Source organism: Microcaecilia unicolor, chromosome 3, assembly GCF_901765095.1.
Source record: "Microcaecilia unicolor chromosome 3, aMicUni1.1, whole genome shotgun sequence".
Taxonomy (NCBI): domain Eukaryota; kingdom Metazoa; phylum Chordata; class Amphibia; order Gymnophiona; family Siphonopidae; genus Microcaecilia; species Microcaecilia unicolor.
The window spans coordinates 144,761,585-144,833,673 of NC_044033.1; positions in this window are offsets into that span (position 1 = coordinate 144,761,585).

A 72,089-nucleotide genomic window follows, 5' to 3' on the forward strand; every position below is an offset into this window, starting at 1 on the left:
CTGCAAACCATTGGATTCCAGAAATCTCACTATTCTCTGTTTTAGAAGCATTTCCATTAATATACTTATCACAGAGATCAGAAAAACTGACCTGTAGTTCCCAATCTCCTTTCACTTTTGCTTCCTGATCTCCGCTAAGCTTCTTTGGATCCATTCCTTCTAAACAGAATTCCTTTATATTTTATCCCACGCTTTTTTTAAATCCCATTACCGTTTCATCTCCACCAACCCCCGCAGGAGGACATTCCAGGTATCTACCACCCTTTCTGTGAAAAAATACTTTCTGATATTATTCCTGAGTCTGCCCCCTTTCAACCTCAGTTCATGAAGTATCATGAAGTAAGGGGAAGTTGTGACTGAGTAACACAGTCAGTTCACAGGGGAAGAGAAGGAATGGGAGGAAGCAACAGAGCCAATTAAAGTGTTCGGTGACCCAAAAAAGCAAACAGGATGCTAGGAATTATTAGGAAAGCGATGGTGAATAAGACTGAAAATACTATATTTATTTACGGTTCATTTTTACCCCACATTTTCCCACAAATGCAGACACAATGTGGCTTCCATGAATTACAAAAGTTAAAAAATACAACACATGAATTAGCAGTAGAATAAGGATAAAACGTTAGCAGCAATTAGGATGGCTAAACAGCAGAATTACTAATGGAATACACTTGTTCAAAAAGGTAAGTTTTCAGCAGCTTCTTGAAAAGAAGGTGGTCAGCTTGCGATTTTAGGTACAGGGGAAGAGCATTCCAAGTCTTCGGGCTGGAGTAGTGGAAAGTAGAGGCAAAAAGAAGCTTGTATTTAATACCCCTGCAAGATGGATAATGTAGTTGTAAAAAGGTGCGTGCTGTTGTGATGGTATTTCTAGGCAGGAGATCTATGAGAGGAATCATATATTCCGGAGCTAAGCCATAGATTATTTTATGTGTCAGAGTGCAGATCTTGAATGCGATTTGTTCTCTCACAGGTAGCCAGTGTAGATTGAAACGTAGGGGCTGCGCAGAAACCAAGCGCGGTTTGCCCAACATGAGTCTTGCAGCAGTATTCTGGGAAGTCTGGAATTTCCTCAGTAGATGCTCCTGGCAGCCTGCATAAATCCCACTGCAGTAGTCCAGGTGAGACAGAACTAGCCAGTGAACGAGAGTGCGGAAGAGCTCTCAGGTGAGACAAAACCTAACACGCCGCAGCCTCCACATTGCATAGAACATCCGCTTGGTGACCACTCGCACTTGCGGATCCAGGTGCAGGTGAGGGTCCAGCTCAACACCCAGAAGTCTAAGGCTATGTGAAATAGGGAGGGTCTGGTCTTTAATGACAAGGGAGTTGGTGGAAAATCTGGCATGGACGGACGAAAGCACAAGACACTGAGTTTTGTCTTTGTTGATCTTAAACTGGAATACCTCGGCCCAACGTTCCAAGACGGAAAAGCTCGCTTCGATCAAATCTGTGATTTCATCTAATGAGATATGGAAGGGGATGAAGATGGTTATGTCATCTGCGTAGATAAATGGTTTCAGGCCTAGGTTTGCTAGTGCAGTGGCAAGGGGAAACAGCATGATATTGAATAGCGTTGGAGAAAGGAGCGAACCTTGGGGAACCCCACAAGAAGCTTTCCAAGGTGCAGAATAATCTGGAGTGCCTTTGACCTGGTATGTTCTTGTTGACAGAAAACCCTTAAACCAGTGTAGCACGCACCCTCCGATGCCTAGAGTGTCCAGTAGATGTAGCAAGATGGTGTGTTCAGTTCTGGTCGTCATACCTCAGAAAAGGTAAAGTGGAATTAGAAAAGGTTCAAAGAAGAATGACCGAAATGATATAGGGGATGGAACTCCTCTCGTAACATAGTAGATGACCTGCACGGTCCATCCCAATCTGCCCAACAAGATAAACTCATATGTGCTACTTTATGTGTATACCTGACCTTGATTTGAAACAAGGCGCACTTGTCGAAGAGCAGTTAGAAGGGAGACACGGATGGTGTTTCGAATAACTGAACAGTCAAGTATCTTCTCCACATGGGATTACTATCAGCCTGGATGCATTGAACTTAAATGAGCCCCGAGTTTTCATCATTCAGATAAGTGACTGTTGGAGTAAACAGGAGTACGGGTTTAATCTATGGGGATTTAACAATCCCGTGTTGTTCCTCTAGTTGCAAGTTACAGTTGACATAAACAGGGGAGTTATTTCGGGATTGGGGCCCAGGTTTTTATTAATGGATGAGTATCAGTGGGGGGATACATTCTAGGAGGGGTGGTGCACCTAGTTTAACTCTTTTCGATAGTAGAGGGGAAGAAGAGTTTTTAGGCTATCCGGTTTTCTCAAGTAATTTGAGTTTTTTCGGGTGGTTGTTTTTCTCTTCTTTTCCTCACTGGAACCAGTGATAATACCCTACTTCTTATTTGAATGGTGAACCAAGCCTTAGTAGCAATGGGTTCTCCATGAGGAGTTTTGAGGTTCCTTGTTATTTAGAGGTTATGATCCCGATTGTGGATTAAAGAGTTACAGGGTGATACACCATCGTATATAATTTTCCAAACCATCTTTTGAAAGTAGAACTTGATTTGTATCTGCCATTTCAGGACACAGACCTTAGAAGTCTGCCAAGCACTAGCCCCGCCTCCCAACCACTAGCACCGCCTCCCACCACCTGCTCTGCCACCCAATCTCGGCTAAGCTTCTGAGGATCCATTCCTTCTGAACAGGCTTCCTTTATGTTTATCCCACGCATTTTTGAATTCCGTTACCGTTTTCATCTCCACCACCTCCCTCGGGAGGGCATTCCAAGTATCCACCACTCTCTCCGTGAAAAAATACTTCCTGGCATTTTTATTGACTCTGCCCCCCTTCAATCTCATTTCATGTCCTCTAGTTCTACCGCCTTCCCATCTATGGAAAAGGTTAATTTGCGGACTAATACCTTAGGATTTAACAGCTATAAGTCTGATTGTAAATAAACAGTTAAAATGACTGAAGACTGATAGCTAAAACCAAAATCCCTAATCATATCTTACCATAAACACAAAAGTAATATTGATTCATGCCAGCTGAGTCAGACTGTTTATTTTCACTGTCAAGACTGCTCTTTCTCTGCAAAGATTTAGATTGCTGTCCAACTGTCAGGAAAAATGTAAAATTCAACCTTATTTTGGAGTACATGATAATAGAAAACATTTTTTCATAAACATGGGAGATAAGATATTTGGGGGATAGTTTAATAAGCCTTTTTTGCATAGCTGTATTTTATGTACAGAAACAGGACATATAAAATTGTTGGGGAGTATGCATGCATAAAAATACTCATTGCTAGCACATAGGGAGTAATTCAGTAAAGGTCAACCACAGTTAGGTGCCAGGATGATGCTCACTAATAACAAATTCTATAATGGCAGTTCTTTGTGGAATGACCTAACTTTGGGCGTGAGCATTTAGCCTGCCAAAGGCTGGTGTAAATGCTTGTGCCCAACGAATGGCAGCAAGGCATGGAAATGCAGGTATTCTATAACCCAGCCCCAAATTTCCAGGCATGTCTCAATCAGCCCATGCCCTTCCCATGACCATGCCCATTTTGGAGTAAGCGCGATGAAAAATTAGGTGCAGGGTTTATAGAATAGGGCACAAGGCAATTCCACACATAACTACTAATAGGCTCCAATTAACACTTGTTAAGGTCAATTGATCCTTAGCACTAATTAAGACCCAATTAACCTATTGAGTTGCATGCAGCAATCTATGCCTAACTTCGGGCACCGTATATAGAATCAGGGGTATGTCATTTGAATTTTATGCATGCTTTTCTACTTTTAAAGGTTTGCTCACGCCTTGAGACAGCTTATATTTAGCGAAACTCTGGTCAAAGTCAGTGTGTTGGACCGATTATCTACACGCAATATTCTCCCTGCATGTGAAAGTTGAAGTTAAGTTTGAAATTTAAGTTTATTATTTCTCTTCATACTTTATGAGAGTTACAGTTATGCAGATGACATTTCTGTACTTATTTCATCAAGTTCTGCTACAGAGAGAGATTTTTCTAGGGTTCATAAGTGTATAAATTTGCTAGGAGAATGGATGCTTAGCCATAAGTTAAAATTCAATACTGATAAGACCAAAATTCTGTGTTTCGACAATAAACCAGATTCTGTTCCCAGTTTTTTTTTTGTATTAAGTAGAATACAAGCTGTCCACACTGATAAAGCTCTTGGGTGTCTTAGTTGGTCCGAGGGCACCAAGGCCATCACCAAGTACACCAGCTCCAAGTAATGGCGGGCTCAGCCTACAACTTGACATTTCGTCCTTTAGATTATAAGCTCCTTTGAGCAGGGACTGTCCTTCTTTGTTAAACTGTACAGCGCTGCGTAACCCTAGTAGCACTATAGAAATGTTAAGTAGTAGTAGTAGTGAGTTTCTATGGAAGCCCAAATCTCCCTAGTAAAGAAATAATTTTTTCTGATGAAGAAACTTTGCTGCAAACTACTTTGAGAAAGATCAATTCAAACTCCTGGTACCGGCACTCTTACTCTCATAATTGGAAAGCTGTAATCTTGGTTACTTAGGCTGTACTAAGGGTCAACTGCAATGACTACAGACCGTACAGAAGACAGCAGTATGCCTGATTTTTGGCTTAACTAAATACAACAGAATTTGAATGGCTCATGAAGTGAATGTGGAATATTTCATAATAAAGGGGGGAGGGGGGAAGGGGATGAAAGGGAGGGGGGGGTATTAGATAAGGGGTTTACCACGATACAAATACAAGTTATTATTCTTGGAAAGTGCAGATAGCATGTAATGTTCATTGTTGTTTATTGTTCTATTTTGGTACAAGGAATATGTTAAAGACAGTGCTAAGGGGGGGAAGGGGGGAATTGGGAAAGAAATTGTAACAATAAAACTTGATGATAACGATCGCGGATTAGTGTACATATGACTGACAAAGTTAAAACCGTTATGTACTTAATCAAATGATTGTGTTAATCAGTGGAATCATCAATAAAAACTTTGAAACATAAATGTTAAACTTCAATGGTTGCCCATTGAAGCTAGAGTTCTTTTTAAACTGGCATGTTTTTGTTTTTTTGTTGTTAATATAAGTTATTACATAGACTGGCACCAAAGTATTTATACTCTCATTTCCAAATTGTCCAACTATGTTTTCCTTTCCTTCGTCAAGAGGAAGGAAAAGACTAAAAATGTTTGAAACGACACTGGCATTTCAAGCCGCCAGTCATTGGGAAGAGTTTGCTGGGACATTTTGATTATCTCATTCTAATCTGTCATTTAGGAAGAATATTAAGATTCTGCTCGTTCAGAAATGTGTAATACAAAAGGATTTTTAACTGTAGTTTTAATTGTCACTCTTTAACTGTCTGCCCAGAGGATTGTTCTGGCTTATGATGTTACTGTTACCCACTTTGAACTGCAAGCTGTAAGCGGGATATAAGACCAGATGTTATATTATGTTATGCTATGTTACATAAGGAGCTGACTAAATCTGAATGGCAGGCTGCTGTGACACATTTCTACCTTTTTTACAATATTCTTAGTCTGCTGACCATATGAGCTACAAGCTTTTTATGTGATAGTGCAACAGCATGTAGTTTACTGGTGGACTTTCTCATAGAAGGAGTTTTGGCAGAGCATGGGCAGGGCACACAGTTAGACTTGTAGATTATAAAATATTATAATTTGCATGCATACTTACTGATCTAAATGTGAGCATTTACACCATTTCTCTGTGTGGTATAAGTGGTCGCACCTGAAATATAGGCATGTTCCTGGCATGTTGTAGGTGTTTAAATGTAGATGCTCCTTTATAGAGTTATTCTCTATGTGGTATATATGTAGGTGCTGCTAGAGATAGAAGTGAAGTAGAATTGTGAGACATGCATGTATGTTGGAAAATATACATGTTTCTGTGCAAATTTAGGTGGAAGAACTGCCACCTCAGTGGATAGAGAGGAGAGAGAGGGAAGGTACTGGATAGAAGAAAGGGGAAAGAAAGAGGGCAGACCCTGAATGGGGCAGAGAGCAGATACTGGATGGAAGGGAGAGAGAGAGAGCAGATGCTGAATGAATGGAGGTAGAGAAAAAGAGCAGACACTGAGTAGAAAGGGGAGGGAGGGCAGGTTATGAATGGAAGGGGGCAGCGAAAGAGAGTAGATGCTGAATGAAAGGGGAGAGAGAGAAGGCAGACATTAAATGAAAGGAGGAAAAGAAAGAGAGCAGACACTTGGTGGAAGGGAAAGAGAGGGCAGACATTGAACGGAAGGGGCAGAGAAGGAGGGCAGACTGGATGGAGGGGGCAGAGAGTTGGCAGATGCTGGGTAAAAGGGTGCAGAGAGTGAGCAGATGCTGGGATGGAAGAGGACAGAGAGCAGAGAGAGCGGAAGCAGGTAGATATTGGATGAAAGAGGGCAGAATGAGAGAGGAAGATGCTGAATGAAGGGGGCAGAAAGACAGATGCTGGATGGAAGGAAACAGCATGTGCTGGATGGAAGGTAAAGGGAAGGCAGATACTGAATGGACGGGGGCATAGAAAGAGGGCAGACTGGATAGAAGAGCCAGAAAGAGAGAGGGCAAATGTTGGCTGGAAGGGGCAGAGAGAGGCAGAGTTCTTGTCTTGTTTGCCTTACCCTGCCTTGCCTTGTCTGGCTCCAGTTCTTGCCCTGCTTTCCTTGTTTTGCCTTACCTCATCTGGATCCAGTTTTTGCCTTGTCCTGTTTAATCCTGTCTGCCAAACTCTGCCTGTCTTTTCTTCAGTTCAAGCTCTGCCTGCTTTGTCTCCAATTCAAGCCCTGCCTGGCTTGTCTCCAGGTCAAGCCCTGTCTACCTTGTCTTCTGTCAAGCCTTGCCTGCTTTGCCTGTCTCCAGGCCAAGCCTGCCTTGCCTAGTACTTTGCCTAGTGCTGTGCCTAGCCCAAGTGACTCACCTGCCACTAGCCGGTTCCCGGCTATGGCCTAAGAGCTTACCTTTCTTGAGTTTGTGACACAAGGGCAATGGAACAGAATGAAGAAATAATCAGAAAGGGGAAATTAATTTGTCCGCTTCATGTAACAAAGCAATGTCCTCCAGACATCTAACTTATATAGTCCAAACCCTCCTCTGGAAAGGAGGGCAAACAAAACTCTTGGTTCATATGGAATGGCAAAACCACTTTGGGCAGAAAGGAGAAAACCATGCGAATGGACACTGAATCATTCAAAAAGGAAAGGTATGGATCCTAACAGACAGTGCCTGAAATTCCGAGACTCTGAGCCGAAGTGATTGCTACAAGGAAAATTACCTTGAGGGTAAGGTCCTTGATCAAGGCCCACCATAAAGGATCAAATGGAGTCCCAGAGGGCACACAGGACCAAATCAGGTCCCAGGAAGGAAAGAAGGAGCACAAAAGAGGTCACAAATGAGCACCCTCCTTCAGAAACCGGACCACCTCCCCATGCACTGTCAGGGAAAGGCCCTTCACTCTGCCCCCAAAACTGGAAAGGGCAGCCACCTAGACTTTATAGAATTCAGCACCAGGGCCTGATGCAGCCCTTGCTGCAGAAAACCTAAGACATCAGGAATCTGTGCCTTCCAAAGGAGACAATGCTTTTTTTCAGTACACCAATTCTCAAAAACTGTTAGAATGTGAGCCCACTAAGGACAAAGAAAAGTAACTGAATATAATGTGTACAGTGTTGCATATATCTAGTAGCATTATAGAAATGATAGGTAGTAGACCACACATAAGCCAATGATGTGGAAGAGTTCTGTGACTTAAGCAAGGTAGAGAGAACTGCAAGAGAAAAACTGCACTTCGCCTCCTTTCAAGGGCCAAATCATAGGCAGAAACAGCCTACCATCTGCTAGAGATAGAGAAAAGTACTGGAGAATTCCCTGAATACCATCAGATTATACAAGTGAATTCACGGGGGGGGGGGGGGGGGGGGGGAAGGTTTTTTCTTTACCTCCATCTGCTGGTAGGAAGGGATAATACCTACTTGTTCAGAATGGTGCAGCCAGAGGACAAGGAACTATAAATATTAACAACAATCCAAAATGTATGTTTGCTAGAGGACTATCCTTTATAGATTGCTGAAAAACCGTTTTTCAGGAGAAAAGCCCTCAGAAACTAAAGGACTACAGCCTTTAGAATGGTATGGTTAAATGTCTAGTAGAGCTATAGAAATGATTAGTAGTAGTAGTAGTATTTTGTTTCTATCATTGGGCAAAAACTCCATATTACACTATTGTTGGTCTGAAATCTTTTAAACATAAACTTTTCTGGAAAATAAGAAAAGTCAGCACTTAGCTTTCAAAACATCCTATGGGGCCACCGTTTCACCCCTGTTGAGGCTTTGTCAGGAACCAGTGCTTATGGTCAAAACACCAAATAAATGACAATGAATGACATCTGAAAAAAGAAAAGACTCCTTAATGTTTGAACACACAAGTTTCAAAAACATTTAACTTCTAAACTTCAGCTCCGCTCTAACACCTACACTCTGTCTTCAGCTCGGTGCTTCAAAATGGCGCTGACACGTCAGACGCTTACTTCAAATGTTTAAATACTGAGGCGGGATTATTTAAGTTTTCTTGAATGTACATTTTTCATTGTTTATGTTTAGCTTCGTGGGGGCGTGGTTATGCTCCTTGATTGCTTTGTTTCCATGCACCTGGCTCTGCTCTCGCTCTGCCTTGTTTCCAGGCTCCTTGATTGCTTTGCTTCCACCACCTGAGTCTGCTCTTCCTCTGCCTGGCTTCCCTTGCTTCCCTCCTATTCCAGTTCCTCTTCCCCTGCTCTTGTCCTATGGTTGTGCTCCTTCTCCCTGCTGATGTCAGACGCCAGCACTTTATTAGCTGAGCTCTCCCTAGACTCCTTGCTTCAGTTTCTACTTTGGTAGGTGTTACTTGCTCAGTAGTGTGCCTCTACTCTTCTTTGTTCTTCATTACTGACTCCGCCTGTACCTGGATTACTCTCATGTCTGCTGCCTGCCTACTGATTCTGCCTGTACCTGAATTACTCTTGTGTCTGTTGCCTGCCTATTGACTGTGCCTGTACCTGAATTACTCTTGTGTCTGCTGCCTGCCTACTGACTCTGCCTGTACCTGAATTACTCTTGTGTCTGCTGCCTGCCTCCTGACCTTGCCTGTACCTGAATTACTCTTGTGTCTGCTGCCTGCCTCCTGACCTTGCCTGTACCTGGATTACTCTCGTGTCTGCTGCCTGCCTACTGACGCTGCCTCTACCTGGATTACTCTTGTGTCTGCTGCCTGCCTACTGACTCTGCCTCTACCTGGATTACTCTCTTGACCTGCTGCCTGTCTAGCCGTCACGTTCATCACCCCGCTTCCTTCACCATCTCGTAAGCCCTGCAGGCCGCCCGCACCTAGGGGCTCAACCTCTGGGGAACGGCGGTCAGCGCCGGTGAAACCTGGGGTTGTCCAGCTGCCAAGCAGAACCTGGTCCGAGTACCAGGCTTGGTGGCACTCTACTTGGTACAAGAACTCACAGGTCTGACAGTAAACCGAAGCCATGAGTTCACTGGACAAACCCGACTTGACGAATTTGGCCCAGACAAACAGGCCCAGCTGAATCGTCTGTCCGGAGTCCTGCAGGACGTTTGTTCCCAGTTGTCTACTCTTCAATCCCAACGGCTAGTTCCTGCTGCACCGTCTGGACCAGTTTTACACACTCCTGGGTTAAGGCTCCCTGAGCCTCTCCGGTTTGACGGTACCCCTTTCACTTGTCGAGGGTTCCTCAACCAATGTCTTATGTTTTTTGAAATGCAACCCAGAGTCTTTTCCTCCGATAAACTCAAGATCACTTATATAATCTCCCTGCTCTCTGGACCAGCCCTGGCTTGGGCCTCTCCTCTCTGGGAGCAGCGGGATCCTCTACTCACTGAACTTGAGGAATTTCTTTGCCACTTTAGGTTAGTTTTTGACGTTCCTGGATGTCCCTCCTCGGCAGTCGGAGAACTTCTACGGATTCAACAAGGCAATTGCTCTGTAGGGGCATATGCCGTACGCTTTCGAACCCTAGCCTCTGAGGTGAGATGGAACCAGGAGGTCCTCATGGCCATCTTCTGGCAGGAGTTAACAGGCCGAATCAAAGACGAGTTGGCAGGCCGAGAACTTCCGACCACATTGGATGCCCTGATTACACTCTGCGTCCGTATCGACATTTGGTTTCAAGAGAGGACACAGGAACATTCTGCTCAGCGTCAATCACAGAGACCATCTCCTCGGGTGTTACGTCCTTCTTCTCCTAAAGGAGCTACTGGCACCACTTCTGGAATCTCCGAAGAGCCGATGGTTATCGGGCGGCATCGCCTCTCTGAGAAGGAAAGGGCTCGCCGTCGGGACAATCAACTCTGCCTCTATTGTGGGCAGACTGGCCATTTCCTGAGATATTGCCCGAATAAACTGGGAAATGCGTTGACCCAGGGCCTCTGAAGGGGGTGGCCCTGGGTCAATTCTCACCTCTTCCAGATAACCTTGTCTCCGTCCCTATTTTCCTTCGCTGGAAGGAACTTTGTACTAGCACCATGGCTTTGATCGATTCAGGGGCTGGAGGGAATTTTATTGATGCCAGTCTCCTAGTCCAGCTTGGAACTCCCTCAATGGCCTGTAAACTTATGTTACAAGTGACCTCCATTCAGGGACTGACATAACCTACTCCCATTACCCATGTCACTCAGCCGTTGCAGATGCAAGTAGGAATTTTACATAAGGAAGAGATTCAGCTTCTGGTTCTTCCACGGGCCATCCATCCTGTTATTTTAGGCCTGCCTTGGTTACGACAACACACATCAAGTATCAACTGGACCACTAGCAATATCGACAGTTGGGGTTCCCAATGTTTTGCTTCCTGTCTCACGCCGGTGGTTCCGCCTCCGAGGACTATTTCTGCCTCCCCCGGGAGCCTGCTTCCCTTCCTGTGGAATATCGAGATTTTCAAGATGTTTTTAATGCCCAGGAGGCTGAATTCCCTTCCTCTGCATCGTCCTTTTGACTGCCCTATCGAATTACTTCCGGGCAAGATACCACCTCGGGTGTATACCCTCTCCCAGGAGGAATCTAAAGTCATGCGGGAATATGTTCAAGAAAACCTCCAAAAGGGCTTCATCAGACCCTCCTCCTCTCCGGCAGGGGCAGGTTTCTTCTTTGTAACCAAGAAGGACGGCTCTCTGCGATCTTGTATAGACAACTGGGGTCTTAATGAAATAACCATTAAGAACCGGTATCCGCTCCCTCTGATCCAGAACTTTTCGACTGTCTGCAGGGAGCATCTATCTTTACCAAGCTGGATCTCTGAGGCACCTACAATCTGGTCCGAATCTGACATGGGGACGAATGGAAGACCTCCTTTAATACCCATGAAGGACATTTTGAATATCTAGTCATGCCATTTGGCCTTTGTAATTCACCTGCGGTCATTCAGGAATTCATTAACTTCATTTTTCAAGATCTCCTGTAGTCCTCAGTCATAGTTTACCTGGATGATATTTTGTTTTTTTCTGCTTCTGTTTAAGACCACCCTCGTCATGTCCGCATCGTTCTCCAACGCCTCCGGGACTACCGTCTCTTCGCCAAACTAGAGAAGTGTTCGTTTCATCAACAGTCTATTCCATTCTTGGGATATATAGTCTCTTCAGAGGGACTCCAAATGGACCCCACCAAACTCTGAGCCATCCGGGATTGGCCCATGCCCCAGGGTCTCCAGGCCTTGCAACGTTTTTTGGGGTTTGCTAACTACTACCGGCAGTTCATCCATCAATACTCCCTTATCATTGCCCCTCTTACTGCACTGACCAGGAAGGGTGCTGATGTGAGGAACTGAACACCGGAGGCCCAGGAGATTTTCGCCACCTTAAAGCACGCCTTTTTCTCTGCTCCTGTGCTTCAAATGCCGGATATCAAAAAACCATTCATTTTAGAGGTGGATGCCTCTTCCCTGGGGGCAGGGGCCGTTCTGTCTCAAACCTCAGACTCTGGCAAGCGTCATCCCTGTTTCTTTTTTTCCAAAAACTTTTCTCTGGAAGAGCGTAATTACACCATTGGGGACCGGGAATTGTTGGCCCTTAAATTGGCTCTCCAGGAATGGCAATATCTCTTGGAAGGGGCCTTGCACCCCATCACAGTAATTGCTGACCACAAGAATCTTCTATACCTTGAGGATGCTAAGAGACTAAACCCGTGACAGGCACGCTGGTCTCTTTTCTTTGCCCGTTTTAACTTCCGCCTAGTATTTCGACCTGTTGAAAAGAATATTCAGGCTGATGTGCTTTCCAGGGCCTTCAACCCTCCCAAAGAACCCAAGGAATCCTACCCCATGCTTAATTCTGCCTGTGTTGACTCCACAACTTTAGTTTCTTCCATCAGCACGAAGACCTCTGTTCCACCCCAGTCCAGGAAGAAGGTTCTCAAATGGGGACACTCCTCCACATTTGCTGGTCACTCCAGATTCCGCAAGACTTTTCATTTAATCTCTCAGTACTATTGGTGGCCACGCATGGCTCAGGATGTCTTACATTTTGTTTCCACCTGTCCCATCTGTGCCCAAAACAAATCCTCTCCTGGCAAGCCATGGGGATTCTTACAGCCACTGCCAGTTCCACAGCTCCCTTGGCAGGAAGTATCCATGGACTTTGTTACTGATTTACCACCGTCCCAAGGTCACATGGTCATTTGGGTAGTGGTGGATCGATTCTCCCACATGGCCCATTTCATTCCCATGAAATCTCTCCCCTCAGCTGCTACTCTTGCCAAGAATTTCATCTGGCATATTTTTCGTTTACATGGTCTACCTCTCCAGATCATAAGTGATTGGGGATCTCAATTCACTTCTAGGTTCTGGAGAGCACTGTGTTCTGCTTTTGGCATCACCACCCATTTTTCAACTGCATACCACCCACAGACCAATGGAATGGTGGAACGGGTCAATCAAACTCTCAAGACCTTCCTGCGAATGTATACTAATAACCGACAGGATGATTGGTCCACATTACTCCCCTGGGATGAATTTGCCAATAACAATGGTCTCCACACTGCCTCTCGTACGTCACCATTTTTTTTACAGTATACGGGCGCCACCCACAACTACCACTTCCGATCCCTCAGACCCAAGCCTCGCCTCAGCTCCAACAGACCCTTACTGATATCCGGGACATGTGGAGAAGGTCCAACAACATCTTCAGCGAGCCGCTGCTAGATACAAGCTTTTTGCAGATCGTAAGAGGCGGTCTGCTCCTACCTTTCAACCAAAAGTTTGGCTTAGTACCAAATACTTGAGACTCCAATTACCTCAGTGGTGTAGCCAGTATTGGGCCACGGGGGCCTGGGCCCCCGTAGATTTGCCCCTGGACCCCCCTGCCGATGACCCTCTCGACCCCCCCCCTTCCGCCGCCAACCCACCACCACCTACCTTTGCTGGCGGGGGACCCCAACCCCCGCCAGCTGAGCCAAGGTCCTCTTCTTCCCAATCCCGCACAAGGCTTCTTTCTAGTCTGACGTCCTGCACATGGTACGTGCAAGACGTCAGACTCACAGAAACAGAGTTCTGTTTCTGGTAGTCTGACGTCCTGCACGTACAATGTGCAGGACGTCAGACTAGAACAAAGCCTTGTGCGGGATTGGGAAGAAGAGGACCTTGGCTCAGCTGGCGGGGGTTGGGGTCCCCCGCCAGCAAAGGTAGGCAACGGAGGGTTGGCGGCGGGAGGGGGGGTCGAGAGGATCATTGGCAGGTGGGGGTCAAAGTTGGTGGCGGGGGGGTTGGCAATGGTGGGGGCTCAAACTTGGTGGCGGGGGGGTTTGGCAATGGCAGGGGGGTCAAAGTTGGTGGCGGGGGGGTCGGCAGCGCCGGGGGGGGCTAAAATGTGCCCCTCACCTCGGGCTCTGGACCCCCCTCCCGCCGGTCTAGCTATGCCCCTGGATTACCCTCCTTCAAGTTTGCTCCCTGATACATTGGACCCTTTTCAATACGATCTCGGGTGGGAGCCGTCACTTATCATCTCCAGTTACCAGGTAATCTCAAGGTCCACAACGCTTTCCACGTGTCCCTGCTAAAGCCATTCTTGACCTCGAAATGGCACCCAGAGCCAAAGAAGACCATCGTTCCTGATTCCGAGCTGGATCCTGAATTTGAGGTAGATGAGGTTCTGGACTCCAAACGTCAAAGGGGACGGCTGTTCTATTTGCTATCCTGGAAGCACTTTGGTCCCGAGGATAATTCTTGGGAGCCTGCTGCCAACGTCCATGCACCTGAATTGATCCGGGAGTTCCATACCCGCTACCTATCCAAACCTGGACCTAGGCAGATGGGGGCCCTTGAGGGGGTACTGTCATGTCCCCTACCTCAACGCAAGCGGCGTCCTTGAGCTGCGCAGGGTCCCGTCGACATGCACACTTGACTGGCACAGCCCTGAGCCATGTGTGTGTATGGTTCGTCTCTGGCTGCAGGCTCCTTGATTGCTTTGCTTCCATGCACCTGGCTCTGCTCTCTCTTGTATAGTTTTAGGGTATATTTATCCCTCCCAAGATGGCAGTCCACCTACCAATACCTAGGAGTAAATAAATCACCCAAGGCTGCATCAATTTGCTCTTTATTAGATACCTCATCAAATATTTGTTACAATTAACAGATCAGTGACGTCTCACTGGGAGTATAGAATATTGCTACATGAAATTACCTCTATATCTGGGACTCCAATGAATATACAAGCAACATGTACAATCAATTGGTTACGGGAATATAGTACCACAGCTACACATAGGTGTTCTCTGGGTCTGAGTCTTTAATGTCCAAGCCAATTAGTAGATATAAAAGACTCAAAGCTACTTATGAGAAAGCAATTGGATCACTTGCCAATTCGGACACAATTGATTGGTTTCTCATGTGAGAGAACAACCCAGCTGGAGCTATCTCTCTCCATTGAAGTAGGAAGTACACTCATTTTTATATGTCCATTCAGGATACCGGTAATATGACAGTAATTACACCTTATTGGATCTATGCTTATGTCATAGTTAACACTGATTGGCTATGATAATGAGTTGGTTAATCTTTACTGGAAATGCTTATAATAGACTAGCTTTTACTGGAAGACTAAGAGGGGCATAATCGAACGCGGACACCCATCTCCATGGGCGACTATCTCCGAGGATGGGTACGTGAAGGGGCAGGACAGATCGTATTTTCGAAAAAGATGGGCATCCATCTTTTGTTTTGATAATATGGTTGATGCCGGGCAAATGCATCGGATTTGGGTGGATTTGAGATGGGCGGTATCGGTTTTCAGCGATAATGGAAACCGAAGCTGCCCAGCTCAAAAACGAACAACTCCAAGGCATTTGGTCATGGGAGGGGCCAGGATTTGTAGTGCACTGGTCCCCCTCACATGGCAGGACACCAACAGGGCACGCTAAGGGGCACTTGTAAAAGTTAAAAAAAAAACAGTAAAATACATCCCAAGTCCATAGCTCCCTTCCCTTGGGTGCTGAGCCCCCCAAATCTTCCCCAAAACCCACTCCCCACAACTCTACACCAGTACCATAGCACTTATGGGTGAGGGGGGCACCTACATGTGGGTACAGTGGGTTTTGGACGGGTTTGGAGGGCTCCCATTTACCACCACAAGTGTAACAGGTAGGGGGGGTGGGCCTGGGTCCAAGTGGCTGAAGTGCACTGCACCCACTAACAACTGTTCCAGTGACCTGCATACTGCTGTCATGGAGCCGGGTATGACATTTGAGGCTGGCATACAGGCTGGAAAAAAAGTTTTTAAAGTTCCTTTTTTTTTGTGGGAGGGGGTTAGTGACCACTGGGGGAGTCAGGGGAGGTCATCCCCGATTCCCTCGGGTGGTCATCTGGGCAGTTGGGGCACTTTTGGGGGACTTGTTTGTGAAAAAAAAGGGTCCAAAAAAAGCAGCCCAAATTCTCGCTACTGCCGCTCTTCTTTTTTCCATTATGGGCCGAGGGTGCCCATCTCTCCTCAGCCAATAAACACACCCCAGTCCTGCCTTCACCATGCCTCCGACATGCCCCATCATCTTTGGTCATTCCCGCGACAGACTGCAGTTGGAGGCGCCCAAAATCGGCTTTCCATTATACTGATTTGGGCGCCCATGGGAGAAAGGCACCCATCTCCCGATTTGGGTCGAAATATGGGCGTCTTTCTCTTTCGAAAAAAAGCCTGATAGTCATCTTCCTGAGAAGCCATCTTGTTCTGTTTTTCCAAAAACATCTGTGACCACAATGTTGCTAAACGATGCTACTCTGTTTTTCCCACTCACGTCCATTCCTCATTCTGCTGCATGAATGTCACAACAGATCATGAGTTCTGCAGTCACACTTGAGGTTCAGGTTGAAGTCATGGGCCTGTGAGATGTTTTTCTTATTTTAAATCCTGAACCAAAGTCTCAGACCTTGAACCAAAGCTCATAGCTGTAATAATAATATACACTCTCTGCCTGGCTTTCAGACTCCTTGATTGCTTTGCTTCCACCCACCTGGGTCTGCTCTTCCTCTGCCTGGCTTCCCTTGCTTCTCTCCTATTCCAGTTCCTCCTTCCCCTGCTCTTGTCCTACGGCTGTGCTCCTTCTCCCTGCTGATGTCAGACGCCAGCACTTTATCAGCTGAGCTCTCCCTAGACTCCTTGCTTCGGCTTCTACTTTGGTAGGTGTTACTTGCTCAGTAGTGTGCTTCTCCTCTACTTTATTCTTCGTTACTGACTCTGCCTGTACATGGATTACTCTCGTGTCTGCTCCTGCCTACTGACTCTGTGTTAGGTTTTCAAGGCAGAAACTAGGTTTGTGAGCCCTTGGACCACTGCCAAGGAGCGGCAGTGGCAGGCAAAACCACCCCACACCACAGACAAGGCAGAACTCTGACAGAAACAGCTAGGCTTCACCTGCACTTGACCGCCCTTCCCCAGGAGTTGAGCCCCTGGCTGCAGGCGGCCAGCAGGACTTACTGGACAGGGCAGGAACTGAACACCAACTAGGCTGAACAGGGACTGAGGGTCATAGGGGAAGGGAATAAACATGGGCAGCAAGGCAGGAAACTGGGCTAGGACTCACAGACAAACAATACAACACAAGACAGAAAGTGGACAGACTAAAGGACCAGGACTGAAAGCTGCCAAGCAGCCACTAAGCAGAGCACAATGACAGGTAACAGCAAGGAATGAAAGCTGCCAAGCAGCCACAAGGGAAAAAGCACAGACAGACAAAAGAGCAAGAACAGAAAGCTGCCACGCAGCCACTAAGAGAGAGACGCAGACAAACAGAAACTAGACCAGGAAAACAAAGCAGAAACAAGACTAAGAAATAAGCAATAAACCTAAGCTAAACTACACACAGACTAACTAGAACCAGACAAGGACCTCAAACAAGAAACCAGACTAGGCAGAAGTGCAACAAAGCACCAACAAACTAGGGCCCTTAGATGATGCAAAGGCAAAAACAGAAGTTTCCAGGTGATTAATAAAGCCCATCAGCTGCAGAAGTTCAGCTGCAGGAATCACAAGGCAGCTACGGGTGCTGTTCAGGCACAAACAAGAGAAGCAAGTCTGGCAGCCTGGAAGATCCGGACTGGGCTAAAGTCTGGAACGGGTAACAGTCCATAGCAGCCACCGGTTCTGGCCACCAGAGGGCGAGGTGAGCACAGACAAGAAAATGGTCACCATCGTGACACTCTGCCTGTACCTGGATTACTCTTGTGTCTGCTGCCTGTCTACTGATTCTGCCTGTACCTGGATTACTCTTGTGTCTGTTGACTGCCTACTGACCTTGCCTGTACATGGATTACTCTTGTGTCTGTTGACTGCCTACTGACCTTGCCTGTACCTGGATTACTCTTGTGTCTGCTGCCTGCCTCCTGACTCTGCCTGTACCTGGATTACTCTTGTGTCTGCTGCCTGCCTCCTGACCTTGCCTGTACCTGGATTACTCTTGTGTCTGCTACCTGCCTACTGACTCTGCCTGTACCTGGATTACTCTCTTGACCTGCTGCCTGTCTGGCCGTCACATTCATCACCCCGCTTCCTGCTCCATCTCGTAAGCCCTGCAGGCCGCCCGCACCTAGGGGCTCAGCCGCTAGGGAATGGCGGTCAGCGCAGGTGAAACCCGGGGTTGTCCGGCCGTCAAGCAGAACCTGGTCCAAGTACCGGGCTTGGCAGCACTCTACTTGGTACAAGAACTCACAGGTCTGACAAAATATTATTTCACTGCTAATTGCAGAATTTCTTCTCACTAAGCATATGAGACATGAGGGAGGGGGGAGTCCACCCATTTCTCAGTGTTTTAACTCTTCCACTCATTTTCTTGGTAGGGCAACATTAAGTAGGATTTGTCAACATCTTCAGTATGTAATTGTTTCTTTTCTTTTAATTTACTGTAAATTCTGTACATGATCTGATACTGGGCTAGTTTGTGTCCAACTTTTTATTTTTTATTTATTGTAGTGAAGCTGAAAAACTTTGTTACAAGGAAAGTAATCCTTGCCTAAGAAACATTCAGGAACAGTTTTAGTGAACAAGCCTTTAGAAGTTTGTTTCCATCATTTCTAGTTAAATTTTTACTTATTTATTTATTTGTCACAGAAAGCCTATGAAGCTTTGTTTATTTCCATTTCTTACATTATGGGGCGCATTTCGAAAGAGAAAAACATCTAAAAAGTGGCATAAAACAGCATTTGGATGTTTTTCTAACAAAAACATCCAAATCAGTATTTTCAACATCTATTTTTCAGACGTTTTTCTATGCTGTTCAGCAGTGCATCCAAATTTCAAGGGTGTGTGTCAGGGGCATGTTAAGGATGGGATGTGGGTGTTCCTTAGATGTTTTTCCTAAATGTTGTAAGCCACATTGAGCCTGCCAGTGGTGGGAAAATGTGGGGTATAAATGATATAAAATAAAAATAAAATAAAACCTAACCATCCAGGACTAAAACTAAGATATTTTAAACTAGACCTGTTTTTATAATGAATAAGGCACAAAAAGATTCCCTAAATGACAAGATGATCACTGGAGGGAATCAGGGGTGATCCCTCAATACCCCAAAATGGACAATGACCCCCTCCCACCCCCCCCAAAATGTTGATAAAAATATGACTTACCAGCCTCTATGACAGCCTCAGGTCTATTAGAGCAGCATGCATGTCCCTGGAGTAGTGTAGTGGTTCGTGCAGTGCATTATGCAGTGGTGGACTCAGGTCCCTATCTCCCTCTACCTGTCACACTTGTGGTGGAAACTGTGACCCCTTCCAAAGTTACCAAAACCCTACTATACCCACATATAGTGCCCCCTTCACCCATATGTTCTATTGTAGTGGTATACATTGGGGGTAGTGGGTTTTAGGTGGGTTTTGCAGGGCTTAGGAGACAAAATAAGGGATCAAAGGTGAGATGTGTACCTGGGAGCATTTTATGAAGTGCCCTCTAGGGTGCCCCATTGCTCTCCTGGGATGTCTGGGGGACCAGTCTACTAAAAATGCTGGCTCCTCCTATAATGGCATAAATCTCTATGTTTTGCACTTATTTGGTTTTTTTTTTCCGAAAATGGCCCAAAAAAACAAAATGTCCCACAAAACCTTGTTCAAAACATTATTTTTTAAAAAAAAGATAGACGTTTTTATTTTATGAAAATGACCTTCTTTACTATTCAGATTTTGGACATTCTTAGCAAAACATCAAAAGCTGGACATAGATGTCATATCGAAAATACCCCTCTTAGTAACATTGCAGCCTACCAGGGATAGTACTGATATTCATGTAGTCCTCTGTGAATAAAAGTGCATATCCCTGTGCTAACATTACCTTCCTACTCTGTGAATACTAATATAACTGTTAGTGGGGGGCAAGGTATAGGAAAGACATTTTAAAAGATTGGGTTGGCACAGCCTTTGTTCCCTGGACCTCTAATATAGCTTCTCTACTGTCCCATCCCAATGATACATCCTTCTTAATTAGGCAGTTACTAAATTTCAACTTTGTTCTCAGGGCACAGGGAATGAGATTGAGTGTCTCATGGAAAGAGAGAGCAAAAAGAAGTTAGAACTGATAATTCCTTGACTCTCCCTTTTCTCTTTCCTCTGTCAGTCATGGGCACAAGGAACTTTTGCCCATATCTCATTTGGAAGAGACCAGCTATCTGCCCCATTTTTCCAGGCTGCAGTCTGCGAGGAATGGGGGAAGGGTTGATGTTAGAGTGGACACAGCAAATCAGAAAAGAGCTACTCCCCTCCTTAGTTCTAGTCTTAAAATATAACAGAGAAATACAGATCAAAATACATAAAATGATAAAGCTGGATCATAAATGCTAGAAGACAACTGTTTCGTGGGAAAACTGAATCATAAAAGGCTGGGTGGCCGTCCAATGTACTGAATGGAATGGGAGGATGAAGGACTTAATCTAATGGCAATATTATATGTAATGATGGATATATGATCCTGTTTGCTGGATTAATACAAAAATGAGGATTATAACATTATAAGCCTTTAAAATCCATATATTTGAAAACTAATTTTCAGAAAAATCTGACATTAGAGGATAGACCATGTAAGAATTTTGTAAAGTTAAAAAATACTATGAAACATTCATAATATATGATACACTAGGTTGAAATTTTCTAATTGATTGTTACATGAAGTGAAGCCAACTTTCATGCAGGGTAAAACTTGAGCTGACAAGGAGAAGCAGACCTGATGGAAAATATCAATGTGGAAAGATGGGACGCTAGTTTGGCTAAAGGCCAGATATATAAGAGGCAAGAGCTTACTAATATAATACAAAATAATCAACAGATGGCACCAAGCACGTGTCTAATTGGAAAAAAGCTGGGATGAATCTGGATAGTGTTTGTTGAAGATGTGAAAAGGAACCTGGAGCTGTTCATACCCACAGACCTGATGGAATAAAGCCTGGAAGTGATAGATCGTATAAAACACGGTAGTTTTCCCAGGATGCCAGAACTGTACTACATGATTTTGGAGAATTATGTCAGTCATTAGAAGATGGCTAGCAGATCCACTAATAAATGCAAAAAGGCAAATATCAAGGCTGTGGAAGTTAGAGAATATGGTGATAATTTTTATCAGTTATTTACTACATGTAATGTATGGTTTATATGTGAAAAATGGGTATTATAAAATTGTGCAGGGGTATACACATTCCCCTAAATTCTATATATCATGCCTTAATTTCTGCGTGGAAATCGAAGCGTATTCTACAAGAATGTTCATAACTTAATTAGTTAACTAGATAATCAGCACTGTTAATTGGAAGTTAACAAGCAATTGTCAGCACTAATTGGCATTAAGATGTATATGCACAACTTGCTATGGGCCCTGTTTACTAAAGTGCACTAATGTTTTTAGTTCCATGAAAGCCACATTAAAACAATGCTAGTTGGAAAATGTGTGAGAGATGCTGTAAATAAATTAAATAAATAAATAAAATGATTTTATTTTCAGTTTATTGACTGAAATACAGTAGAAGCCCAAAAAATCCAGACTGTTTGGGGATTGGGTCAGCCCAGATTTTTTGATTTTCTGGATTCTCAGGCAGCCCTCCATTCTCATCCCTGTGCACTCTCCCTCTGTTCCCGGCCCTTCAATCACTCTCTCAGGCCCCCAAGGCCCCCCCTGTGGATATGCCTCCCCGTTCCTCTGTGCACGGTCCAGCATCGTTCCTCCCCACTTCAGGCCCTACCCGCTTGCTCTCTCTCTCTCTAACCTGTCCTGAAGTCTTTTTAGTGCCAGTGCCAGCAATAGCCTTACTCACTGGCTGCCTTCAGCCGTTGTTTTATTGATTTGAAATAAAGAACTTGTTTAAGGAGACACCACTTGTGAGAGGACTTTTTTGGATCCACTGTTTCCTTTGCCTTCAGCATGCACCAGGTCTTTCACCTCTGACCTATACCACCTCTTCTGAAGATAGGAAGTTGTGTCAAAAAGGGGCAAGACAGGTCAGAGGGGAAAGGCCCAGTGCATGCCAGAGGTAGCCAATTAGTAAAGCTGCTGCTGTGAAGACTTAAGGACAGGTTAAAGAGAGAGCAAGCAGGCAGGGCTAGGAGTGGGGGGAAAATGCTGGACTATGTGGGGTGGGTGGGAAGGAAGGAGGAGGTGTAGTCATGGGGGGGGGGGGTCTTGGGGGCCTGAGAGAATGAGTAAAGGGCTGGGAATTGAGGGAGAGCGCACAGGGTCGGGAACTGAGGGAGAGAAGCTGTACTGAGTTGGTGGGGACAAGGGGGAGTCTGGATTCTCAAGTGGTCATCCAGATTCTTGGGCATTTGGCTTGCAAGTTTAAAGGGTCCAGATTCTTGGGTGGTCTGGATTTCCGAAGTCTGGATTTCCAGACTTCTACTGTATGTCAGTTTTGAGAATTGGCATCTGCTGTCTCTATATTTTGCACTTTCAGAAGGAAATGTGATGGTGGCAGTTTGTGTTTAATCTTGTGATAAAAATTTTTAATCATGATTAATCGAGTGATTAAAAGTTTTACTTGATATGCAGCCTTAAAAAAAAAGATAAAACATGAAAGAAAGAAGAGGCAGGAAAAATGATGAAAATGAGATAAATAAAACCCCAAATTGGGACACATTCAAACACACACAAAAGTTAGAACCCATTTCATTTGTGAAAATGAATATTTAATCTGTGAAACATTTTTAATGAGTCTGATTTTTTTTCTTGATCACCACAAATTCTTGACATCCAAAATGCTCACTCTAGATTCAGGACCTTGGAGAGCATTCAGTCACAGTATGCTTCCAATTCAGAACCCCACAGCATTTATTTAACTTTTCTGCTTTGGTATCATTCAGCTTGTATAGTAGACCTTTTATTTCTGTGCAGTTTATTTATGCACATTAGCACTACTTTTTGAATGTTTTAATGAGGGCTTATTAGATGTCTCAGTATTATGCAGACGTCATATTATATCTCTGTTGTTTGAATTTCAGTGCTGTTAAATGTGTATATTTTTGACATTTCATGGTAGTCCTGTTATTAGGTTTTAATGTGCTGTTCTCAAGTTTCCCTCATTTATTTTATTCATATTTGGCCATTTTTACTATTGTTATGCTATTAACAAAATTGTAAGTTTTAAATTAAACTATACCTGCTGTATACCACCTCAGGTAAATCTCTTCATACAGGTGGTTAATAAATCCCAATAAAAAAAATAAAAAAATATATTTATTTATTTATTACAATTTACTCTACTGCCTTTGCTAACTCACAGATCAAAGCAGTCTATAATAAAATGAACATAGCACAGAGCTTGGTGAAAAAGGAACTACAAATATTGATAGGAAAGAATAATCAAACACACATGGTCAGTTTACGTAGACAAGACAGTTAGAAAGTGAGAATAGGTTTAAGACAAGCAAAAGGGATCCAAAAATAGCAGATTACTAGTAACCAGAGCAGGCCTAAGTTGAGTCAGACGCTGAAAGAAAAAGCCAACTTTTCAGCGCAATTTTGAAATTCTTCAATGACGACTTTGCATGAATAGATAATGGGAGAGAGTTCTATAAGGCAGGGGCAGCAAAATAAAAATCAGAGTGTCATGTAGTTTCTAACTGGGCTTACTTAGGGCTTAGGAGCACTAACTGGTGATCATTAATCAAAAGGAGGGAATGTGCAGGTGAGTAAGGGACTTTTAATGAAAACGGGTACAGCGGTAGGCCAATATGGACTGCCTTAAATGTGAGAATCAGAGTTTTAAATAGAATCCGTTGTACAAGTGGCAACCAAAGATATTGACAGAACAGAGGAGAAACATGGTCATAAAGACGGGCATGGCAGAGGAGTCTAATAGCTGTGTTTTGTAGAGACTGTAGTTTCTTCAGACAAACATGGGTACAACCTAAGTAAACTATATTACCGTAATCCAGCCTAGTGGTCAATAGAGAAAAAAATAAGTGAATCAAATGTAGGCTGATCAAAATACTTTATAATTGAATGTAGTTGACAAAAAAACAAGACTTGCACACAGAAGGTATTGGGGGTGGGGGGGGGGGGGGCGCAGGAAAGCTGGGAATCAAGAATGACACCAAGATAATGGAAGGAGACAGTGGGTTGTACTTTGGTTCCAAAAAGGGTTAATGGGATATTTGGACAGGGCAACTTCCTAGAAAGCCAACATGCTGCCATCTTCTGTTTATTTAAAATGAGTTTATGATACAACACTCATGCAGAAACCAAGTTAAGATAATCTTATAGAGGGCTGAGACAGGAAGAAAAAGGATTCATAGAAAGAAGTAATAGAATGTCATCTGCATAAATATAACAAGAGATGCCTGTGGATTGGATAAAGGACTAAGGAACAGGTTGAAAAGAAGGGGGGAGAGGACTGAACCCTGAGACATGCCATAGACCAGGGGATGAGACATGGATGTAGATGAGGTAGCAACCTTGTATGAGCAGCTTGAGAGAGAAGAACCAAACCAAGATAGAACTGTTCCCTTTATGCCAATTGAAGAAAGATGGGAAAGTAAGAGGGAGTGATCCAGCAGATCAAATGTGGCAGATAAATCTAGTGAAACAGCTAAGACTACCTTATGCTTGTCTAGGTGTGAGTGTATCTCACTCAAAAGAGCTGCTAGAACCGTCTTGGTACTATAATGAGACCTAAAGCCAGACTGTTTAGGATGGAGGGCCAAGGATTATTTGGCAAAAGAAGATGTCTTGTAGAAGACAGTTTTTTCCAGAAGGTTTGAGAGAAAGCATAAATTGGATACTGGTTGGTAATTGGCAGGGATTTGATCTAATGAAGGTTTTTTCAGGACATGAGAAATTCTATTTTCAACATAATTTTATATAGATACCAATGGCCAGTGTATATCTAAATCCACTACCCATCTATTTTCAGCCTATATGGTTGATGAAAGGCTGGAAATCTAAGTGCTCCACTACTATCCCTACTGAGGGGTACAGAAGTGCCCATCTATCAACCAGACGTGATGTCCTGGGAAGTCTGTCTAGTGCTAAGATTTGAGACATTGTGGAAAGGTTGCCAAGACTATTATCAACTGCTGCTCATCCACGTTGGCACAAATGATACTGATAGATATACTACTGAATGTATCAAGGTGGAGTGGAAGAATATATAGGAATTGATAAGGATAAAGCAGAATTGCTTAACAAATATTTCTTTATGTGTTCACAGAGGAAGGACTGAGAGTAGAACCGCAGAATTCAAATGTAAATAAAAATGGAAAAAGCTAAAGGATCAGCTACAAAGGTTAGGACCAGTGGTGTGCTGGAGCAGGCTCTCACGGGCTCGCGAGGGCCGTTTGTTAAATTTTGAAGAATTTTGGGAGTCGGTTGTTAAAGTAGGCCCTCCATGGCTACTTTAACCACTGGCTCCCAAAATGTGGGCTCGGGCCCCCACTTCAATTCTCTTTTACTTTGCTGGTGGGGATGCTGAGCTTCGCCAGCCAAGTGAATAGACTGCTGCTGCTCCCCGCTCCTGATTTCCAGCTCTGAGCAGCAGGCTGGGACTTCTCCTGCATGTGCAAGAAGTCCCAGCTTGCTGCTCAGAGCCAGAAACAAGCAGTGGGGTGTGGTGGCAGTCCATAGCATGCCTATATGAGGTGGAAAGAGAGGGGCATGCGTTGTTGTCCCCCCCCCCAGTCCATCCATGCCCCGCCCCCCAAATTGCAGGGCTGGCTATGCCCAAAGAGAGAGAGAGAGCCCGTTGTTAAAAATTTACCAACACACCCCTGGTTAGGACTTTAACTTCCCTGTTTACTAAGCCATGCTAGCAATGCCAACACAACCCATTCAAAGTGAAATCAGGCATGGATGTTGTTTAAAAATACCATCGTGGAAGCCCAGACCAGATTTATTCTACGTATTAACAAAGGTGGAATGAAAAGCAAATGAAAGCCATCATGGTTGAAAGGTGAAATGAAGAAGCTATTAGAGCCAAAAGAACATCATTCAAAGAATGAGAAAAGGATTCAAATGAAGAAAATGAGAAGCAACATAAGCACTGGCACGCTATATACAAAGCATTAATAAAGAAAACTAAAAGAGAATATGAAGAGAAACTTGCTACAGAGGCAAGAACTCATAGTAACAACTTTTTCAGATAGAAGCAGAAAGCCTGTGAGAGAATCTGTGGGACTTTTAGATCATGAAGGAGCAAAAGGGGCACTCAGGGAGGATAAGACCATAGAGGAGAGACTGAATTAATTCTTTCCTTTGGTCTTTATGGAAGAAGATGTAAGAGACCTACCTGTACCAGAAATGGTTTGCAAGGGTGACGATGCAGAGGAATTGAAAAAACTCCCAGTGAACCTGGAAGACATGGAGGGGCATAATCGAACGGGGTGCCCAAGTTTTTCTGAGGGCATTCTCACAGGACGTCCTTGGGATGGGACGGGGAAACCCGTATTATCGAAACAAGATGGGCGTCCATCTTTATGTTTCAATAATACGGTCGGGGACGCCCAAATCTTAACATTTAGGTTAACCTTAGAGATGGTCGTCCTTAGAGATTGTTCGTCCCCGGTTTTCAGCGATGTCAAAGATGTAGAACCCTTCAATCTTAAAGGCCAGATAAGCAGACTTCCTCCCTAAAGACTTATCAATCCAGTGAACAGTTACCCTAATGTTAAGTGTCCCATTGGATGACATACAGTCTGTTGTGGTAGCTTAGCTTACTCCCTGCTTTAAAGTGACCAAACTCATCACTGTTCTGGTTGACTGGAGGCCAGTAACCAGTTAAACAAACACAGGCAATTTCACTGTTCTTATAGGTTGTATTCACTGAACAGCAAACTTTAAGATGAGATGATTCACTGTTTTACTTCAGTAAATGTAACAAGTGTTATCCTGTACTTCTTTACAAGTAAAAGTAACAAAACTTGTACTTAAGTACAGTAACTAGGTACATTTACTTAGGGGTCCTTTTACAAAGCTGCAGTAAAAAGTGGCCTGCGGTAGTGTGGGCACAACTTTGAGGCACATGCTAGACCATTTTTTTACCGCGGCTGGGAAAAAAGCTATTTTTTTAATAGGCCAGGAAAAGGGCCTGTGCTAATATTAAAACTAGCGCATGCCTATTTATGACTTGAGCCCTTACCACCACCCATTGTCTTAGCGGTAAGGGCTCACACACTACCCACATGGTAACCGTGCAGCGCACGCCAATGTGGGCGCTGCTGGTTACTGCTGGGAATGCCCTTGAGGTAGAAAATAGAAAATTCTTTTCTATCACAGGACTCAGCATATGCCAAACTCAAAATTACAGCCAGGTGCAAGCGCTACCTCATTGATAGTGTCAGTTGGGTGCATGCTGCCCATGCGTTAGCCCTCCCATGCGTTTGTAAAAGGGCCCCTTAGTTACAATATAACACTGCTTAAAATACATTGAGTGCACTAAATTTGCACCCAAAAATGGCTGACTGGGTGAGATAGACCTTGACTGGGTGAGATAGACCTTGAATTATTTTCAGAATACTATCCCCTCTGTTTAATAAGCTGTGCTAGTGGCTGCCGTATAGCAATGCTGACACAGCGCATTGAAGGTGAATGGGCTGTGTTGGCATTAGCACACAGCAGCTGCTAGTGCACATTAATAAACAGGGGGGGTATGTTTGTCAATAGAGTTTTTATCTATGATTGTAGCTGGAAGCAAGATATAACAAGTCTGGTGACAGGAGGTGGATCCCAGAGATGAGCGGAGGAGTGGCCTAGTGGTTAGGGTGGTGGACTTTGGTCCTGGGGAACTGAGGAACTGAGTTCGATTCCCGACACAGGCAGCTCCTTGTGACTCTGGGCAAGTCACTTAACCCTCCATTGCCTACCGCATTGAGCCTGCCATGAGTGGGAAAGCGCGGGGTACAAATGTAACAAAAAAAAAAAAAACTCAGAGACTGAAGCAGTGATGGAACTGACTGAATGAGTGCCTGCATGGCCTTATACTGTATGTGATTTATCAGTCATCTCATATTACTCCAGCATTGAAACAATTGCACTGGTTTCCTGTGGGATTTCAAGTACAATATAAAGTATGTCTTTGATTCATCAGTTCCCTGGTATTTTTCTCAAATTCTGTCAATATATCGCCCAGGGAGGTAGTTGAGATCAGAGAAGGCAATTCAACTGTTGATTGAGAGGGTGGTTGTTAAATGCTATGCAGAGATCTGTGGACAATTGTGGATATGTGTGAGATTCTAACACTGTTGTGAGAAGAACTTGATAGAAGATCTGGTTCGGGAGTGGAGTCAATGGTTTCAGAGGATACTGACTCACTACGAGGACATTGATAATTTCTTTTATTTATCAACGGACATATAACTGACACTCGCTTATGGATTAGACATCTTTTCATTTGGAATGAGAAATAAGATAAGTCAATTGACTATGTGTATGTTATACAAAATCATGGGAAATGTGAATTGATATGAACTTTAGAGTGTCATAGTTGTTAAATACCTTGCACCAGTGGTTTGTTTAATCTCCACTAATTAGTAGGAATTTATGTTTAAATTGAATAAAGTTATGCTTTGTGGTATAATATGATTGTATTAATGTGATTGTGTAAGTATAGGTTATAATAGAGGGATTAATTAAAATTAACCGATAATTAAAGGATTTAAGACCTGGATTGTTAGTTATACATATTTATTAGAGAAATCCTGAAAACCTGACTGGATTGTGGCCCTTGAGGACCATGGTTGAACACCCCCTGACACAATGTCCTTGGCTTCTGGACAACAGAGGATCAAATGCACAATCAAAAATCTTTCTCTTCATGGCTGGTTTTCTCCTGTAGCTTCAGGGTTAATGCTTGCCTCCCTCCCTTGGCTTGTAGGCTTCCTCCAGCTCCATGTTCTCAGGCTCTCACTCAAGGTTGCGCTTTTTGTTTCCATGGGCTGGGGCTCTTCCTCTAGTTCTCCCTGACCCCACCCTCTGTCCTTTGAATAGCAGCTAGAGAGTTAGGGAATTTGGAAACTTCTCTTTGTCTTCTCTGTTTCTTAGAGCACTGTTTCCCAAATCCAGTCCTGGATACACCTTGCCAGTCAGGTTTTCAGGATATCCACAATGAATATGCATGAACTTGATTTGCATACTCTGCCTCTGCCACCACAAAGAAAATGTTCCATGCAATGTGGAAACTCAAACGGATCAAACAATTCTTTCCAAGGGAAACTTTCCGTAACATAATTCAAACAATGGTACTATCACATGTTGACTACTGTAATGCCGTATATGCGGGATGCAAAGAACAGATCTTAAGGAAACTCCAGACCGCGCAGAACATCGCAGCTAGACTCATTTTCGGAAAGACAAGATTCGAAAGTTCTAAACCCCTATGCGAAATACTGAACTGGCTACCAATCAAAGTATGAATAGCCTTTAAAATTTGCACTCTAGTCCACAAAATAATCCATGGTCTGGCCCCAACCTACATGACCGAACTTATCGACTTACCAACTAGAAACATCATCGAACCATCAAGAACGTTTCTAAACCTGCATTACCCAAACTGTAAAGGTCTGAAATCAACATATGCATCCAACTTTTCCTACATTTCCACCCAGCTCTGGAATGCATTACCTAGAAACATTAGATCTGTGAACACCCATCTAAAATTTAAAAAAGACTTCAAGAGTCACCTCTTCCAGAAAGCCTACCCAGCAGACCAGAACTAATTCATGAATAATCTATCACATCAAACTAAGTAATGAACAATACTCATTCCTACCCACACAATCCTTTTACTTCAAACTGCATGAATCTTATCACTCCAGTTATAATTGTGTACTTCTACCCTGTATCCTACTCTGTATTGATCACTAGAAGCTGTTGTCCCTCCCCGGAGTCTTTTCACCCTCACTGGGATTACTTCTCTCTATATGCTACTATATATTTGTCCCAGAGTTGTATCCTCTTATCAGCTTCCTTGTACCTACTTTTAATCTATTTTCCACTCTGTATATATTCCCGGAGTTGGTACTCTCCTCTCCGGAACCTATAAGCCACATTCAGCCTACTGCTATGCGGGAAAATGTGGGATACAAATGTAATAAATAAATAAATATACAAATCTCTTTCATGCATATTTATTATGGATATCCTGAAAACTTGACTGGCAAGGGATACTCCAGGACTGGACTTGGGAAACACTGTCCTAGAGGACACGAAAACCTTTATCAATCCTTGGGATTCTGCTCTGGGTTTCCCTCCATTCCCGAGCTCTAAATCCTTCCTTAGGTTCCCTGATGCCATTCTAGTGGGAAAAGTGGAATGGGAACATTGGGACCGCTCCTTAAGCACCACAACACATATATTCGGCTCTGTGTGGAACATAAATATTGAGGGGTATAAAAATTGCTCCCAGCCATTGTATCTTCTCATTGGTGGTGGTAAAGTGAGTGGGAAGTCAGTAGATGAATCACACAGGGTGCAGCTGAAGCTCGATATGGTCCTGGTGCTGATACATATGTTCTTTTAATTGTCATGACTGGTGTTTAAAAAAATGCTGAATGCTGAGTCAAATATTGACCCTTTTTTATTTTCTTCTTCTTCTTTTTTTTTTTTTTTTTTTTACCTGCAGAAGCTTTTGGAGTGTTTGTAGGGAAGAGAGAAAGAAGACTTGAGTGCCTAAAGGAAGGGATGGAATATAACTAGGGATGTGTTAGGTTCCAGGGCTGGTAGGAAATATTATCCACAGTTAGTTAAACATTGTTTGGACACTTGACTTTCCTGTTAGAGCTCGTGTGTGTGTGTGTGTGTTTTTTTAATAGCCAAAATGCTCTTTAAAGCATCTGGACATCCCCAGACAATATTTTTGCAAAAATTGTAAATAAAATAGCACTAACAATTTTCTGCATACAGTTTCATTTTATGGACTACATTCTGATTATCCATTTTACTGCTTCCAGTCATAATTCAGTGATTTTATTTATGGGAGGTTTAATCTGCCTGGTTTGATCAGGGTCCAAACAGTTTCCTGTCTCTACTGGGGTCAGGTGTTAAGCGCTCTGATCCCCCATGTTACACAGGCTCTCAGTCTCAGTCAAAGAGTCTGTGAAGGGATAGTCCTAAACTCATGACTCAGACTTTGCTATATCTTAGCAAAAAGGGATAACACTCATCTTCTCTTACTCATAATTTTGTAAATGGCAGTTTAACTCTCCCATTTCAGCCAAGGTCATAGCCTTTTTGTTTCTTAGGTGTGATCAGCTAGGAAGACATTAATCCCTCCATATTGTGCAGGGTTTCAGTCTCATTCAAAATGCCAAGAAGGGATGGTCCTCAGCTCATAGCTCAGATTTGGTCCTCAGCTCATAGCTCAGATTTTACTCTCGATTGCAGGCTATCATTTATAGCCACAGTACCATTTCCAACCTAACCCAGTTTACTCCTCCCTAAACAACTTAATGAGACTGAGATTCTTTAGAATCACCAGACTGCTGCCAAACATAGTTCAGTTACCCAATCAGCATAGCACATTACAGACCTGAATAAATGGACTGGTAGCAATCTGCCAATTTCACCCTTCTAAGCGGGTGGATTATAGGCACATGCTGCCAGATTCTGTATATTGTGCCTAGTGTTCCGTGCCTAAATCTAAGCGTATTCCATAACAATGTGTGTAACCTAATTGACTTAACAAGCTAATCAGCTTTGCTAACAGCACAAGCAATAATGAGCACTAATTATCAATAATTAGAATTTATGGGCATAACTTGTTAAGCATATGCTGTAACTCACCACGCCTAAATTCTAATGTGCACATTCAAATAGGGGTGTGGTTATGGGCGGGAAAATGGGTGTTTCATTGGTATTCCCAAATTTACATGCATTGTTATAGAATATGGCCCAGACCGCATAACTCTACGTGCATGGATTTATGCCACATTTTTGTTGGTGTACATGAATGCATGTAGTTTTAGGCATTGGGATATCAACTAAGCATATTCTATATACCGTGCCTAAATCTTATAGAATACATTTAGACAAAAAAAATTTGTGCGGATTTTCCAGGCGCCATATATAGAATCTCATAATCAAAACGATGAAAAAAGATCTCAGTGGAAAATGCCATCCAACCAAAAATGGTTAGGGCTTAGTTTCCATCACTAATCTTTAAAAAATGCTCTACTATAATTTTATATGCACCAATAAAACATCTAAGTGTGACAGAATTACAACTTTACAGTAATGCCTAACTTACATAAAAGCCTGGTAAATCCTCCTGGATGACCTGTAGTGTCACCATATGATTCTGTTTTGGAACGAATATGTTAATATGTGGACCAATTCCTTCAACTGTTGGTGGTGAACATTTTCTCTTACATTAAAGATGCCAACCATTCTTTTTTTGAGACTGTTACCAAGACTCAATGGTTTGGAAAGTCCAATTCTGTTGATCTCTCTACTACTACTACTACCACTGCTACTACAATTTAGCATTTCTATAGCGCTACAAATCATACGCAGCGCTGCACAAACATAGAAGAAAGACAGTCCCTGCTCAAAGAGCTTACAATCTAGTAGACAAAAAAATAAAGCAAACAAATCAATTAATGTGTAGAGGAAAGAAGAGAGGATGGTAGGTGGAGGCGAGTGGATACAAGTGGTTACAAGTCAAAAGCAATGTTAAAGAAGTGGGCTTTCAGTCTAGATTTAAAGATGGTCAAGGATGGGGCAAGATGTAGGGGCTCAGGAAGTCTATTCCAGGCATAGGGCGCAGCAAGACAGAAGGGGCGAAGTCTGGAGTTGGCAGTAGCAGATAAGGGAACAGATAAGAAGGATTTATCGAGGGAACGGAGTGCACGGGAATGGGTGTAGGGAAGGACGAGTGTGGAGAGATACTGGGGAGCAGCAGAGTGAGTACATTTATAGATTAGTAGAAGAAGTTTGAACAGGATGCGAAAACGGATAGGGAGCCAGTGAAGCAACTTGAGGAGAGGGGTAGTATGAGTAAAGCGACCCTGGCGGAAGACGAGACGGGCAGCAGAGTTTTGAACCGACTGGAGAGGGGAGAGGTGACTAAGTGGGAGGCCAGCAAGAAGCAGATTGCAGTAGTCCAAACGAGAGGTGTCAAGAGTGTGGATGAGGGTTTTGGTAGAGTGGTCGGAAAGAAAGGGGCGGATTTTACGGATGTTGTAAAGAAAGAAACGACAGGTCTTGGCGATCTGCTGGATATGAGCAGAGAAGGAGAGAGAAGAGTCAAAGATAACCCCCAAGGTTTCGAGCTGAGGAGACAGGGAGAATGAGAGAGCCATCAACAGAAATAGAAAACGGAGGGAGCGGGGAGGTGGGTTTGGGGGGGAAAATGAGAAGCTCGGTTTTGGTCATATTTAATTTCAGGTGGCATTGAGACATCCAGACAGCAATGTCAGACAAGCACGCTGAAACTTTGGTTTGGATGCAAGGTGAGATATCAGGGGTAGAAAGGTAGATTTGGGAGTCATCAGCATAGAGATGGTAGGAAAAGCCATGGGATGAGATTAATGAACCAAGGGAAGAAGTGTAGATAGAAAAGAGGAGGGGACCAAGAACAGAACCCTGAGGTACGCCGACAGGCAGAGGGATAGAAGTAGAAGAGGATCCACCAGAGTGAACACTGAAGGTGCGGAGGGAGAGGTAGGAAGAGAACCAGGAAAGGACAGAGCCCTGGAATCCAAGTGAGGACAGGGTATCAAGAAGTATGCTGTGATCGACAGTGTCAAAAGCAGCGGAAAGATCAAGAAGTATGAGGATGGAATATTGACCTCTGGATTTAGCCAGTAATAGGTCATTGGAGACTTTAGTAAGCGCAGTTTCGGTTGAGTGGAGAGGGTGAAAACCAGATTGTAGTGGGTCAAGAATAGCATGTGAGGAGAGAAAATCAAGGCAGTGGCAGTGAACAGCACGCTCAAGTAATTTGGAGAGAAAGGGAAGGAGGGAGATGGGTCGGTAATTAGAGGGACAAGTAGGGTCGAGTGAAGGCTTCTTAAGGAGAGGTGTGACCACAGCATGTTTAAAGGCAGCAGGGACAGTCGCAGTGGAAAGTGAGAGGTTGAGAATGTGACAGATAAAAGGAATAAGAGCAGGAGAGATGGCATTAAGAAGGTGGGTGGGAATGGGATCCGAGGAACAGGTGGTACATTTTGAGGAAGAAAGGAGAAGTGTAGTTTCCTTAATAGTAACTTCAGGAAAGGAAGTGGCGAGGTAGAGAATGCAAGGTTTATCTTTTGAACCTTGTCGTGAAAGAATTCAGCAAGGGTCTGAGGAGATAATGAAGGGGGAGTTGGGGGAGGGGGCACCTTGAGGAGACAGTTCAATGTGGTGCCCTGAGCCTTTAGGAGGTGAGGAAGAATGTGATAGATGTGAGGCCATGACAGAAAAAGATCTGTTTTGCTAAGATACTGAAAGGCAGTTGTCAATTAAGGAAGAGAAAAAAAACTATATTGTAGAAATGGGGAAAAAACTATCTGTACATTTTAACACATGCTTACATTTCATGCCAGTTGTTATTGATGTTTTGCAGCTTGATAGGTGACTACTGTTAGAGTGGTAAGCGGTTTCAAATTGTAAACTTGCTTTTCTTTAAATATGTAAAAGTGCTGGCTTTTTGCTGAATATATTCTATAAAGACAGATAAAAAAAGTGGGTTGTTTGAGGGTGTATGTAAATGAATCAGGCTTGTGACTGAAATGTAGTCCAGTATTTTTGGCTTCTTGTCCTTATTTTGAGCTGCTATGATTCATCAAGTATACTCACTTTGCTTCCTCCACATTTTTTTCTATTAGGGGACCAATATAAACAGAATTACTTTACATGTCCAGAAAAGCATAGTAAGGTTTATGCATGTTGTAAGGTTCTATCCATTCCTTGGAAATTGGATAACCCCAAAAGCCTCATGGTGCCCCCATTCTTCAGCTGTCAATTAGATATAACTGTAGAGGAAGAAGGTGTAACACCTCATAGCTCAACAATGAGATACAAACCCAACATTCAAAATGAAACTGCTGTGACATTTGAGGCAAAAGAAATCAGAGGGCCACTTCATATGTGCCATTGAAAATGATGCTGTTGATATGCTTCCTCCCTATGTGTATCACCAACCAAATCATTCACCATAGATATCCATTTACATCAAGGAAGGGGAATGAAAACAGACTTGAAGAAAGCAAATAACTACAAATAAATCTGCAAAGAAGCTGCCTGAAATTAAGTTCTACATGAAGGTAGATTTGGGGGAGTTGATACTTAGGCATACAGATGTGTTCATCTCAGCTGTGCAGCTAAGTATCTCAGCCCTTCTCAGTACCTTAATGCATGGAACTTGATCTTGCAATTAATTCCCCAAAGCTTCCACAAGTGTTACTGTTTGAAGGGTAGGCACGATTTAGAAAATCATAGGATAATCACAAATGATTTCCAGTAATGACGAAATGAGAGAAAAGCCAGAGATCTGCAGAGGTCTATAACCCTGCAAAAGGAACAGAGTTCAGCAGTTCAATTTTCAGCAGTGGCAGCGGTCCCATTTTTAAAAAATGCCAGCCACTCCATGCTCTATGAAGCAGCCATTTATGGCATCTAGAAACTTTACCTCCTTAGCATGTCCTGTTTTGAAATATTCACCCAATCAATATCGGGGTAATAAAAATCTAAAGTGAACCACACAACAAAAAAATGAAACAAACCCTGAACTATCACAGATCCAATTATGTGACGGAAGGAGCTCAAATTTGATCCAAAACTGGATTCAATAATCCATCATCAAAAATATGAAAAAAAAGATCTGTGGAAATGCCATCCAACCAGAAATGGTTAGGGCTTAGTTTCCATTACTAATCTTAAAACAATGCTCCACTATAATTTTATATGCACCAATAAAGCATCCAAAAGTGATAAAAATATAACTTTACAGTAATGCCTGTTACATATATAAGTACATAAGTAATGCCATACTGGGAAAAGACCAAGGGTCCATCGAGCCCAGCATCCTGTCCACGACAGCGGCCAATCCAGGCCAAGGGCACTGTAGGAGTATTTGCTGTGATCTCACCCACCCTGTGTGCAAATGAGAGCACCTTGTCAGCCAACATGGACGCTGCAACCTTTCACCTATATGTCTGACTACCAACTGTGCAGAAGTCAGCATTTCAGCTTGTAATAGATTTACTGAAGCCTGCACCACCTCCAAGGTCACTCTGTATCGGGGGAGAATGCATGTCCCTGAGGGAGAGAGAGAGAGAGAGCGTACGAGATAAGACGGACAAAGGAAGCTTCATACAGATGCTGGGAGTACATGGTGGGATTATTTCTGATTGGCTCCCAGAAAACTGATTGATCTGAGAAGCGGGAACAGAAAGAGACTAGTTCCTGAGAGAAGAAGAAGAGAGAAGAACAGAAGAACAGAAGAGGAGAACACTTGCATTTCTGCAAGCACCTAATTTACCTGAGAGACTTACTGATAATACCTGGCAAAGCTTTTCCCCAGATTACAGCTGTCTACAGGATCTATACTGAGTCTGTATCATCTGTGGCTGATCAAGACAAGTGCATCACCTGAGCTTGTGGGACCTCGCTGAGACATTCGGCTGAGGTATCGGAAGGAATCTGATCTGGTGACCGGGACGGTGAGATCATAGTTTACTTCCTTCAGGCTGGGTTAGATAATTAGTCTGTGCTCGGACCCATCAGATGTGTGACGTCAGGATTTATGATCTCTAGTTGCTGTTAGCCTAGTATAAGATTTGTGTGGTAATCATTAGGATCTTGGTATTGTGTTTATCTGTCATTACAGATTAGCCAATAGGATAATCATAGTTATTCTCTATATTTTTGGTATCATTGTGCATGCAATCAGGAATTGCTGATGCTATAAGCTGATAAGAGTTTTCTATATTTTTGTATATAACGCTGTATAAATAAACTAATATATTCCATTGGTCTGTCCGTTATTTTCCAGGCAGCTAAGGTTGGGCAGAGGCCACGCCCCCTAGACATAAGCGAGTACATAGGTAGGAATTGGCCTCTTACAAAATATATATATAACCACCTACAAATTGGGGCTCTCGTCCGGGACGGTTGGTGCAGGAATAGCACGTTAAAACGTTTTCTGGGTCTTTTCAGAAAGCTGTTTTAACTCTCTGTTTCTTTTTGCACGAACTGCAGTTAACCTAGCTGACGGCAGACCTTTGTTTATACAGCTGTGTTTTATTGCTGTAATTGGTTGACAGATTTATTACTCTGAGCTCCAAAAGAGAAAAAAACGGTTTCTCTAATTCTGTAAGGAAGGAAAACAGGGTGTGTTTAGTCTTTAACATGGCGACCGGCATGGTTGGCACATTGCCTGAAATGCTCCTGAGTGAACAGGAGAAGGGCGTGCTGAAAATATTACTGCCACTCTCTCATAGTAAGACGAAACCAACACCTCCTACAGTAGAGTCTGTACGTGCTTTATTTGGTAGCAGTTCACCGAATAGCTCAGAAGCATATGCTACGGTTTTAAATACAATTATAAAAGAGAAACAGCATTTGTCACAATGGATGCTTTGTGAACTGGGCGTGTCTCTTTTGGCAGTTAAAGACTCTTTGATGAATGAGATAAGAGAGGGATCTATACCTCTAACAGATCGCATAGCGGATTTGCAGTTAGATTTGTCCCAGACTAGGGAAACTGTCCAGGAGCGAGACAGCGAGTTAGCTGCATTACGAGTTGATTTAGAGACTGCCAAATCTGCTTTAGCAGGGACCAATGTAAGCCCCGCCCCACCTAATTCTTCTGAAGAGATTTGTACGGAGTGCCAGACACTATATGATAAGTGTAAAACTTTGCAGGGTGACCTAACTGATTGTGAAGCACTTAATTACACATTAAAGCAAGAAATTGCCCAGTACCTCGGGTCTTTTGATTCGTTGCAAGAGAAATTTTCTCGTTTGACTGATGCATTACACAACCAGATTAGGGAAACAGATAAGTTGCAGACATTAAATCGGGAGCTAAAACAGGTCTCAGAAGGTGTTCAGAGTGAGTTGCGCAGGGAGCTAGTGGCCACTCAAGAACAATCTGTGTCTGTGTTTCAAGATTGGCACGCAGCCAAGCTAGAGTTGGCGGAGTTAAAAGAGAAGCAGGAGACAGTCTCACTGCAATTACAATGTACAGTGAAGGACAGAGATTCATTGTCTAAAGCATTAGATGAGTGCACTGTAAAGATTTCCACAATGCAGCAAGAGCTTACGCAAATGGCGCAGGAAGAAGTACCGTATACCTTAGAGTTCCCCGACAGTTTTGCTGCGGGTCACCCAAGCCCAGCTCCCGAAATGAACCGTTACGTGAGCCGGGAGGGACCCGAGTTAAACACACCCATTGGGGGCATGGCTTCGGCTCTTTTCCGCCCCTCTGTACAATCCAGCCCCATAGTGGCTGGTGAACGAAGCAGCAGACCCGAGACAGTGACACACCCATTGGGGGCACGGGTCCAGGGACTGCCTGCTGAAATCATCAGCTCACTTGGTCAGGTGCCTAGCTCAGGGCCTCAGCCTTCGGCAGATCCACCCAGTTTTAGCGATACACCTGCCCCGAGGTTCTCTACACCTGGTAGTGATCAGCGGCACTTCAAGCCGGAACCCAAGAAAGGAATGTCTATGGAGAGGCAGGCATATGTTATAAAGATGCTACGCACCGTAATAGCGCCTTTTAAAGCGTCTGCCTCGGTATCCATAGAAACCCATCTTAAGGCAGTGCATGAACTCCTGCAGACCATGCACGTCTCTTCTGAGGATGACATCAGAGCCCTCCTCAAATGGACCTTTAGTACCGAGTGCCATGAAGTTCTAGATTTGATCATGTCCGATAACCCTGATTTACGGTCAGTGGAGCAAGCCTTAGCGAAGCGCTACGGTCTCTTTGCCAACTCTCTTGAAGCTAAGCGTGCAGCGTATACTATTAGTTGTAATCCGGAGGAGAGTCCGCGGGAGTGGGCCCATCGCTTGAAGCGTGCATTTTACCAAGGGGGGGTGCCGCCTGATTCTAAAGATCTTGAATTTGGTGATTTCAGGGAACTTTTTATACAGGGTCTACCTGATCCGATAAAGATTCCCTTGGCAGGAAAAAACGCAGAACCCTATTCCAGCCTTCTAAAGCAGGCTGAAGGAATTTTTGAAATCTGTCGCGCCAAGCCAATCGCAGAGACTCCGAAACCGGCATCCAAGAGTCGCAACAGGGTGATACCACCCGCTGTTTGTGCGGTCACTTCCACGCTTTCTCTGGAAAACAAAGCGCCGAGACCAACTACGCCGCCGGGCTCTCAGGCCCTGCCGCGGGATGCAGCGCCCCCTATTGCACAGGAGGGACAGCAACAACCTAAAAAGAAGCGGTTTAATCAGAAGAAGTGGAATGCAGAGAAGATTCGTGCTATGCAAGCTCAGCTGGACCAATTGATGGCAAGATGTTCAATTGCGGAGTCTAGCAATGTACCTAAGACACCTCCATCTCATAAAAAGGTCAAATTCCAGAAGCAGAAGGACCAGTCTTCTAGACCGCCGACCCCTCCGGGGCTTAGTGTTAAATCTGTTGAGGTGGAACAGCCATCCTCTTCGGAGGAAGAACAAGCATGACTAGACGTGGCCACAAAACCTGTTACCGCAAGCGTCCCCACTGTCCACGTGGATGCGTTGTCGCCCATCAGTGAGGAGTCCCCCGTGAACCATGCTGCGTCTCAGCCCTCGAACCCGGAAGGGCCTCTTTCAAAAGACTCATCCCAGGAAGTCAGGTATTTTCTAGGTAAGCTTATATCTAAAGGTTACAGATATACCGTGGAGTTGTTAATTCAACAAGTACTTTCCTGTGAAGGTCTCCTGGATACAGCCTCAGAGGTGACTTTGGTCACCCAGGGCCTGTTTCAGAAACTCGAGGCATCTCTAGGGGGGGGTCAGGTTTGGCTATCTTTACAGCTTGGACAGATGACCGTCAGGCACCCAGCCATCATCACTACCAGTGAGGGCGAAGAATTTCTGATTGGAAATGACCTTTTGAAGAGATTTCGGCCTGTTTTGGATTATGACGAGGAAACGATCTGGTCTAAAGTCACTCGACCCCTTAAATATGTGCGAGGGAGATACTGGCGTACAGTCGGTGATGCCAACTCTGTGGAGCTACAGGACACTCCCCTGCGGACTGATCTCCGGTGTTCCGCGGATCCGCCCATGCGGGAGCCTCCTTTGACAGATGCACCAAAAGGGGGTCAGAAGCATGAAGAGCTGGTGCAACAAGCGAACCATCCAGAGATTGTTTCACAGGACTCAGCTTCGCTTGAAATCTCATCTCCTATCTCTGGTCCTGATTTTGCTCATCCTTGCAAGGTGACTGTCATCACCCGGAAAGGTGATGAATTCACCATACCAGTTCAGGTGGCTAACACCCAATTGCTTCAAGCTACTTTACTGTTCACTAGTGATCTCTCCTACATCAGTGACTCTTTGTACAGCCAAATTCGTAAGTCTGTACAACTTCCCTTCAGCAGATGTTCCTCTACTTCGGTACAGGTACCGGGACAAGGCTCCAAGCCGCTTGACGGAATATGTGGCCTTCCCTTGACTGTGGGAAAGAAGACATTCACTCACCACTTCTCTATTGTCCGGGGCTTGAGGGAACCCTTATGTTTGGGGTCAGATTGCCTTGCACGACTGGGAGTTTATGTGGACCTGGTGAATCTTGTCCTGTGGAGTAGAATGCAGAACAACCCAGTGGAACTTGAACCTACGGCTGTTTGTTTGAAGTCTGGACAGACCATTCCCCAGGTCTGTGAGGTAGTCTGTGACAAGGATGTAACCATTCCAGGAAGAGTTCGGGATTTTTCCCTCAAGCTTCGCCTCGCCCAAGGACAACGTCTGCTGGATGATGTAGTGTTCTTTAACCCACATGCCCACTTTCGAGACCTTGGATTGGCAATTGGTGTTCTGCCATGTTTGGAGGTCACCGGTACCACCTTATACCTGTTGGTCACCAATCCACAGTCTGCTGAAGTTGAGCTATCTGCTGGAGATTCTTTTGGCTTTCTGGTTGGCCAGTCTTTCCATGATGTCGAGGTAAGTTTGCCTATCCTTGGCAGGCTGCCTTCTTCTTGGGACACCTGCCAGGGGGGGGAGACGACTGACAGTTGGTTTACCTCTCCCAGGGGCCTCATATCTCTCGAGTTTGTTTGGCCCTATGATGCGACGTGTGCTCAGGTACAGGTGGAAGATGACTTCTTGTTTCTGTCCAGGGAAATGTCTGTACCTCAGAAGCCTCGAAGGGTGAATTCTGTGGAAACCTCAACCTTGCAGGAGGACATTGAAGAACAGGTGGAAATTTCATCCAACCAACCTTTCTCAGAGTTTGATGCGATGGTGAAAGAGCAAGTGGAACAGGCTGATGCTTGTACTACTCACACAGAGAAGAGGAAGTTGACTCAGTTGTTGTACAATTACAAGGACCTTTTTGCTGTAGATTCGTATGACTGTGGACTTACGAACCTACATGTCACCAGAGTGCCTACGGAACCTGGTAGCAAGCCTGTCTTTGTGCGTCAGTATAAGATTCCATTGGCTTCCTATGAGTCTGTACAAGAGATTCTCAACACTTTGGAGACCAGGGGTATCATCAGACAATGCAACAGCACGTACAACTCCCCTCTGTGGCCTATCTTGAAAAAGAATAACAGCTGGAGAATCGCTCTGGATTACCGTCAGTTGAATAAGCGAGTACCCTTGTCCCGGTGGCCTATGGCTCCACTGGATCAGAACCTTGCAACCATCAGGGGGGCTAAGTATTTCACCAGCCTGGATTTGGCATCAGGGTTTTGGACAGTACCAGTCCATCCCCACGATCAGCATAAACTGGCTTTTACGTTTGGGAAGAAGCAGTATACGTGGAACAGGACACCCTTTGGGTTTCTCAATTCACCTGCTGAATTCAACATTTTCCTACACAAAGCCCTACCAGATGCTGAAGCTCGAGGAACAGTGGTCTATGTGGATGACATTCTGATCAAGAGTCCTACCTTTCAGGAACACCTGGAGGAGATGGAGCATGTCTTCACACAGTTGGCAGATGCTGGAGCTAAACTGACTCTTGCCAAAGGACAATGGTGCAGGAAATCACTGAATTACTTAGGGTATGAAATTTCTGCTGAGGGTCTGCGACCCCAGAAGAAGCGAGTGCAGTCTTTACAACAGTTGAAACAGCCCACCAATATCACTGAACTCCGTTCCTTTCTAGGAATTTGCAACTACTCCAGACAGTTCATAGATGAGTATGCGGAGATCACCCGACCGTTGGTCAAGTTGTTGAAGAAAGATACACCTTGGGTCTGGGGGCCAGAACAGAAATCTGCTATGCAGGAGCTGAAAGACAAGCTTAGCTGCTTCCCATGCCTCGCATACCCCGAGGGAGGTCGTGAGTTCTACGTGGACTTGGGATATTCCCAACACTCTGAGTGCTGTCCTATATCAGAAGTATGACACGGATAAGAGGGTAGTGGCGTATGCCAGTAAAGGACTAACGGATGTGGAGAGGAAGTATTCCGACTGTGAGAAAGCACTCCTGTCTACCGTTTGGGCTTTGCAACACTTCAGAAGTTACATCCAAGGTGAGAAGCTAATTGTGGAGACTTGCCACCAGCCCATCAGTTTCTTGGGTAGTGACCGAATTAAGACCGGTCGAGTGTCAAACAGCAAAATAGTCTCCTGGACATTGGCTCTTCAAGGCTGGCCTCTGGAGGTAAGGTATGCTCAGAAACATCGTAACGCAGTAGCCCAAGGTATGGCTGACCTACATGATTGTGCAGAACAGGATTCCATTGCAGGTATTCCCGAAGCAGATGTTCCCCCGCTAGAGAAAGAACCTCATCGACACCATCTGTATGATGAACAGACTTGTGCTACCATGCCTAAGGTCTATGTAGATGGTTGTGCTTACCGTCGTGATACAGTCAAGGAATTGGTTGCAGGAGTAGGAGTGGTATGGGATCCAACCAATCTTGAAGAGACCCTGAAACACAGCTTGGGCTCGCGAACTAATCAGTACGCTGAGATTGTGGCAGCTCTGGTGGCGGTACAGTCTGCAATTCAGAAAGGAGTCCGACAGTTGGTCATATGTACGGATTCGGACTATGTGAGACAGAATTTTGTGTCCCATTTGCCCATCTGGAAGCAGAAAAATATGTTAAATTCCAAAGGAAAACCAGTACATCATGGAAACTTGATCCAGATTTTAGATCAACTGGTAAAGGACCATGACATGACCATCTATTGGAAGAAGGTCAAGGGTCATGCAAAAGTTGACAGTCCCGACAAGCTGGGAAACGACTTGGCCGATCACCTGGCCAAGGAGGGTGTGCTTACAGGAGAATTATGGCGACCCCCAGATGTGGAGACTGCGGCTGTCCATGCAGTCACCCGACGACAGGCGAAGCAGTCCAACGACACGCCGGTGGTCCAGTGGTGCAGGGAAGTCCCATCCTTTGATCTTGTCATGGCACAGAAAACCGACCCGGTGATCGGTAGATTTTATGAGTACATATGGAATCCGCAAGACTGTTCCCTGACGGAAGAACACAAGCAAGATGAGGAAATGAGGATACTCTACGCCTCCCGAGAGAAGTTCAAACTTCACAAGGACCTGCTTATTCGGACGAGTAAGCATGGCATTGAGCAATGGGTGGTGCCTAAAGAATATCGAGGCATTATGTTGCAGCATGCCCATGACGAACCATGTGCTGGACATCGAGGGGAGAATATCACCTATGAGACCCTAAAGCAAGTAGCTTATTGGCCTCACATGCGACAGGATGTACAGTTGTACACGCGAGGGTGTTTGACCTGTTGTCGTTTCCAGCCATCTTCACCATCTCACCGAGCACCACTTAGGAAGAAGGGTATCGCCATGCCCTGGTCGGATATCCAGATTGATTGGGTTGGTCCTGTAGTTCGATCCACTCGTGGTAACAAGTACTTGCTCACAGTCACCTGCTTGTTCACCAAGTGGTTGGAGTGTCTGCCTGCACCCAACTGCACGGCAGAAACCACGGCTACCTTACTACTGAATCATGTGTTCAGCCGGTGGGGTTTGCCTATGCGAGTGGATTCAGACCAAGGTTCTCAGTTCACGGCGGAGGTGATTCAACATATGTGGAAGATGCTTGGAGTAAAGAGTAAGTTGCACATAGCTTACCGACCTCAATCTTCGGGACAGGTGGAAAGAGCTAATCGCACCATCGTGACCATTCTGAAGAAGTATGTGTCATCCTCAGGTAAGAATTGGGACCTTGTCTTACCATTGGTCCTTATGGCGATTCGTTCCACACCCCACCGTTCCACCGGAGTGTCTCCTTTTGAGATGATGACAGGTAGGGAAATGACATTACCAATTCATTTGTTGTACAGGACTAATGATGTGAACTTGTCCAGTGCTACCTCCACTCATGAATATGTCACCCAGTTGCGTAAGCATTTGCAAAGTGCCTTTGCCTTTGCTCAGAAAAATTTGGAAAGTAGCGCTAGAGGTAGAAAAGCCTATTATGATCAAGGGACTACCTCTAAAGAATACCAAATTGGCGACAAGGTATTCTACTTCAATTTTGCCAGAAACAAGGTTAAAGAAAGGAAGTTTCTGCCTAGTTGGCGTGGTCCATTCCCAATAGTGGAAAAAGCTTCACCTGTGGCTTACCAAATTTGCCTCAAGAAAAATACTAAGGGTGAAGACACCCTTAAATGGGTCCACATCAATCAGTTGAGACCACGTCATCCCAGTCATTTGATTCCAGACGTATGTGTTGATGACACGAACTGTACTAACACCCCAACAGCATAGTCTGTTTTCTTTGTACCTTGCAGATGCAGAAAAGAACCCTGATGATCGTGTTCTTGATCTCCGTGCTGCTGGGATCGTGGTCCAAGATGATCGAACCTGGTCCCATGTCTGGAGTTGTTCTGCAAGATACCCCTGGCTTCCTGATTACCCAGTCCCAGATTGTTCCACAGAAAGTAGTTGTGTCCCTTGATCCAATGCATGTACTACTGAAACATTTCAATATGAGTAACTTATCTCTGTCTGCTGTTACCCATTCCTGGTTTTTCAATTATATGCAAAATGCCCGTGCACAAGTGAAGAACATTTTGCATCAACTGGACAAAGTCATGGTACAACCTATGCAACCTTATAATTCCAGGTCCAGATCTAAGCGTTTTCTGGGTCTTGCCGGTGGTTTGATTTTTTCGGCCATTGGTTCACTTTTTGGTATTTCCATGTCTGTTGCCAACGTAGTTTCTGTCCAAAAGCTGCAGGCCAATATACAAGCCATCCAAGCAGATTTGAAAGCCATCGAGACCAAATTGGTAGTCCAACAGAGCCAACTTGTGGCCCAGGGTAAAACTATTGCTGATACGGTCACTCTTGTGAATTTACATACACATAAAATTAGTGCTAACACAGCTGATTTGTTGACAATTAAAGGTACCATGAATGAAGACCGTGTGTTTATACAACCTGTTAAGGACCTTATCCAGGATTTATTTAGGGAAGTAGATACCAGTGTTAGTAAGCTAATGCAGGGACAGATACCAACGTACCTGATACCATCTGATGTTGTTAAAGATGCCTTTGCCAAAGTTACCCGTTTGTCTATTGAACCTTTTCAAATTCAAATCGCATTTCATTTAGGTACTGCCCTTCCCCTTTATTTGGATATGGAGCGTATGGAAATTGCCTTCATCCTTAATTTGCCATTTATTATGCCTGAGAATGTATACCAGCTTAAACAAGTTGTAAATGTAGGTACTTGGCATGAGAATTTGTACCTTAATGTTGATACACCTAAGTATGTTGCTTACCAACAGGATGCTCCGCAACATTATTTGGTCCCTAACTTAGACCTTTGCCACAAAACTAAAGATGTTAATTGGCTATGCCCTGGTAAACCTTTCCTGAAAGACACAACAGAAGCTCTTTGTGGATTGTCCACAGAGAATGTCCAAGAGAAGTGTAAGGTTACCGTATCAAAATATGACGATTTTTCTGATACCACTGTAGCTGTACTGGATACGGTATGGTTAGTTAGCACACCTAGTACGGAACTTACTGTCACCTTTCAGAAGCATGATGTAATCAACCGTTACACTCTTCCTTGCAATGTTTGTGTGATCGCTGTATCCAAGTATGCTGTTGCCCATGTAGGAGGAGTTTCCCTGTTTTATCTTGACACAGACCCGGTTGTTTCTGAGTTGGAAGTGCTTGATGTATTTCGTGGACATCCTATTGACTTTGCTATGGACCTTATACCATTTTTACAGTCCAAAGACTCTCACACTGTTGAATTATCTGTTGACCATGAGACTCTCGAGGTTGCAGATTACAAACGTCGTTCATCTGATGTCACCCAGTTCCACATGTCCACTCACGTTGTCATCCCACTTTTGACCATCTCGTGGTTCATCATGTTCCTGTGTGCTGTAGTGTTTTGGAGAGACCTTCGTCATTTACGCTATCGCGTAAACACTTTGTCACCTACGGCGATGAGATTGCAAGACTTTATGTAGTTACCTCTAACCAGAGTTTTGCCAACAATTTATTCCATTTCACTTTTCTGTACTAATATGCTTTGCTTTGCATGATGTGATTTTCATGATCTATGTGATTATGGTTCATGATTTGTTTGATTAATTTTCATGTGTTAAGACTTTTAACTAACTGCACATGCGGGTTCTATTATTCAGTATTTTGCTGTATTAGCATTTGTGATTTCCTTGTGAACATTATTTTGCTTAATTGAACTGTTTGAAGAGTGTTAGTTTGCATTAGTTGAGATTTACTTGAAACTTTTTGTAGTTTTGACCATGAAGTTTGTACCTGAATCCTGACTGAACTGTCTGGCTTATTTTTGTAGTTAGGTTGGAGAAGGCCTTTACTCCTTTGCAGTAATTTCCATCTCCAAGGGGGGGAATCTGTAGGAGTATTTGCTGTGATCTCACCCACCCTGTGTGCAAATGAGAGCACCTTGTCAGCCAACATGGACGCTGCAACCTTTCACCTATATGTCTGACTACCAACTGTGCAAAAGTCAGCATTTCAGCTTATAATAGATTTACTGAAGCCTGCACCACCTCCAAGGTCACTCTGTATCGGGGGAGAATGCATGTCCCTGAGGGAGAGAGAGAGAGAGAGCGTACGAGATAAGACGGACAAAGGAAGCTTCATACAGATGCTGGGAGTACATGGTGGGATTATTTCTGATTGGCTCCCAGAAAACTGATTGATCTGAGAAGCGGGAACAGAAAGAGACTAGTTCCTGAGAGAAGAAGAAGAGAGAAGAACAGAAGAACAGAAGAGGAGAACACTTGCATTTCTGCAAGCACCTAATTTACCTGAGAGACTTACTGATAATACCTGGCAAAGCTTTTCCCCAGATTACAGCTGTCTACAGGATCTATACTGAGTCTGTATCATCTGTGGCTGATCAAGACAAGTGCATCACCTGAGCTTGTGGGACCTCGCTGAGACATTCGGCTGAGGTATCGGAAGGAATCTGATCTGGTGACCGGGACGGTGAGATCATAGTTTACTTCCTTCAGGCTGGGTTAGATAATTAGTCTGTGCTCGGACCCATCAGATGTGTGACGTCAGGATTTATGATCTCTAGTTGCTGTTAGCCTAGTATAAGATTTGTGTGGTAATCATTAGGATCTTGGTATTGTGTTTATCTGTCATTACAGATTAGCCAATAGGATAATCATAGTTATTCTCTATATTTTTGGTATCATTGTGCATGCAATCAGGAATTGCTGATGCTATAAGCTGATAAGAGTTTTCTATATTTTTGTATATAACGCTGTATAAATAAACTAATATATTCCATTGGTCTGTCCGTTATTTTCCAGGCAGCTAAGGTTGGGCAGAGGCCACGCCCCCTAGACATAAGCGAGTACATAGGTAGGAATTGGCCTCTTACAAAATATATATATAACCACCTACAGCACCTGGCAAGCTTCCCAAACGTACAAACATTCTATACATGTTATTCCTGGAATTGTGGATTTTTCCCAAGTCCATTTAGTAGCGGTTTATGGACTTGTCCTTTAGGAAACCGTCCAACCCCTTTTTAAACTCTGCTAAGCTAAGCAGAGTAAGCCTGGTAAGTCCTCCCATATGACCTATAGTGTCAGCACATGATTCTGTTTTGGAATGAATATACAGTGCAATCCGCTTAAGTGCAAGGGTTTGGGACCAAAGAAATGCATGCAGTTAACTGGAGCGTGCACTTAACCGTTGTGACCCAAAGAAGCTAGACATCTGATAAACATAAGTACAGTACTGTTTATTATTATACATACAGTATACAGTCTCTGTTAACTAACGTTAGGCTTACTTGAAGTAATCAGTTATAGTCCTCTGTACACTATTGGGTCTGTGAGTTCCATAGACTACGTCTGCCAGACAGTAAAAACTATCATAGCACTGACATCCAGTGGCCTCCAGATAGGCCCGCACAGTGTTGAGACTCTCCAGCGCTCTTGTAAAAGTGACAGGAGGAAGGTTTTGAATTTCGTCAGCACCACACCCTTGTCACCTCTCGTTTAGACTACTGCAATCTACTTCTTGCTGGCCTCCCACTTAGTCACCTCTCCCCTCTCCAGTCAGTTCAAAACTCTGCTGCCCGTCTCATCTTCCGCCAGGGTCGCTTTACTCATACTACCCCTCTCCTCAAGACCCTTCACTGGCTCCCTATCCGTTTTCGCACCCTGTTCAAACTTCTTCTACTAACCTATAAATGTACTCACTCTGCTGCTCCCCAGTATCTCTCCACACTCGTCCTTCCCTACACCCCTTCCCGTGCACTCCGCTCCATGGATAAATCCTTCTTATCTGTTCCCTTCTCCACTACTGCCAACTCCAGACTTCGCGCCTTCTGTCTCGCTGCACCCTACGCCTGGAATAAACTTCCTGAGCCCCTACGTCTTGCCCCATCCTTGGCCACCTTTAAATCTAGACTGAAAACCCACCTCTTTGACATTGCTTTTGACTCGTAACCACTTGTAACCACTCGCCTCCACCTACCCCCTCCTCTCTTCCTTCCCGTTCACATTAATTGATTTGATTTGCTTACTTTATTTATTTTTTGTCTATTAGATTGTAAGCTCTTTGAGCAGGGACTGTCTTTCTTCTATGTTTGTACAGCGCTGCGTATGCCTTGTAGCGCTATAGAAATGCTAAATAGTAGTAGTAGTAGTAGTAGTAGCATGCCTCACTGCTCATTTCATCATCTGTTTCATCATCAGCCGTTGTTGCCTGCGTGTAGGCGCATATCTCGACATCAGTGCTGTCGTCAGCTGTTTGTAGATCGTAATCAACAGCTACATAGTGATGAAACTCCTCTTCAGTAACACCGGCCGGGATGTCAATAACCTGTTCATCTGACGTGTTTGCAACAGCTGCATCTGTTTCGTCCCTCTCCACATTCTTAACAAAGCTTGCCCGCTTGAAGCAGTTCACAATGGTTGCCTGTGTAACATGATTCCAGGCTTCTTTCTGCATATGTAGGGAATCCAACAGTGATAGACTATGAGCCAGTTCAACAGCACGTTTATCCTTGCCAGTCTGGTCATCCATAACGCTCATCAGACGACGTAGCACAAGAGCCCGATAATGTTGTTTGAAATTGGCTATTATGCCCTGATCCATAGGTTGGATCAGAGAGGTAGTGTTTGGTGGCAGGAACACCACCTTGATGTTAGACAGTCTGACATCATCCCTGTGTGCAGCACAATTATCACAAAGCAACAAAATCTGATGCTTTTGTGCCCGCATTCTAGTGTCTAACTTCTTTAGCCACTGCTTCCAAATTTCCCCAGTCATCCATGAATTTGCATTAGCCTCGTATGACACAGGAAGTTATTATTATTATTATTTGTAGCATTTGTATCCCACATTTTCCCACCAATTTGCAGGCTCAATGTGGCCGTAATGGCGGTTGCCATTTCTGGGTAACAGAATTACAATTGGTAATGCATACGTGGAACAGATAACGGTATACCTACATACATGGTAACATACAAGTAGCATAGCATGCTTGGAACAGAGAGGTAACATGGTAACATACAAGTAGCATAGCATGCTTGGAACAGAGAGGTAATCAGTCAAGTGGTAAGATTCTATTTGTGTCTATGTCATGTAAAGTCTTGTTATTTAGTATTTAAGATGGATGTTTATGGTATGCCTTCTTGAACAGATCTATTTTCAGTAGTCTTCGGAAGATAGTTAGGTCTTGCGTTATTTTTATGGTCTTCGGTAGTGTGTTCCACGGCTGTGTGCAGATGTATGAGAAACTGGTCACGTATGTAGATTTATATTTTAGTCCTTTGCAGTTAAGGTAATGGAGATTGAGGAATGTGCGTGCTGATTGTTTTGCATTCCTGATAGGCAAGTCTATAAGGTCTGACATATAGGTCGGTGCTTCCCCGTGAATGATTTTGTGGACCAGGGTGCAGACTTTGAACGCAATGCGTTCTTTTAGTGGAAGCCAGTGTAGTTTCTCTCTTAGGGGTTTGGCGCTTTCGTATTTCGCTTTCCCAAATATGAGTCTGGCTGCTGTATTTCTTTCTTGAAGCAACGAGGCTATTTGCTCTTTCCAATGACGAAGGGTTCCAACTTCTCACTCCCATCCATATTGCAGCAAAGGAGGATCGTCAGTTGGTCCTTCAACGTTTTACCTCCAGTAGTTTCGGCATGTTTGAATGCAAGTGATCCATCAGGAATTGCTCACCAGTAGAGACCATTTTCGTCAGCATTGAAAATGTCACAAGGTGCAAACTCGTTCAAGATGGTAAGGAGAACTGAAACAACCCAATTTTCAGCACCAAAGTCATCAGTGTCTTGTTTCTCACCATGCTGTTTCTTGAAATTTATGTTGTTCCTCTCCTTCCATTTTTCCAACCATCCAACAGTGGCTTTGAATTCAGTTAGTCCAAGACTTTCAGCTAGCTGGTTAGCTTTCTTCATAAGCAGTGGACCACAGACAGGAATCTGTCTGCTCCTGACTCGTGAAAGCAAACACCCACAGAAGGTGAGCTCTCCACAAGGAAACCAACGATAGGAAAAACACACAGTGGATCCAAAAAAGTCCTCTCAGGAAGACACTCATTGTGAGAGGACTTTTTTGGATTCACTGTGTGTTTTTCCTGACTCGTGAAAACCACCAAAGAAGAGTATCATCTACCTCCTCAGCTTTTCCCACCCATTTTCGTTTCTGTTGTGGATTTGTATTGTTTTGCCAGTCTTCCAGAAGCTGGTCTTTCTGCTTCAAGACATGTGAAATTTGACTGGAATTGACACCATATTCTTTAGCAATAGATGCTTGACTTTGTTTGTGTTCTAATTTTTTAAGAACTTCTATTTGTTCAGCCAGTGTTAAAGTCTTACAGTTCCGCCACGACGACGACAACCCCAGTGTACACTCTGACAACATCCTTTCGCTTATTCTGCCTGTGCCAGTTAAAGGGGCAGTAGATTTGAAATCTCATTGGTTGTCACGCGCCAATCGGCTTCCATATTCCGTGCGCGCGCTTATGCGGAGTCTTTCCTGCAGAGGAGCGTTCTTAAACCATGTATATGTGAATCTTGCACTTATCAGTGGTGCGCTAAACCAAAGTTTGTCCCCATAGAAATTGATGGTGGCAAAAATGGGACCGAAGTATGGCATGCAGTTAAACAGAGCGTGTGCTTATCCGACGTGCACTTAAAAGGAGTGCACTGTAATTCCTTAAAATGTTGGTGGTGAACATTTGCTCTTACATTAAAGATACCACCCATTTTTTTGACTCAGTGGTTTGGAAGGTCCAGTTCTGTTGTTCTCTCTGGATGTGAGGTCCTTGTATACAACAATCCCTCATCAGGAGGCACTGGAAGTGTTCTCAAGGGTGTTGAGGCAATCCCCTTGGCCACATCTTGTTCCTATCTCATTTTTTAATATATTTGCATCAGTGGATATGTGCTATAATTATTTTTTGTTTGATAATAAATGTTATCAGCGAGTGTCTGGAATTGTCATGAGAGTTACAGTCACCCCATCTGTAGCAAATCTTTTTATGGAATATTCTAATGAAACTTGGGTGGTTTATTCATCTTCCTTTTTTGTCCAGGTGCAATGTTGGTGGCGATATATCGATCAGATCTTTTTAGTGTAGAAGGGGATGAGAGAGGATTTTTTTTCACAGTTTTTCAACTATTTGACTGGCTGCTGTGCTACTATTAAATCTGATTGTACATAGCGCACTGCTCAACTTAATTTTGTAGATGTGCAAACACATTTGATTGAGTGTGGTTTTTGTACCACAATTTATTTGAAGCCTACAGATTGAAATACCTTCTTACACTACACTAGTATGCACCCAGGATATTCTAAATATAACCTTCCTTTTTCACAGTTTTTGTGCTATTGGCATGGTTGTGATTCCACTGTGGATTATGTTTAACACTCTGGTGACTTGCAACATAAATTTTCTGCTAGAGATTATCCAGCTTCTCTAGTTAAAAAGGCTAGAAAGTGAGCTTTATACGATCGTAGAGAATCCTTACTGGAATAAAGAGAGACAGACCAGTCTGGGAATTTTTTCTACTTTTGTTTTGACATTTACAGCAAGTTCAGATAAAGCTTCAAGAATAATTAAATAGCATTTGAACATTGTCCCCTGGATTCTATATATGGCACCTAAAAATTCACACGGAAACCGAAGAGCATTCTATAACAATGTGTATACCTTAATTGGTTAACTACTAATCAGTGCTGTTAACTGGATGTTAACAAGCAATTAACAGCACTAATTGGCATTGAGATTTATGCGCACAACTCGCTAAGGGGTATGTTTACTATGGTGCATTAGTGTTTTTTTTTTTTTTTCCATATCATTTTATTGATAACATAAACATAGCACATCAAATAATGCAAACAGTACATACAATAATGTCATCAACTTTTTATATATTCCCTCCCCCCTCCCCCCCCCTCTCCCACCCTCAACTATTCCGCTACAAGTTCTGTTAACAATTCAATATCCTACTTCTCACAACGGGTGTCAAGGTATCCCAAAACGGGAGCCAGGTTTTACAGAACTGGTCTCCCTTCCTTGAGGCTAAGTCTCCCACTTTTTTTTTTTTCCAACATACAACATTGCATCATAGCACCACGCCATTGTGGTGTTTCGGGTGGGTCTGGTTGTAACCATAGTTGTAATATGGTACGTTTGCCCATCAGAATTACTCTTTTCAAAAACTCTTTGAGTCTCTCTGGTGACTTGCCACCAATTTTAAAGACATCAAATAATTGTCCTGGTGTTGGCTGCCAGTGTATGCTCCACATTTGTGATACTTGATGTCCAAGTTCTATCCAGAAGGGCTTTACCCTTGGGCAGTGCCAGAACATATGTCCCAGAGATGCCCCCCTCGTTCCACATTTTGGGCAGTCGTCTGTTGTTCTCAAAGTCGCCTTGTAGGCCCGGTGTGGTGATATATACATTCTCATGATAAATTTATAATGCATCTCCTGCCAGGTTACATTCTCTGTCACATTGTACACACTCTTTAAGCTCAGTTTTATCTGCTCTGGATCCAGTTTCCATCGGAGCTCCTGATGCCATTGCTGTGACACCTGCGTGTAGTCAGGTGTTTCCTGTAAGTCTCTTAAGTGATGATGAAAGTATTTTAGTGGTACTTTTAATTGTGCTTCTAGGCCCATCATCTCGCTCATTGAGTCCCATATTTGTTGGGTGAGAGCCACGGCCGGCAACGTGCATATGTAATGTTTAAGTTGCAAATATTGAAAATAGTCTTTTTGTCCAAGTCCAAATTCTGTACACAGGGCCTGAAATGTTTTAATAATCCCTGTCTCCGACACTACTTGGAATAGATATTTAATGCCACATATTTCCCATTTCCTAAATAGCATAGATTGTCCTCCCTCCGGGAATGCTAAGTTACCTTTAATAGGTAATAGTGGGGACACCCCACTATTCCATTTGTGTTTTTTACTCAACCATTTCCATGTTTTCCGCAAAGGGTTCAATAGAAATCTATATGAGCCCAGGTTTTGGAGTTCCCCTGGAGGGGCTTGCAGCCAATAAGCAAATCCCATTGGGGCCATCAACAGGGTTTCCACTTCGTACAGGAGAAAAACTCTCTAGAACGAAACCAATCTGATACGTGTCTCAGGTTACAAGCAATTGAAATAAGCTTTAGATCAAGCAGCCCCAGCCCTCCTTTTAGGCACGGTCTCATAAGTTTATGTAAGCCAATACGTGCGCGCTTTCCTTGCCACAAAAAGGTTGTGAGGGTTTTTTTTAGCCACCTCTCCTCCTTATATCCCAGTACAGCAGGAATCATCTGGAAGGTATATGTCCATTTGGGAAATATAAACATGTTATACATAGTGATTCTTCCCCTTAAAGACAAAGGTAAACCTTGCCACCCCTGCAGGGCCTCCCCTGTATGTCTCATTAAGGGGTCCATATTTTCCTTATATAGCTTTGTTAGATCTCTCGGTACCTTGACCCCTAGGTACTTAAGTGAGCCCTGTGCCCATTGAAAGGGAAAAGGACCCTCCCACTCCTCCTGCACCGCGTCCTGTACTGAAAGGGCCAGTGATTTTTGCAAGTTTAATTGCAATCCTGAGTAGAACCCAAATTCGTCTATGACTTCTAATAGACGTTGAACTGAGGTTTTTGGTTGAGTGAGTGTGAGAAGCATATCATCGGCAAAAGCCAGGGTCTTAATTTGTGCCCCATGAAGCGTAACTCCCTGTATGTCTGGGTCCAAAAGCATGGTACGCAACAGCGGTTCTAAATATATGAGAAATAGTAAAGGGGAAAGCGGGCACCCCTGTCTAGTACCACGCTCTACTCCGAATGGCTTAGACCTGGTACCATTTATTAGTAGTTGTGCTGTAGTGTTTTTGTACAGTGTTTTTGTAGCGTTTAAAAACCAGCCATCCAAGCCTGTATATTCAAGTACTTGGAACATATAGTCCCAATTAACTTTGTCAAATGCTTTGGCTGCATCTAGGCTAACCAATATGAGAGGGTCCCCTGTAGCTTGCCCATATGCCACTGCCAATAGTGCTTTCCGTACCTGCTGAACTGCTTGACGGCCTTTTACAAACCCCACCTGGTGTTCTCCAATTAATACTGGTAAGTAACGCATCAATCTATTTGCCAGGATTCGGGATAGAATCTTTACATCGACGTTAATGAGGGAAATAGGCCTATAAGATTCTACTTGATCTTTAGGTTTGCCTGGTTTAGGTATTAGAGTGATCAACGCCTCATTTTCTCTGGGTGAAAAGGCTCCCCTGGCAACCACTGCTTCTAGGTAGTCAGTTAGTGCTCCACATAGTTGTGGCGTTAGCATTTTATAGTACTCATGAGAGAAGCCGTCCAATCCTGGCGCCGACCCTATTTGTAAATTTTTTATTACTTTGAATACTTCTTGTGTTTGCAAAGGTTTAGATAGTATTTGACTGGCTTCCTCTGGCAATCGTGGCATTTTTGCGTCCTCTAAGTAATCTTTAGTTAGGGGGCCTTGGACCCTATTTTGTGAAGTATACATCTGTGAAAAGTGCTCATGGAATGCATTTACTATGTCCTGTAGCTGATTGAACTTGTCTCCCCTGGCATTTTCAATCGAGGGGATAAATCGCTGGGTGGTAGTTGCCCTGGCCACTCTTGTCAATAATTTCCCAGACTTGTTCCCAAATCTTTGAAAATTCAAACGTCGCGCTATTAATTGTTTCTTTGTTTGCTCATGTATCAGGGAATTCAATGCTACTAAGGCTGCCGACATTAGGTCTCTATTAAGTATTGTGGGATTACTTAAGTATTTTCTCTTAGCCTTTATATAAGCTGATTCTAGTTGCAGTATGCCGGCTGCCAGGCGTTTTTTCCTAGCACACTGAAATGCTATTATTTCTCCCCGCATGACCGCCTTAGAGGCTTCCCAGTATATTGTAGGGGAATCACATGATAATAAGTTTGTATCTTCATACAATTGCCATTTTTCTTGCATGTGTTCTAATAATTGCTTATCTCGGTATAAGTATGCAGGAAATCTCCATTTGTTGCTTCCTCCACCACCTCCACTCATATTGATCTCCACCCATATCATGTTATGGTCCGATATTTCCATCGGGCCAATAATGGCTTGCTGGACTTTAAAGAACCAGTGTTGTGATATTAGTATGTAGTCAATTCTGGACCAGGAGGAATGTACTTTAGACTGATGTGTGTAATCTTTTGTTGAGGGATGAAGGGTGCGCCATGGATCAATTAGTTGGAGGTGTTTGCAGAGCATTGGTATCCCCTTTCCCTTACCTAACCCGGGAATGGCGGTTGACGAGGATCTATCTAGATTCGGGTCTAGCACTTGATTAAAATCTCCCGCCCATATCCAGGGAGCATCGCTGTGTTGTAGTCCTAGTGTTATAAGGGACTGGAAAAAAGCTGAGCTATATGTGTTTGGGGCATATATTGCACAAACGTAAAACTTTTGCCCTTGGTAGTTTATTTGTAGAAGTACAAGTCGTCCCTCATTGTCTTTATGGATTAGCTTTGCTGTGCAGGGTAATCCCTTACGAATAAGTATTGCTACCCCGCTCCTCCTATTACCCGAAGAGGAGAAGTGGCTTTCCCCCACCCAGCGCTGACATAATTTTTTGTGTTCTGAGTCAGATAATTTTGTTTCCTGTAAACATGCAATGTCTATACCTTGTCTCTTTATCTGTGTCAGAATTTTGTATCGTTTTACAGGTGATGTGACTCCTGAGACATTCCATGACAAAATCTTAAGACTAGTTCGACTGATCTTTCCTGCATTTCATTGAAGCTATTTTAAACATCATCAAATTATTCCTCCAGGGGCCCAGCCTCCCCCAGAGGGTATATTCAGAATGTGGGAGATTTTCCATTGTCCCAAATACTCCATTTGTGAGAACAAACATTATTAAGAACTTCTTCGCTATTTTATAACATGGCTCCACTGCTATCTCTGCCCTCCCGTCCTTGCCCACCCCCCTCCCTCCCTCCCTCCCTGTGTCTAACCCCCTTATTCCCCCCCTTTGCTCCAAGATTGGCCCCAAGATGGATAACCCCATCTAGGCAGAATCACAACGTGCCTGTTCCCCACTCACCCCCAGGCCCATCAATGCAATAATAAAACACATAAACTATGACCTCTATGTATCAAGTCTTTACAGTGCTGTTTGTCCCATCAAGACAGTTCAATCAACTGCAGAGTGTGCTCACCACCATGTGCTCAGAACTGGTTCAAGCCGGCGCTTCCTGGCTTTTCAGCTCTTGATTAATATGTTGTCGTGCTAAGTGTTCTGATGTAAATGATATCCACTTCCCATTCTCCATAATTTTTAGGGTGGCAGGGTAAAGCAACATAAACCTGGTATTTTGTTCGATCAAAGTTGTACACACCGGGTGAAATTTCCTTCTCCTTTCTTGTATACTGGCTGAGTAATCTTGAAATATGCGAATCTTGGCACCTGCGTAGTTAAGCGAATCTCTTTTCTGGCGGAATCCCTGTAGGATTTCTTCTTTGTGGATATAGTTGTGAATTTTTATAATTACCACTCTAGGTTTAGCTCCATTTAGGCGTGGTTTCCCCAGCCTATGTGCTCTTTCAATACATAGTGGGCCTCTGCTGTCTGAGATAGCAAATTCTTTAGACATCCAACTTTCAAGCAGCGTGCCCAAATTTTTATCCGGGATTGTTTCAGGCAGTCCCACCAGCCTAAGGTTGCATCGTCTGGCTCTGTTTTCTAGCTCATCCAGCTTCTCCTCTTGGGCGGCCAGGCGTTTTTTTAGGTTGGAGAGTTCTGGTTCTTGTTGTTGCCAAGTTTCTTCGATTTCAGATACTCTCCTCTCCACCTCCGCGGTTCTACTATTGATTTCTCCCAATCGGCTGTCCAGTTTTTCCAGCTTCCCCTCTAATGTGAGGAATCGAGGCTCTAACGCTGTGCCCACCGCCGCTACTAGTTGCGAGAGCTGTCTGGCGGTAAATTCCGCCTCGCCTCGCGGCGACGCGGCCGCCATCTTGGATTCGCCGCTCATTATCAGGATCTTTTCTTTTTCGTTTTTGGAGCTCTTCCTCGTGCTTCCAAGCGGCATGGGTACGAGAAATGGGTCCATGCACCTTCCACCACACTTTAATGGGACGAGGTTAGTATAGTTTGAGGTCAATCAATTTGTAGGGCGCCGGGAGCGAGCGGGGTCCGCGGAGCAGCAGCAAAACGTTGCTATCGCTCCAACTGCATCACGTGACCTGCATTAGTGTTTTTAACGCATCTATAAATTTAAGGCGCATTAAACGCTAACATGCCTGTACATTTCTATGGGTGTGTTAGCATTTAATGCCTGTTAAAAACGCTAACGCACCCATAGCGCTGCTTAGTAAACATAGGTCATAGTGTATTCTATAACATGGTGTGCCTAAATTCTAAGTTGCATAGTTGAAAAGGAGGTGTGGTCATAGGTGGGGTGTGGGTGCTTCTAAAATCTGTGCGCATTATTATAGAATACACCCGATCTTCACCTAATTTAGGTATTGGGATTTATACCAAGTAAAATGTGGCCTAAATGGACGTGACCAAATTTAGTCACGTGGCGAGCCATTTAGCATATTCTATATACCACACAGAAATTTAAGTCTATTCTATAATATTTAGGCATACTTTAGAGAATACCGCCTAGGCGTAATTTTTTTTCTCTGTGGATTTTTCAGGCTCCATATACAGAATCTAGCCTGTGTGTTTGTTTCCTTGCTTTGCTGACTGGTGCTGCATTTTTTCTTTTGTGCAGAATTACAATCTCCATGTTAGACTGTGTAATGCTGAAGTTTGGAGAAACAATGCAGTCAATCGAGGTGGGGGCTATGGTTCCTGTTAGTAACACACAACTTCGAGGATCATCATATAGGGCAAGAATTTATGCTGCACTCTAGGGCTCTTTTATAAAGCATCGGTAAGCCCAACGCAAGGGAGTCTGATGCTTCCTTCCTTCTGCCCCTGCCCCTCTGACAACTGTGTACGTGAGGGTGGGACGTGGCAAAGGGAAGCATTCGGCACTGGCTCAGGCAGCCTGTGATCTCTGCAGGGAAACAGCATCAGGGAGGGGCTGCTAGAGAAAGCAGGTTTGAGGGGTGGAAGGGGAGGAGAAGGTTAGATTGAGAACAGAAGAAGGTATCAGCCAAGGAAGTTGGATAAAAATAGAAGACAGCCAGGGTGAGTGAGCCTATCTAGCTCATTATATGAAATAAAAATTGAGTATCACTACAACAGCTTTAGAAAAGTAGTGTAGCTGGTAGAAACAGCAGTTAAAAACTCTATTTTTTGCTCATTTTTCTACATTGTTCTATACCCATGATGGCGAACCTATGACACGCGTGTCAGTACTGACACGCTTAGCCATTTTCGGTGACACGCGGCCGCATGTGGCCGCATACAGAGAAGCAGCGGCGTTCCCCGGGGCGGATCGCCGATGCGTCCCCCCCCCCCCAGGTGCAGCGCGACCTCCCCCCCCCCCCGGCGAAATCACCCCCCCGGTGCATGTTTACCCGCTGGGGGGGTGCCGTGTGCGCTCCTATTGGCTCCCTCCGAGTCCTCCGCTTGTTCCCTCCCTGCTGCTCCCTCTGCCCCGGCTCCTGCACGGCCATTAGGGGATCTTTGACCTCACTTCCGGCCGGCGGAGCAGAGAGCAGCGGAATGCCGTGGGGGACGCATCTCTGGGGGCCCTGTGATCGCCATTACCACATAACCACAGCAACCATAATCCAATCTACTGTTCTGGGGTGTCGTGGATTTCTAATTGACCATCATTGCTGAGATAGGTGAGGGGGAGGCTGGGAGAGGCGAGGGCATGTGCTATGGGTGCCGTTTCCCGCCATTAGAAATAGCGGCAGCCATCTTAATTTACATAAGGTGGTCAGTTAGGCTAGTTAACCCCTAATTGCCTGCAGGGCTAACAGGCTATCTATAATTCTATCTTCTGTCACTGCCCCCCTGATGGAGAACCCAAAAAATAAAAAACCAAGGTTAAGTAAAGGAAGTGGTAGTAGCAGTAGCCGACCCTTTCAAGAGACATGGACCGAGATGTATGGCATTATAGAAAAAAATGGCAGATCATTTTGCGTTCTATGTACTGAAACGGTAGTAAGCAGAACGTGGAATATAAATAGACATTTTGAAACTAATCATTCCCAGCTCTTGAAAAAAAGTGAGGATGAAAGGAAGGAATACATTTCCAGGCAGCTACACTTTTATAAGAGCCAATCTAAGTCCATCCTTAAATTTGTAAAAGGTTCTACAAATTTAACATCTGCAAGTTTGAGCATTGCTCACTCCATAGCTCAGCATGGAAAAGCACTCAGTGAGGGAGAATTTATTAAAGAAACTCTCCTAAGATGTGCACCAGTTCTATTTCACGATATGCAGAATAAAGATGCAATTATTAAGAGAATATCTGAGTTACCAGGAAATTTGGAGTGCCTGGATCCGATTACCAGACACTTTTAGCACCCTGAAAAATATAGCAATGGCTTTACTCACAATTTTTCCCTCTACGTAGTTTTGTGAAACCTTATTCTCAGCGTTAAATAATATCAAAACCAACAAAAGAAACAGATTGAAAGATGAAGTTAGTAGTGCTTGCTTGGGCTTGAAGTGTACAAAATACCAACCTTCAATTGAAGATTTAGCCAATGAAATTCAGCAACAAAAAAGTCACTAATAGGCAGATTAGTTAAAGAATTCCCCCTCCCCCTCACTTATCTTAGTTCACGGCACCCCACACAAGTTAAATAATATCAAGACCAACAAAAGAAACCGACTGACAGATGAACAAAGAAGTCACTAAGCAGGTAAGTTAAATAAATAGGTTTTGGTTTATTAAATATAGTTATATATTACAATTATACATTTTTGTTATTTAAACTATAAATATCGCGAAATTATGGTTTTTTTCTCGAAGTGACACACCACCCGAGTTATGCTCGGTTTTTTGGCGAATTTTGACACACCAAGCTCAAAAGGTTGCCCATCACTGTTCTATACAATACAGATGAAATTTCAGTGAGGATATCCTGTTTCTTGACGGGTTCATCTTAACTGTTGTAATCTGCCTTTGGGTAAGCCAGGTGTTATAAAGTTGACAGAATATATTGAAATTAAATGGAAGTAAAATTAAACTCTCCTTTCATTGGGGCGCATGGAATCACATCTTCACTTCATGGTTGAAGGAAGAAGAAGAAGGGATAGGGAGTTGCTGGACCATAGGGAGGAAGGGGGGGAAGAGAAAGGGAATTGCTGGACCATAGGGGTGGAAGAGAAGGGAGAGGGGACAGGGAAAGGCTGGACCATATTGGTGGAGGAGAGGGGAGGGACAGAAAGATGCTGGGCTATAAGGGTGTAAGAATGGAGAGGGAGGGGGGAGATACTTGGCATGGTGGGAGAGACCATGGGGGATCTCAAGGAGAGGAGTGTGAGAGGAGGATAGTAAGTACAGAGGGAAGAATTGTCCTAATGAGGAGTAGGTGAAAGAGAAGGGAATGAGGCCAGGGATGGAGTGACACAGGAGATGTAGGGGGGAGAGGAGGACATGGACAGTTGAGAGGTACTGGCAAGTGAAATATAAGTGGAGGACTGAAGAGCAAGAAGGTGAAATTTGAGGGGAGAGACAGAAAACAGAGAGAGAGAGAGAGAGGAAATATATCAGAGAGATATAGTGAGGGAATAGGAAACGATAAGAGTAATGTGGAGAAAGGACAAATGGACTGCTCTTACTGAAAATAGAGCAGAAGACATACAGGAAAACAGAAAAGAAGAAACTGGAAACAATATGCTTGGAAAAATAAAGTACCCAGGCAACAAAGGTAGAAAAAAAGTGTTTTATCTGAATTTATTTGGTGGAATATGTTAACTTTGAGAAGTGTGCATCATGGATGTCTTTGTATTTTTTTTTTCAGTACAAGAGGAAACGCATTTTTGTTTTTCCTATGTTGTGGTACATAACGAGTTTGACTTTTTCGGTTTCCCAGTTCAGTTTTTGTCTTTATATTTCTAATGTGTGATCCCTTGTTCTGCATTTGGTGTGTGACCGAGGTGTAGAATTTTTTTTTTTTGTTACATTTGTACCCCATGCTGTCCCACTCATGGCAGGCTCAATGCAGCTTACATGGGGCAATAGAGGGGTAAGTGACTTGCCCAGAGTCATAAGGAGCTGTGCCTGAAGTGGGAATCAAACTCATTTCTTCAGGACCAAAGTCCACCACCCTAACCACTAGGCCACTCCCAAATAGTTTCTGGGTAGAATTCTGTAGCAGTCCCACTTGTTCTGTTATACCAGTGGTAGGTGTATTGGTATTCTAGCGCCCTGTGTATTGTTTGTTGTGCTGCCTGTTCTTACACAGGGTTCTTGTTGTTTAAATCATAGGAATCAGTGCTACTGTTCTATGTTAGATTTTCTACATGTATGTTGAGCTGGAGGTGAGTTACATTTAGCTACAACAGGTATTTTCTTGCCTCTGGAGGCTTACACTCTAAGTTTGTACAGGAGGTAATGGAGCAGTAGTGGAATTTGAACCCTGGCTTCTCTGGTTCTCAGCTCACTTCTCAAACTATTAGATTCATCTAATATAGATAATGCCTATTCCAAACATGTTTTGTAACTCTGCAGTAAACCTGGTGGCCATAATACAAAAGGGAAAAAGAACTGTACATAACCACAAAAATCAAAAACCTAAAAGAGTTCAATAGGCGACCAGTCCCAGCTTGTCAGCACCAACCAATTGTACAATATCAATATCTTACAAAGCACAAATAGTGGAGAAAAAAGACCCCAGAAACCTTTGCTTACCTCACCACCAAGTATATCAGGACAACTGGTGGGAGCGCATTTAATCGCTGGTCTGAATAAAATACTCTACAATATCCATTTAAAAAAATTAGAAAAAACTGGGTGCAGCAAAACAAGCCAGAAATTGTTGCCAAAAGGAGATGTTATGAAATATCATTTAAGGCATATCATTATTTTCACAACAGCAGGGAACAATGTAGGAAATACTCATCCCTCCAGAAGATCCAGTTGAATTACTCTTCTTTCAAGGCACATTACCATTTTCCCCATTTTGCTAACATTAAGCCCTTAAAACAAGTTTTAAAGAGCAAGTATCAAGGAAAATATATTTTGCAATCGCCAGCTCAGCTATTTCAACACAGATTAATTAGAACTTAAAAGAGTTTTGTGGAACTCTCTGGTACCATATGTGCCATAATAGTATCATATCAGGAAATACTTTTGCAAGAGTTTAGAAATTAGAAATTGATGAATGATTTGCATGTTTTGCATCTTCTTTTGAAATCAAATGTGCTTTTATCTTGTGCTTCAGCTGTTGATGTTACATTGCATCTGTTAATTAGGATAAACCCGATGATTCGCAGAATGCTGAGATAAGAGCACTTCAGAAAGCAGGGAAATTATGGTCTTGAAAAAAGACATTGCCCTCAGGAACATGCTGTTTTTCTGTTTATAAAAAGCTAAAAGGTCTATAGTGTCTTTTTACTAATATATAACAATGTGTTAACACATGTTAAAAACAATTATGAGAATAATTTCTTACCTGGGTGCCAATAGAAATTTCCAAAAATGCACCTATTTTATTCCTATTTGATAAAAGCAACACAGCTGCTCCTTTAAAATATCCCCAGGAGCAAGCAAATGTTTATGCACAAATTTACACCTGCAAAATTCATGGGCAAAAAGTCTGTGTGAGCAGCTGGACAAAATTTCCCCCCCAAAATAGTAAATTCAGCTTCAGAACATTTTATTTTAGAAACTAGAAAAAAACCCTGTAATTTATACAAATAAAGGGACCTGTGCAATAAAATTTAGCAGGCACGCTAAGGCCATAATGCATGTACTAAACATAGCATGTTAGTGTATATATTAAGATGTACTTTTGTAAAGTTAGAGGTTTTATTCCATGTATTAAAAACATGGAAGTAAGGCCAAATGACATGGTTAAATAGTGAGGTGGAAGCAGCTATTAGAGCTAAAAGAACATCTTCCAAAAAATGGAAAAAGGATCCAACTGAAAGAAATAGGAAGTAGCATAAACAGGGGTTAGACAGTTCCTAAAGGACAAGTCCATAAACCACTACTAAATAGACTTGGGAAAAATCCACAATTCCAAGAATAACATGTATAGAATGTTTGTACGTTTGGGAAGCTTACCAGGTGCCCTTGGCCTGGATTGGCTGCTGTCGTGGACAGGATGCTGGGCTCGATGGACCCTTGGTCTTTTCCCAGTGTGGCATTACTTATGTGCTTACGTATGTACTTATGTACTAGCAAATTACGGGGCCCTTTTATCAAATGGCCAGCACCAGCGACCAAAAATGCCAGCGCATGGGATCACCTGCACCGAGGCCACATTTTACCGCTGTGGATAAAAGTGTTTTTAAAAAATGGGGCAGTAAATAGCCATGCAGTAATTTAAAAATTGTTGCGTGGCACTGCTGGATCCCTCACTGCGTCCTATTTGAAAGTGTGGCTTCCAGAATTGTACAAAGCATTCTTTAGGGGGAGGTTATCAAGGTGCAGTAAAAATTTACCATGGGAGTCACCAACCTGCGGTATCACAGCATTGCAGATTGATGACTCATGACAAATGAATAATGCTGCTTGTGAGCCATCTCGCAAGCAGCATTATTCCATGGGCCCAAAAGCATCGGGCAGTCAAGCCTAAGTTGGATGCTCCTGAGCAAAATGTTAAAGGGGCCGTCATCCATTAGTAAGAATGGTGGCTAGAGTGCCTCCCATGCTGAAACCCCCTCTAAACCTCCCCCCCCCCAAATCAAGCCCTCCTAGTGGTGTCCCAACCAGACTCCCCCAACCTGAATGGCCCTCCTAATGGCCAACTCCCTCAGTAAGTTGCCCCTCCTCCAAACAGACCTCTTTACACCTCCCACCTTTTTGAAGGTCCCCAAGAGCCTACCTTAGGGGTCCTTTTACTAAGGTGTGCTGAAAAATGGGCTGCACTAGTGTAGGTGCATGTTTTGGATGTGGGCAGATCCATTTTTCAGCACACCTGTAAGAAAGGCCTTTTAAACATTTTTATTGAAAATGGACGTGCAGCAAAATAAAAATTGACGCGTGTCCATTTTGGGTCTGAGACCTTACCGCCACCCATTGACTTCGCAGTAAGATCTCACGCAGTAACTGCAGTAATCATCTATGCGCATAGAATGACAATTATCACCCAATTTCCGCCACACACAGTAAAATAAAATTTATGATTCTGGCGCGTGTAAAAAAAAATGAAATTACCACCCGAGCCACCCAGTAGCCGGGCGGTAACTCCAAATTGATGTGTGTTGGGCATGCGTAGGCGCCTACATGGCTTAGTAAAAGGGCCCCTTAGTCAAAATCCTGGTGTTTAGTAGTGAGGAGTGATCCCTAGTCAATCCTGACCTTGCCAACATCTTCATCCAAATGGTGCCAGTGACTCTTAGCAGTATTGTGGTACTACTGATTGGGGTCAAGTTTCCATACAAGAGCAACTTTTGTAGTCGGGGGTCTATAGTTGAGGGAATGGCAACTTATTGTGGGGGGGGGGGGGGTTGGCCACTAGGGTGGTCTGGTTAGTGCCCCACTAGGAGTAGCTTGATTTGGGGGCCCAAGAGGGGCTTTCAGCATGGGGGACACTGTGGCTACCACTGATGGATGCTGGCCCTTTAAATATGTAGCCTGAGAGTACTGGGCTACATGCTGGGTAGTAAAATAACCCCTGCTTAAGGCTATTTTGCTGGCTACAATTGTAATTTATGAGTCAGACAGGGCTACAGCTTACATTTCTTTGCTTGACTCTTAAGAAAGGAGCAAACAAATCCACATCAGACACCCTGATAATATAAACTAATACTTAGCTTTTATTAGCAGTTGTGATATTATGAAGGTGCAGCCATATATTTGTCAGCTGGCAATTAGATAAGCAGGTAGTAAATTAGGAGTCACAGAATTTAGGTGGACACAGCTAAATTTGCATTGGATGGCAAGTAGCATGCTCACAAGGTAATCAGAGCAGGTTGATAGGCACAGAAATAGTGGGGACCCTCCTCTACCCCTGCCTCAGGGAATGCCCCTGATGCAGCCCTTGTGGGCGAAACACAGTCTGTGTCGGGCGAATCTCTGAAAATAAAGTTTTGAACCATATCACTGATTGATCTGCTTTGTTTGTCTCCACCTCAGGGAATGCAAGGGCAGCAGCAAATTGACAGACACCAGCTCTGAAGTCACAAGGCCATGCACTAGGCCATGCCTAGTGGTCTTGGCAGTAGAGTTTATATAAGATGTTACAGCAAAATTCTACAGGTTCCAACAGAGCCCTTACAAAAGTCTCTGCGGATGTTATTATAGGCAATTTAAGATAGAATCCCAATTTGCAGAATCTTATAATAGAGATTATTATTTCTTCACCCAAGATGTGGTGATTTCTCTAGACAATCAGAAGCATAGCTTTCCTTGACCTTGGTTTGGTCTCTTAACTGGCTCCTTTTTGGATTCTCCTTGGTTTGTCCACTAATTTCCTTGACAGACAACCATTGTGACTGCCTTATGCCCCTCTTTTTGGCCTTATTTTTCTTTTCCTCAGCTGCAATCCATTCCCAAGGCTAGTAGTCATCTTTGATCACAGGGCCTTGCTATAAGGCTAAACAGGGCCTTTGCCATTCCTGCTCCCAAATTCCAATGCTTACTGCCTTCAGTCTTCTATGTGTACACCGCTGGTCTTCCACCAATTTATTCAGGGGCTCTGGCTTAAACAGATACTCCAATCCAGAGGTTCCAACTGCTCAAGTTGCGGCTTAAAATACAATGGCTCTTATATCTGACCAACATCTTTGGGTTTCTGATTCCCTCTGTCCTGCTATATCTTAGGGCTAGGCTTTCAACAATAATTAAAATATACTAAAATATTTAGTGAAAAAGTAACATAGTTGTATTTGTGGCATTCAATATATATTTCAATTATTTGATAATTTTGCTTTTTGAGTTCCTATGATTATATGTGGATGCAGCCCCTTGAAATTAATAGGAAAGATCTCTTATACGATAGACCATAGTTAATGTTTAGTGATTGATATTTGGGTGTTTTTTTATTGTGATTATTTTTATTTTGTCTGTCACCCAAAGTTTGATTAACATTTGGTTCATATTTTAGGACTTTTCACATAGGCATCCTGTTATAAAACTAGTTCTACAGTCAGTTTCTAAAAGTTTGCACTAAACATTGTTAGCACATACTTTTAGGCATATATACGACCATGTAACTTTATAAATGCCAATGTTTGCACATAAAGGACTATATTCTGTACATCATGCCTAAAAATTGTCACCCAAACAAAATACACCTAGGCATATTCTATAAAGTATGCCTACATTTAAGCATACTGTGATGAGCTCTCGCAGCCAAGGGCCCACTCCATACAATCTCTGCTCTTCCTGGAGACTCTTTCAGGATGCTGATGACCTTTTCATCCCATTAAGACTTTACTATGAGTTCTTCTTGGTCCAGACTGTAGGCAGTTCACTTGTCAGCACATTTCCCCTAGGATACCCTTATGTGCTGAGACCTCATTGTGACTCCTGTCCTGTATCTCAAGATCACCACCAGGGCTCACAAGAGCTTTGCCTCTAGGAAAGGCTCAGAGACAATCCTCTATAGAAGGCTGTAATCTCAGTCTCAACATTTGGAAACCTCTTTAAAAACTCAGGGTAACTATTCCTCAGTTATCAGCCTTTCTTAGAATCCTTCTCTGAAGTATCATCGGGTAACAGGTTACATTTCTGGTACCCCTGATGTGCCCCCTGTCACTTTTCTTGGGAATACAACACTTGTTTCTTGGCTTTGATATGCAAATTAATCACACCAGATGCAAATTCGCTCCATTAGCAACCATGATCCACTCTGTGGGGAACAACTTCTTTCCACAAACAGTTCATCCTGTTTCTCCTCAACTGAGCCCACTTATTTGGGAGACCCGGGTCTCAGTTTAGAACAGCCACCTCCTTTGGACAGGACTGTCAACTCTCACCTTAACTTTACAGTCCTGTCCTCTACCCCACAGCTGTTAGTCTTGTTCTTATTTCTTATCCTCCAATGTTTCTCCACATGGAAGTGCCAACATAGTTATTAACCTCATTATATCAATATATCAATAGTAAGGTAAGTACCTTCTTGGTTTTAGAAGGATCCTTCTCTCTCATGCTTCCTGGGGGTCTCCTCCAGCAGGTTTCTCCCTTCTCTACTTAGCTCCTCCATTCAGGTCCCTGTTTTCCTCCCCCTTGTTCCTCCTGGAGGTACTCTTTATATAGGGCTGCTAATAGACCACCACACCCCTTGTGGGCTCCTCCTCCTGGTTCCAGAAGGGTCCAGTACCTTCTCCATGGTGCTTTTTTCTTGATGGGGAATCCTCTGCTATGGGTCCTCCCCGGTACCTCTGTTCTTGGCCTTGGCTGGAGCTCCCCCTATTGGCCCCTTCAGGTCATTACCCTGGTGTCCCATTGGAGCTCCCTCTGGTGACCAGATCATGGCATTTTCCCATCTTTTCTCTAGGAGAGTGCCCTCTGGTGGCCTCCTCAGAGTAGGGTGGTCCTGTGTTTATCATAATACTTTATAGAATAAGCCTAAATTTCCATGCAGTTTATAGAATACACTGAATGCCTGTCTATGTGATTACATTTAGTCACGGGCAGTTACACCAAGTAAAACTTGGTGTACTGACACCTAAATTATGCACAGACTAGGTGTATTCTATAACAATATGCATAGACTTTAGAAATGCCCATGACCTGCCCATTCCATGCCCATGGCCATGCCTCCTTTTAACTAGGAGTGGCCTACTGGTTAGAGTGGTGGACTTTGGTCCTGGGGAACTGAGGAACTGAGTTTGATTCCCACTTCAGGCACAGGCAGCTCCTTGTGACTCTGGGCAAGTCACTTAACCCTCCATTGCCCCATGTAAGCCGCATTGAGCCTGCCATGAGCGGGAAAGCACGGGGTACAAATGTAACAAAAAAAAAACTATGCAACTTAGAATTTACGCATATGATGTTACAGAATATGCTTAGACAGTTGTGCATGTAAATTCTAATTAATGCCAATTAGTGTCAATTTTTTAAGTGGCAATTATCAGTGCTGATTGGCTTGTTAACTAATTAAGTTGCATGTGCAAATTCAGAATATGACTGGATTTGTGCATGCAACTTAAGTCGTGCTATATAGAATCTAGGGGAAAGAGGGTAATTCTATATGGTGTGCTAAAAGTTAGATGCCAGTTAGGTATCTAACTTTTGGCACTCAATTAGCAGTTAGCAGAAGTTAAGTGCTAAAATTGGGATGATATGGCAGTTAGATGCCTACGTGCACTTAGGTGCTACTCTGTAACTTGGTGCCTAAGTGTTCTAATACATAACTGCAAAGTGGGTGTTCACATGGGAGAAGCATGGGCATTCCAACTATTGAATACTGCCAGTTAGGTGCCTAACTGCTGCACTTAGATTGCCCATTTACCAGGGGCGTAGTCAGACAACAGATTTTGGGTGGGCCTAGGCAAGACTTGGGTGGGCACCAAGTGTTCTCCCTCCCCCCTCCAAAAAAAAATATCTCAGCTGGTGGGAAAGCGCTTCTTTCCACCTTGGCAGCAGGAATGCACTGAAAACTGAGCATGCGCAGGTGCCGGTGTCGTGGAGAGTAGCATTTTTGTTACCATCAGGGGGAAATCTTTAGCTGGCGGAGCTTGGGATTCCCACCAGTTACCACTAAACATGTGCTACTGTTGGGTGGGCCTGAGCCATAAATGGGTGGGCCCTGGCCCACCCAAGCCCACCTGTGGCTACGCCACTGCCATTTACATCTGCCAGTGAGCAAGCATAAGCGATGACACTTTGATACGGACTCAGGAAAAATGTGAGCTCTTGGGCCACTGCTGATGAACAGCAGTAGCAGGTGAACCTTTCAAACAGGACTGGACTAAATAAGCAGGACTGGAACAGACTAGAAGTGCAAAAGCACACAGGCAGGAACAGACCAGAAGTGCAAAGCACACAGACAGGAACAGAGTACACAGGAACAGTACTTGGCTAGGCAAGAACAGTGTACACAGGAACAGAACTAAGTAAAGCTAGAAGAAAGACACTCAAATGAGCCGCAAAGCCAAACTGGAACCCATGCACACCAGACCCCTCTCATATGGGCTGCAAGGCCAAACTGGAACCCAAGCACAATGCAAGAGGCAAAAGAGAAGGCATGTACACACAGGCAGAGGCAAACACAAGAAGGCTAAACCCACACAAGCAGCAAAGCTGCACTGGAGCCCACAGAAACACAAGGGCTAAAGGCAAGCCCAAGCTCACACAAGCATATAAACAAGGACCTAGGCAGAACTTAAGGCAGAACAAACGAAGCAGAACACAAGGCAAGGCTGACTAGGCAGAACACTAGGCAAGGCAGAATGAGGCAAGGCAGACTAGGCAGAACACTAGGCAAGGAAGAGCTAAACCAGCAAACAAGCAAGGGACACGATAGAAGTGCCAACCAGGCACACAGACAACAAGCAAAAATCAAGCCAGAAGTGCTAACCCTAGCACACAGGCAAACAAGCAAAAGCTAAGACAGAAGTGCTAACCCTAACGTACAGGTAACAAATAATAATCAAGGCAGAAGTGCCACACAGGCACACTAGCAAACAAAAGAAACAAAGCAGAAGTGCCCACACAGGCACACAGGCAAGGAAACAAGGCAGAAGTGCTACAAGCACACAGGCGAACCTGGAGATCTTTGGCATTGCAAAGGCCCTGATTGAATGTCCTCACCTTCCTTATGATGGCCTTCACTGATGATGTCATGACTACAGGAAATAGGCTTGAAACACAATGAGGCTCATTTTCAAACCACTTAGCCTCCCAAAGTTCCATAGAAACCTATGGAACTTAGCCTCCCAAAGTGCTTTGAAAATATGCCTCAATGAACACCAGAGCGAGGTTTGAAGCCCACAGAACACCAGACTGAGGCTTGAAACACAGAAGAAGTGGTAGAAGAGGCAACAATGCAAGGAAAAGACAGTCTGAGGCCACCTCTGAGGCTGACCACTGGAAGACAAGGCGAGACTGAAAAGGAGATCATGACCACAGTCATGACACACTTAAATTTAGGCGCTCAATTGCTGAGTTATACTATTCTATAATGGAATAGGTGCACAAATTTGTTGTTAGAGAATACTAGCCTAGTATTTAGATTTTGGGTGCCTAACTTTTAGTGCCTTAATCGAATTGATCTCTAAAGAGATACCATATATACTTGAGTATAAACAGAGATTTTTCTGTCAAAAAAATGGCCCAAAATGAGGGTCTCGGTTTATATTCAAGTTCCCACCCAATGAGTGGCGGTTTTGTCTTTCTCTCCCCACCTGATAACTGGCACAACTGTCCCCTTAGCATCCACCATTCTCTCCCTTCTCCAAGGTGTCCTGCTGTGACTGGCTCTACCCCCACCTGTCCCCCAACTGGAAGTTCCCATTCACTCATTACCTCCATTGTAAAGAGAACACCCTCCCTCCTGGACCCACTATAGGCCCCTTCCCTGGCCTACCTTATAGCCCTGGTGGTCCAGTGGTGATCTGGAACAGGAGTGATCCTCCTACACTCCTGCCTGTGCAGTCTCCATATTGAAAATGGCTGTTGCAAGTTTCAGTGGCAGTCTCAAGAGTGAGAGTTTCCAGTTTTGGGGAGAACTGAGGACAGAGCCGGCCATAGCAGGATACCTCCTGGAAGGGGATGGAACGGCAGGAATGCCAGATGTCACGGTGGCAGGAGGCAAGGAAGGAGAAAGAGGATTACTTGAATATAAACCATTTGTTTATATTTGAGTTAACATTCCCCACCCCTTTTTTTAGGGATAACATGTAATCTCAGTTTATATTTGATGTAAAAGTATGTGCATTGACATGATAGAGTGTACTATGCCAGTCATTGTGTTCAAGGGAGTAATTTGGACGAAGTGTGGGCAC